This window comes from Lactuca saligna, chromosome 5, assembly GCF_052625555.1.
Source record: "Lactuca saligna cultivar CGN05327 chromosome 5, ASM5262555v1, whole genome shotgun sequence".
In the NCBI taxonomy this organism is placed as follows: domain Eukaryota; kingdom Viridiplantae; phylum Streptophyta; class Magnoliopsida; order Asterales; family Asteraceae; genus Lactuca; species Lactuca saligna.
The window spans coordinates 239,198,148-239,270,236 of record NC_136421.1 but is presented as its reverse complement, the minus strand read 5'-3'; the positions used below and the strand labels follow the sequence as shown (position 1 = coordinate 239,270,236).

The window sequence follows — 72,089 nt, the reverse complement described above, 5'->3', positions numbered from 1 at the left end:
GTGGTGGTGGTTGTGGCGGGGGATGGAGGGTGATGGGACTTCAATCATATTCTTCGTTTCAATTTTAAAAGTATTAATATGATTTAAAAGGAAACATATTTTTTAATTTGTATAATTTTGTTCATTGATTTTTTGTCTCCATTTCCAATTGAACTTGTTAACTATTCAAGAAACATCCTTATGACATCTTATTATCAGAGATTTAGTCGGTTATCCATGTATTTGACAACTCCGGCGTTGCTCTATTCATTTTTTATGGCCATTTTTTTTTTTTTTTTTTTTTCCTGGCAACAAGTGAAAACCCATTTTCTCCCATTTAACTCATTCTTCATCTTCGTTTTTTTTTTGAAAGTTGTTTTTTCAAATATTATATGAATACAACCCAAAATCTGATGAACACACATGATCTTCAACACAAACAAAAAACAATACCTATTTCCTTGTTTGTGTTTTCCGCAAAAAACAAAGACCAAAAATCGAACTTAAGAATAACCTTAAGTTGAGTTAGGGTTTTTAAACCCAGAAATTGATTTCCAAGAATAAATAAGAAATCGATTTTGTGTGTTTTGGGTACCTTGAGGATGAACATGCTCACATATGAAGGTTTTCCAAAAATCAAAGCTTGAAGGTCTAACGAGTTCTTGAAGGTCTAACGAAATTTCAATATTTGGTTTCAAAACTCGTCATGAAATCCCTCGAGTTCGTGTTCAAAACAGATCAAAGGTATATGTATGTGTGTTTATCGTGTGTATGTGTATTCATCTTTATCTATGTTCGAATTTAAAAAGCACCGAATCGATTTCAACCTCTGAAAATGAACTCGAAATCGAGGGTTTCAAGTGTTTTTTTAATCGATTTTTAATTACCCGAAGGTTTGAGTTTGAGACCATATTCTAGAAAGAATTCAACTTTCAGGTGGGTTCTTCTGAAATAAACTCGAAATCTAGGCTTTTTCTAATGGATTTGTTCATCGTGTTCTTCATATCTTTGTTTGGATCATCAGGGGTTTTGAAAGCTTATTCAGATTTGAGAGTGTGTGTGTGTTAGATCAGAAATTGCAACCCTTATTTCAGAATCCGAATATCATTACAACGATTTTGTCTTTTGCTAGGTCGGCCATGGATGAGCTTATTTTACAAATATGTGTATGTATTAGATGAACACGAACCCGTATTTGCATGTGTGTGATTTTCGAAAAAATGGGTTTTCATTTGTCGTCAGAAAAATAATGTTTCGTTGGAGAAGATGAACAGAGTATCGCCAGAGTTGTCAAATAGGCCAAAAACCGGTTAAACCTCCGATAACAGATCATAATGATGTTTTTTGAACAGTTCAACAAGTTAAATGGAAAAATGTGGACAAAAAAAAAGAACTCAATGATTAAATTTGTACAAATAAAAAAATAAATTATCCTTTTAAGTCATCTCATTTTAAAATTCAATAAAATAATTATATAACCAACAAATTTAATATTATTTTATTTTAATAAAAAATTAAGGTTAACTTTTTCAAATGTTCCATATTTTTAGTATACTGAATGACAAATGTAAGTAGCAATTTGTGTCTTTCTAAGGTTAAACGGAATGCATCACAATGCATTTATGTGTGAAGGTATATAGAGTATATTTTTTTGGAAATTCCATTTTAAACATCTCACTAAATCTAGTCTAAACATCACCCCTATAAGTAGTTTTTGGAAATTCCACTTTAAACACCTCACTAAATCTAGTTTAGACATCACCCTTATAAGTAGATCAATCAGTGTAATTACTTGAAATCATTGATAATTCTTATTTATACTTTCATAACGCCTATAAATACAAATATAAGTTACATCGAAAGCAATATAAGTATAGCTTAACTTACAAAGATTTTTCTGATAAAAGTTTGAAAATTATAATCGCAGAACTCCGACCTGATAATTACTAATGTTGAGCACTCAGGAACCTAGAGCTTCACTAGAGAGAAACTCGAGAGAGACTTGAAATGGTGTGAGGAACAAATGAGGTTTGTTGATTATTTTTAGTCAAAATATCAAGGAAGCCTACCACATACAAATTTGGTGCACGCCGTACCCTGGCTCTGGTTGGCCGCTATCCTTGTGACACGTGTCGGGTAGGCAGTGGAGCGACATGACAAATTCTAGAAGCTTGCGCATCGCACCTTTTTATGCGTTGCACATTTAAGGAAACTTTAAAAATTCGTATCTCCTTCATACGAGCTCCATTTTTGACGATCTTTATATCCGCATGTAGTTATCGATGAGATCTATAACTTTCATATAGACTCTTTTGGTTAATACTTACTTTATTTGTAAAGTTATATTTTTAACAGACTTGGAATATTAAAGTTCGTGTAAAAATCATAACTTTCTCATATGATATCCGTTCCCGAGTGTCTTTATATTGATGGATAGACAATAATGAGATCTTCAACTCTCTTTAGATTGTTTATCCTAACAATCGACCAATTTTAATATCGGTTTCAGAGTTGCACACTGCTATGCTGAAGCTATGAAAAAACAACTTTCTCTTACGAAGTCAGATTTGGACGTTCTCAATATGGATACTCTCTGTTTTACGATTACTATAATTTTCGTTTACATTACTTAGGCTAAGCAATCTATCTAAAATATAATTTTTATGATACACATAGTTGTGTCGGTTTAATCTTGCAACTTCGAAAAAACATAACTTCTTCATACGAAGTTGAATTTAAAAGTTCCTTATATGTATGAAATCTTTGTCACATATTATACAACATTGGTTAGGATTATTTATCCTAAATAATCTTCTATAGAAATGTCATTTTATCTCTTGTTATATATTAATTGCCCAACTCGAATATTCGGGCGTTACAACACCCCTCCATGTCATCTAACGCACAAGAATGTCACCCACTCCGTATAGCCTAATAGCAAGAAAAACAAAGAAACATCTCCAGTTTAATTTGTTTTCATTGGTAGTTCTTGTTGTCTCGTTGGATGAGAACCAAGTTAGTTGTGACCTAAAGTAATAAAAAAATGTTGTATGTAAAGGAAGTGTTGCACACATGTGTAGCATGAGGAAAATAACTTATATGGGTAAAAATGTTTCAAAAAATCAAAGTTTTGCATGTTTAAAAAATACCATCCAACTAAGATTTTGTACAAAAAACACCAACAAAGTATCACTTTTGTTTAAATCTTACCTATGGTAACAAACATGTGTAGGTTAACACTTTGTTTTTACATGGTAAAAAATTAAAAGAAAAAAATGACATGGGACTATACGATTGATTAAGTGAGTCATACGTGAGATTTTACCCCATTTCTCGTCAATGATAAGAAGAAAGGGAAGTCAATTCGTTCTTTCTTCTGAGTTTTTAAACGAAACCTGTGTAGTCTTCGGATGATATAAAATATGTGTGATTCAAGATGAACCTGAGGACTTGAGGGCTTCACATAGCTCGTGTGATTTTGCATCGATTTCACATGACTGTGTGATTGAAATTTCTTTTGGCATCCTAATTTGGAAGAATTCTCATCTAAAGCAATGTACTTTAGCCCTCACATGGACCGTGTGAAATTACACTGACTCCACACAGGCCATGTACCATATATAACTGCCTTTTGACCGTTTTTCCTTTTAGCTTTTATTTTTTTCCAGGATATTAGCCATTTCTCTTATAGAGAGACTCTAGAAAAAAGACAGAATACCAACTAATTTTGAAGGTTTTTGCAGCGAAACTCTCGATAACATTTGAAAACATTGATATTTGTGATTTGTAAGTTGTTTTTGCACATTAATCTTTCTTTTTGGACATGAATTTCCCTTATAGCCATGTGTGGTAAAGACCTTACCTTTCCGATTCTATTATTCGACTATGGTTTGTTTTTTAATTATACGACGATATTTTCTTTTTTAATTTCATCTAGCGATTTTGGTTTTGTGTTAATTAAGTGTTTGATTCTCAAATCGGTTTATGTTGGCCACTTGAATTTAGGTTGAATCATTTTACTTATTTGATTTGCAAAATCCTTGAATTTTTTTTGTGAAATAATACAAGGAGCAAGCATTAAATTGATTTTAATGTAGACCAAAATTGGAGGTTTTTATGCTTCTCAGCTTGTGAGAAGTATTGAACGTTGTTTGGAGCATTCACATAGAACCTAATGCCATCCTTCAATTTTGTTCTAAAAGCGTATTTAGATTAGACTTGGAAAAAGTTTATTTCAAAGAAATTATTTTGAAACAAACAACTTTGTGAATGTAAAATATTAGAGCTTTTTAATGCTTTCAAGTATCAACTTAAATAGATTTAAATTGCCATCATTCCATGATTGGATTGCATAGCCAAACCTAGGATCATAACTTTCTTATTTCTATAATTGCATTTTTGTCTTTTATATTTAATTTTATAAATATAATCACTTTTGAGAGAGAGAGAGAGAGAGAGAGAGAGAGAGAGAGAGAGAGAGAGAGAGAGAGAGAGAGAGAGAGAGAGAGAGAGAGACTCTATTAACCAATATTTTAAAAACTTTTTCAAATTAGCTGGTCGAATTAGGAATCGGGGAAGTGGTTCAACTAGCATTGGTTTTATGTCTATATCTAGATTGGAACGAACCAGTCGATTAATACAAAAAAACCCGGTTGAACCAGTTAAGTTGAATAAAAACAAATAGAAATAAAGCATTTTGCATAAAAATATTGGTGATCGTTTCACATCTATTTAAATTTCTTTTAAATTGAATAAAACACATGGTAGATGTTATGAAACTTTTTGTTGTGTGTATTTATCTAAAACTATATTTAGTTTCCATATTATATTTAGTTTTAATTTTTTATGTATATAAATTGATGTAAAAGTTATGATTATATATTCTTTTTAATGTATTTGCAGTAATCTACTAATCGTTTTTATGTGTACTTTTAATGTTTAAACTTATATGTAGATACGGGTTCAATTAAAAAACCGTTTTTTTTAAACAATCTTTTTAACTCGAATCAACTTCAAATCCATGGTACCAGACACGATGGACCCAGCCCAACCAGCTTATTATTGAAGCCATTCGATCCCTGACTAGGGTGACAAAATACACCTGACATAATAAACAGTCTCCATATGCAATAAACATGTCTACGGCCACTCTTCATGGGTATCACCCCACATTTTCTATGCAATTGTTTGTCCAAGTCAATCAAATTCACAAACTATTTACAAAAATTTGTGGTCAGAAAAAGTTATTTCACAAGGTTAATCATTTTATGAGATCATTATTGTAAAATTTATAGTTATATTGTGATGAAGTTAATGGGGGCGAATTGGAATGCAAACGTAAAGGCAACTTCTTATGATTATACTTTTTCTTTTTCTAGATTCCCAAAATTACAAGTTATTTCCATCTATTATAAAATATACCTACCTCTTCTTATGATAGTACAAGCGGTTGTTTAAAAAGACTTTAGATTAAATTCAACAACGATAATTCAAGGACTACACAAAATCTACATCCAACAAACAAGCTTTTGTAGCAAAACATTTATTTTGACAGCAAAAAAGAGATTTTGACCTATCAATCACATAAAGTTGTATTCCCATTCACGAGTACATATGATTTTTTACCCATAAACACAAGATACTCACTTCAGTTGGATAATTGGTACAAAATTGAAAAAAATATGACCTATATAGAAATCGTGACCATGTTTTGACAAAACGGAAAAAAGCAACACATATGTATTAAATATAAATTTGAATAATAATTACAAAAAAATATACTAACCCCAACCCCATAACTAATCCAATTACAATAAAACCTACAACGAATAATTATAATAATAATAATAAATGGGTTATTTTGCCATCATCCTTCAATATTCAAACCCATCATTTTTCTTGCATTGCAAATCTTCTTCAGTATCCAGTGGGGAACTCACACTTTCCAAACTCTGCAATAAAAAAAAAAGTGAATTGATATATTAAATTTCAATTCTAATTCTAATTTTTTTTTTACTTAAATAAAAAGAGTATTTTAAATTAAATATTCTAGACAATGTCAGAGGTAAGTCAACATCATGCACGTGCTATATCCATGATCTGGCTTCCACTAGTCCTCACTAAAGTTCTCATTTTCCTTTAAATTTTTTAACAAAATAGTTCTAATACTTATATAATTATTTTAAAAAAATTTATTGGACTTAAATTAATGTGGATTTTCTGGTTTGTTATTTAACGATATAGAAGAAGAAGAGATACGATACGTACTAGGTGGCTGAGTGACTACGTAGGCTGCTCCACCGAAATAACACGCGCCGGACGCGCGTCTCATTTTCTGGTAATAACTATTGAAAGCAAACGATGCGTGTGCTTGTAGAGTATTAGGATCGTAACACGTGGACCCAGGTTGTATCGAACGGCAATCAGCACCTCCTACCCCACAAGCAAAATCCAAACCCGACTGCAGCTTATCCTTTCCTACATCCCTAGCTACGCACCAAGAAAAACCCGACCCGTTTCCATCACCGGCGACCGGAGTTGAAAACCTCGCTTGAGAAGCATCACCACCACCACCGGACACCGGCGAACTGTCGCCCTCCCTGTAATTCTTCAGATCGTCCACCGTGAACGGAATCTCGTATACCTTCTCCATACTCGGATAAAACAACCCGTAGTTTCGCTCCGATGCTGGCCCGGTTTTCTTGTTTTCGTTAAAGAGAGCGAACAGGAAAACGGTGAGGTTTGCTTTCGGTCGGAGAGGTGTGCCTCCGCCGGTGAGGATTCTTTTTACTAGGTTGCCATTGTAAGCGGCGGCGTTTACTACGCTTGCTCCGATTTCGTTCTCGTCACCTTTCGACGGCCATCCCGTCTCCGAAACAACCAACGGAATGTCGTCATATTTCAACGCCGACATTGCAGCAAAAACAGCGTCGATCTGTGCGTCGAAGAGATTGAAGTAACGTAAACCGTTGCCGGCGTCGGGAACTCCAGGGTTTTCACGGAAGAGTGAGTAGTCGAGAGATATCACGTCAGAGTTTGCCTCGTAAGCGAAAAACGGGTACGCATTCACCATCAAGTAAGATCCTGTCTCCCGGAGGAATTGGAACATTGGTTTGAAAACCGATTCGATTAGTTCTGGCCTGAAAGATCCCGCCGATGAAGGGTAGGAGTTTTGCAGAGCGCTTAAGGCAACCGGCGATGAGAGTTTGATATCAGAATCGAGATTGTATTTAACGAGCGCTTGATGGATATTTTTAATGGCGGTTATGAGGAATCCGGTGGTGTTTTTTGGATCAACGAAGACTTCATTACCGACTGCAATGGCTTCGATTTGAGTACGCGGATAGTAAGCCTTGATGTTCCGTTGGACCCATTTGTTAGCAAACGACTGTTTTCTGGCGGCGGCGTATAGGAGCTCATTGGGGAGGTTCACCGTCACTTTAATGCCACTCCCGGACAATGATCTGAGCACAGACGGATCAGTATCGTACACCTTAACCTTACCGATTCCTTGAGATTTCAGAAGCTTCACAACTTTGGAAGCGGACGGCAGATCGCCACCAATCCGACCATAGTTTACTCCAATTGAACCTCCATCTGCAGGTATAAATCAGAAATTCTTACAAAACAATCAAAATCGATGCTCTTCATAACAAGTGAAGGACATTCATGATGACAGTTCATGAAATTATAGTCATGATTTAATAACAAATGTACCTGAACTAGCTATAATAGATGTAAAACTAACAATCAAAATCGAAATCTTCATAAACCGATGGAAATCTACGCTACTCATAGTAAATGTAGGAGATTCATGAATCATGACTACAATGCCATGTAATCTTAACAATCAAATTCATTGTCTGCGATAGAAGACCAAAAAAAAAAGACGATACTGTTCATAACAAATGTATGGAACTCATGAGTTCATGACTAAAATCGATGTAAAACTAACAATCAAAATCTATGTTGTTGATGAGAAATGTAGGACATTCATCATTCATGACTAAAAAAAGTCACAAGCGGAAACCGGTAAGTTAAGCTAGAAATCATAGATTTAAATAACAAATCATAAGATATGAATGATGAATGCAAAGAAAATCATGAAGATTATGAACCTGCAAGTGAGAATATGGCGAGGAGTAAGACGCAGATGGAGCAGAACAGGTGTGTCGCCATGGATAGTGGGAGAGTGTAGAGAGAGATGGGAAAGCGGGGAGAGGGAAGACAGGGTTTTATGGGGGAGAATTGAGAAGGGTGTGATGGATTGGTGGGCCCTGAATGCCAATAGCAGAATATGGCCGTTGATCGGAGCACGTTGTCCGGCATTTAACTGCGGCCGTTGGATTAGTTTTGTGGGACTTTGATTACAGAAATTCGACCGTTCGTATAGGGTGGACAAGATGATCAATCTGCTGATATTGGAAGTCCCGCAGGGATCTGCAGCCACGTGGAATCTGATCAAATCGTCACCGTAGATTATAACTTTTATAAAAAGAGGGTTTGTTGAACGGAAACTTTGTCATTTTCTTTGTGACAAATATGACTAATGTTTGTGCCGACTGGACGTACGATTTATTAACGTTCATAAATCCTGATTAAAAAATCGAATTTAAATTAGAGATTTATATTTCTTTTTTAAAAATAAGTCTTGTTATAATATTTATATGAACTTTAACTTTTTAAAGGTTATATGAGATGTTGGTAAATTAGGTTCTGAATATCAATAAGATTTTGATAAATATATGCATTGTGTTACATATATTTTTCGAAATTTGTAATTCGCTCTTATGTTTAGGTTACAAATTTAGAATTGGGATAATCCACTTAATTAATTTGGATTTCACACAAATTCAAGATTGCATAAATCATAATACAATTTTTGTTTCATGTTCTTGTGAGACAACAATTTAGGAGATGAACGATATGAATTTTGTGTTTCTGCAACAAATGACACCATCAATATATAGAGAAGATGGTAGTTTAATTTGGTTATTTTTGAGGGAAAATCATAATTGTTCACAATAGTTGTGATAGTTGTTTTGGTGGGCAATAACATATGGGTCAATGACTCAATTCTTTCATGTAAGGATCTGAATTCAGATAAGGGCACTGCTCCACACCAAAGGAGCCAATGTCACCGGACGCCATGTTCCCGACTTAAATTTTAGCTTACCCAAGTGTACACTCTCTATTTCTAATATTTCTAATATCGGGTTTTAGCCAAAGATGGACTTAGCCTATCTCAAATTAATCCTAACTATATACCAAAAGAATCGATGATATAATTATCACCATTAAAATCGGACCATTAAAATACCAAAATGGATGTTGCTCAAAATAAAATTACTATATATTATTGAAACGTTCATTAATATATATTATTAATGAGACCAAATAGTATTTGGCCTAGGAGTGACTATCTCATTTAAGAGGTTAGGAGTTCAAGTTTTGTGTGAGACATAGATGGTGATAGTTAGTAGTATATTAGTTTGCCATTAAAAAAAAACAAAAATTAATGAGGCTATGTCTCAAGTCCTAGAGTCACTACAGATAAACTTCTATGAGTAGCTCAAAACGAAATTACTATGTAATCCCTTATTTTTTTGGTATGATTTTAATTTAAGTATTGCATTTTTCCTAAAGAACTCGTCGAGTTGGAAGCCCAACTCGACGTGTTGAAGTTGTTTTGGCCACGAACTTTCATGAGGCAACTCGACGAGTTGAGGAGTCTCAACTCGGCGAGTTGGCTGCTAAGGATGAAATCATAATTTTAGGGTTTTACACCCTATTTAAACACCTTAAGTCCTAGGTGTTAGCCTCATTTCCAGCCTCCATAGTCCCTTAGCCTAATCTCGAAACCCTAAAGCCCTTTTTAAGTGTTGTGAGCTCTTTGTGAGTGCTTTTGGTGTGTTTGATGCCTTGGAAGAAAGGGGAAGCTTGGTGCAAGGTGGTGATTCAAGTAGGTGCCTTCAAGATATTGATTCTTTGCACCATTTCAATCATATTTTAGGTATAAAGTCCTAACCTTGCTTAATCTTCCTTTAGATCTCGTTTTGGGGTTAGTTTGCATGATTTAGCCAAGTTTGAGTGATTATTGGAATGTAGGGGGTCCCAAAGGGGCTATACTTTCAGATCCATAATCTTCATGAGCTCTTTGGGCATAAAGGTGCCAACTTTATGGTCTTAAGAGCTCCATGCATCCATTAAGTCCCTATTATGGATTCTTTTGAACATTTAAGCTTCTCCTAGCCATGCATGAGAGTAAAGTTGGAAACTTTATGTGATCTTGTAGTCTTTAAGGACCAGATTTGTATTATGGGGCTTTGTCTCGATGAATAAGTGCTCACTGCTTAAGCCTTGACCTTTTAAGCTTAGGGTTTGGGTTCTATACCCATTAGGATGGTTCTTAAGGGTAAAGTTGGAAACATTAAACTTCTAGATATTAGTTCAGTTAAGATTTGAGTGGTGGACCTTGTAGTTTCGAGAATGATAACTTAATAGATTAAGAGGTGTGTTTCTGTAACGACCCAAAAATACAGTCTAAAAATTTCTTTTTAAAACATCACTTAAATCATAATTGTCAACCCATACATAAATCCTAACATAATTCAGAGTGTTAATTCCAAAACATATTTCCATTATCAGAGTAAAACATCCCAGACTGACTAATCAATGGTGTGTGCCATGCGATAACCCCGAGCTCTTCCCTCCACTACCGGAAGTACCTAAAAGCAAAATTGAAAACCGTAAGCACAAAGCTTAGTGAGTTCCCCAACCTACCGCATACCCTGCGTAATCACATACTGCATATAATGGGCCACACCCGCTACATCGGTCCCGCCGATCCCAGACCCTGCCTGTCTTCGAGCCCCGCTCGAATACATATCTGTTTCTCTTAGGCCCCGCCTGCTGAACACATACTACATATGACAATGGCATATAGCACATAAACTGAGCATACCCCACTGCATTCCTGTACTAAGGCCTCGCCTGTCTTGGGCCTCGCCCCTGACCTGCTACTAGTGAGTCATGGAACCTAGTCCAAGCTCTTTCTGTAAGTGAGATACGGGCCCCTGCCCACATCACTCAACTTCTATCTCGGGCCTCGCCCCTCATCTGTTACTAATGAGGTATGGAACACCGTCCACCCTGTGCTATTGGTGAGATACGGGACCTTACCCACACTCACCTCCCTACCAGGCACATACATGTATCACACAAACAACAAGTATAAACTATCATGTAAACCGATCATTGGGCACCCGCCTGCTAACATTAGACCTTGGTCTTGAATATCATACTAGCATACAATGCCTAGGGCTAACCCCCGGGTCTTCCTACTCATATCTACATGGGCCGGTATTGTGGCCGTAGACCCATCCACACAAAGGGAAAACTCACCTTGCACTGCTGAAGCTCTGATTGATACTCTTCTGACTGCTATCTGACAACTCCCCAACCGCTGCTCCAATAGCTCCCCGAACTTCAATATCAATATAACACTTAGTCCCAAACTGACCTCCAGAAGTCAAACTAATTAAACCCTAGCCAAAGTCAAAGTCCTGGTCAAAGTCAACCTTCCAGGTTGACCCTACTCGCTGAGTTCATGAATTCATAAACCCCCACAATCTCAACTTGACTCGTCGAGTCCTTCAACTTCTGAGTCCTAGTCCTGGTTCTGACCAACCCACTGAGTCACTACCTTAACTCACTGACTCGACTCGCATCCATAAGAGGTTAGGGTTTCGACCCGACTCGCCGAGTCCAAGAACAGACTCGCCGAGTCCACCTTCATCATTTTCATTCCGTCGATTTCAGTCCATTCCCAATCGTAGATCTGGACTCCTAAGGCTAGCATCACACGTCAAGTTACTAAATTTACGTGCATGCAAAGGTTTATGAAGCTAAAACACCAAATCCAAGCAAAAATGGTGGTCTATGACATAGAATGCAACCATGGATGAAAAAAGCTAACAACTCTGAGCTTCTAGAACCCAAAAGTACTCAAATCTGAAGTCTTCTTCATCCTCAAAGGCACAATACTCGGTTTGGCCTTGGAAATGGCCCAAAAATGACAAAATCCAACTAGGAAAGGGGATCTAAATGAGTAACAACCAAGGTATGAGCTTCATACCTTCAAATGATCTGAAATATCACACCAACTCTGGATCTACTGCCCCTTCTTGAATCACCAAAGGTTCCTTTCTTCCTTATACCTTCAAATCACCCAAAAATGGAAAAGAAAGCTTAAGAGCACTTCAATGAAGGCTTAGGGTTTCGAGAGTAGGTAAAGGGAAATGGAGGCTGGAGTGGAGGCTTGAAATGATGCTTAAATAGGATACCAAGTCCGGAAATTAGGGTTTCCCAGCCCAGACCTGACTCGCCGAGTCAGTCCCTCCGAATCGCCGAGTCGGTCACTTAATCTCGATGCGGAACCTGCTCCGTCTCGCCGAGTTCACCCATGGACTCGACGAGTTGAAAATGACTTAGGGTTTTCCTTTCATTTCTTGGTCTTCCGGACTCCGGGTGTTACAGTTTCCTGAAGAACTTGGCGAGTTGAATCGATTTTCCCGATTCTGCTTATTAAAGGGGAAATTCGACGAGTTCATGGGTGAACTCGGTGAGTTGGATCGATTTTTCGCGATTTTGTTGATTAATGGACAACTCAGCGAGTTGAAGGACAACTCGGCGGGTTGAGTCAACTCGGAACGTTGACTTTGACTTGGACCAGGGTTGAACTTTAAAGGGGTTTTGAAATATTAATCGGTATCTAAGGGATTGTTTTGTTTAGGGGATGAGTAGAGCTGATTTCCAGGGCCGGGATTTATCCAATTATCATTTAGCACTCAAGGTGAGTTTCCTTACCGGGTTTAGCGGGTAGAAGGCACCAATGTTGGCCCATGTTTATGCTATGCAGATAGAATGCTATCTATCTTTGTGACTCTTGCATGCACCTATGTTTATATGCTTTTGGACTAGGGTCCGATGTCGGGCGAAGCCTGATGACTATTTGTATGTTGTGTATATTACATATGTATGTGTTTATATGCTTTTCGAGCTCAGCTCGATGACTGGGTGGGGCCCGAAGACTAGGCGGGGCCCACTATATGTTTATTGTATGACCGTTATGTGTTTATTTAGGGGAACTCACTAAGTTTTGTTCTTACGGTTTTAGTTTGTGTTTCAGGTACTTCTAGTTCCAAAGGCAATAGCTAGGGATGACTGCATTACACACACCATTGGTGTGACAATCGTTAATTTCCGGTCAATTCAACGTCAAATAAAGTCAACAAGTCAAACCGATCAACTCATTTAACCCTTGTATATTAGGGTTTACATTATGATACTATTGTACAACTCGTTATTTTAATAAGAAGTTATCACTTGGAAAGTTTGTATGTTCAGAAATTCTAAACGCTAATTGGTGTAAGTGATGAAACTATTCGATAAAACATTATTCCATAACCCTCGGGGGTGTATAACAATCATAACGAGGATTAACAGGGTGTACAAACCTTGCGTTGCGAAGCTAAACATCCAAAAGGGTCACAACGAAGTCTCTCTCAATCTCTCTTTATCAATCTCTCTCTCTCTCTCCCAAATCTCTCTCATAACCTCCCTCAACTTTTTATAATCATTTGGGGGCATCCCGAACCTTAACGAAGCCAAAAACCGCGTGAAATGGGAAGATTATTAGTGAAACAACTCTATAGAAGCGAAACCCTCTTAGAGGCGAAACCCTAAGAAGCCTCTTGGATCGAAATCTCTCTTGGACCGAAACCCCTTGCGAGGACTGAAGACAGCCTTAAGAACCGAACCATGAGGACCGAACCTGCATAAGACCGAAACTACATATGGGACCGAACCTCGCAGGATCGAACCTTCTGACCAAAGGCGAACCTCGCATAAGACCGAAACCGAACCTCGCCTTCACCTCGCTGCCTTCGCTTATGATTCCTTCTAAAGCTTTGCCTGCGAGATCCTCCGGCCGAAGCCCACCTTCGGTTCTAAGCATCCCAGGGACCGAACTTCAATCCTTCACTCGGATTTTCGCAGTTTCGCTTCCTTTTCCTGGTTTTCGACCACTTTCGCGTTTTAAGCCCGTTTTTCATGATTTTGAGGTGGGATTTTCACCCAAACTCATATATTGACATATAAGACCCTAAATATTCATAATTTAAACACATTTTTAGGGAAATATATATCTAAGAATAAAATCTAGTGGGTAAGATATTGAGGTGAAGTGTTGACTTTACCTTTAAGTTATGACACAAGCAATCCTCCATACCCACTCCAAGACCATACCCAGTCACTATTCATCACTACATAGTCAATTATTTGTCCTTTCACCCTCTTTCTCCAGCATATGAGGGTGATCAAGGCTGGAAATCTTTACTCCTCCTCCCACATTCTTCACACTTTTACCAAGAATCAAACCCATTTCTCTCTCTCACTTTCTCTCTCTAAACTCGAATTTGAAGGTTGTTCTTGAGCACTCTCCTCCAATTTTGGTAAGTAACTTCATCCTACACTTGATTATTGTAACACCCAAAGTTTCAAAAGCCATGAAAGGAAAGAAAAGCCCTAATTAAAGGGCCGACTCGGCGAGTCCAAGGAGGGACTCGGCGAGTCCGAGCGGGATCCGGGTCGAGGTGTAAGCGACCGACTTGGCGAGTCGGTCAAGGTGACTCGGCGAGTCTGGTCTGTGCGTGGAAAACCCTAAATTCGGGACTTGGGGCCTATATAAATGTCTTAATCTTCTTCCTAGGGTTCCTTACTGCCTCTTTAGCCCTAGATATCAAACCCTAGCCGTCATATCTCCTAGTTGAGCCTTGGAAGGTGCATTTAAGCTTGGAAGAGGAAGAAGGAACTTGGAGGAGCAAGAAGGAGCTATAGATCTAGGATTGTGAGTTCATTCTGAGCACTTTGAGGTAATAAACTAGTTCCTGGACCCTTTTTGCACCTAGATCTATGTGTGGTTGTTGGGGCTCTTTTGCCATAATGTTATTATTTTGAGTTAGAAGTCGGATCTGGAGTTGCCACTTCAGATCTAAGTGTGTTATGGACTGGAGAAGCATAAAGTACCATCCATTAAGTCAATTTTGAAGCCCCTTGGCCTTACACTCTAGTTTATGGCATATTTTGCATAGATCTCCTTCTCTACACGTAAAGTTTGCAACTTTACGTGTGGAATAGGCTTGGGAAGGGTGGATCTATAGTTTGGAGTCCATGCATGACTCAAAAATCCTCTGCATGTAAGGAGATCTGAAGGGACTCGATGAGTCCTTTGAGTGGACTCGGCGAGTAGCATGAAGTTGTGGAGAAACTCGACGAGTGGGATGAACAACTCGTCGAGTCGTATGAAGATTGCCTTGGACTCGGCGAGTCTGTTCTTGGACTCGACGAGTCAGGTCGCGAAACCCCAAACCCTTCGAGTTGTGACTCGAATCAGTGAGTCGGGTGGAGACTCAGTGAGTTGAGCAGGTCTGGACTTAGAAATCGGTAGACTCGGCGAGTCATGGACTGACTCGGCGAGTCGAGTCGCGAATGAAAGGAATCTAATCATTTTGAACTCGGTGAGTCAGTAGGGTGACTCGGCGAGTAAGGTTGACCTGGAAGGTTGACTTTGACCTGGACTTTGACTTTGGACCAGGGTGGACTTGATTGTCTTTCGGGGGTCAGTTAGACTCAGTGTTGCATTGATATTGGTAGTTCGGGGAGCAAGGGGGAGCAGGAGTTCCGTGAGTTGTCGGGAAGCAACTAGTGAGATCATCAGCAAGTTCAGCCAGTTCAGGTGAGTTTCCCTTTGTGTGAATGGGTCTAAGGCCACAATGCCGGCCCATGTAGTTATGAGTAGAAGACCTGGGGGTTAGCCCTAGGTACAGCATGCTAGCATTGTTTGCAGTACGAGGTCCAGTAATAGCGGGCGGGCGCCCAAGGAATTGTTTATATATGATAGTTTATACTTGTTGTCTGTGTGATACATGTATGTACCCGGTCGGGAGGTGAGTGTGGGCGAGGTCCCGTATCTCACCAATAGTAGAGTGTGGATGGGGTTCCATATCTCACTAGTAGCAGATTAGGGGCGAGGCCCAAATTAGAACAGGAGTAAGAGTGGGCTAGGCCGTACCTCATCACCATTAGGAGCATGGATGGGGTTCCATGACTCCTCAGTAGCAGGACATGGGCGAGGCCCAGGAAAGGCGAGGCCTTAGGACAGAACCAGTTACATGTGTTAGTTATGTGTTATGAAATGTTTATGTGTTATTATTCGTTGACGGGCGAGGCCCTGTGACAGACGAGGCCTAAGTAAAACAGATCTGTATCCGAGCGGGGCTCGAAGCCAGGCGGGGCCTGGAGTGGCGGGGCCGTTGTAGCGGGCGAGGCCCAAGATAGGGGGCGTGGCCCAGTATATGCAGTATGTGGTTATGCATGGTATGTGGTAGGGTGGGGAACTCACTAAGCTTCGTGCTTACGGTTTTCAGTTTTGGTTTCAGGTACTTCCGGTAGCGGAGGAAAGAGCTCGGGGTGATCGCATGGCACACACCATAGATTAGACCGCCTGGGAATGTTTACTCTGATAACGAACATATGTTTTGAAAACTTATACTCACATTATGTTTTGGAATGATGATGTTACTTTAAGTAATGATTTATTAAAGAAATTTTTGGTCTTAAATTTTGGGTCGTTACTAGTTGGTATCAGAGCCTTGGTTTGAGGGATTCGGGCATACTCTCGGGTGTGCCTGAACTCAAACTAAGGGGTCGGATAAAAAGTTTTCAAAAGCGAAAAGATAGTTTTGTAAAGAGAGTTTTGAGAAAGAAAAAAAAAGAATTCAGAAAGAAAAGAACTTGAAAAGAGAAAAGAGGTGTGGTGCATGCAATCAACCGAGCTCAAGTAAGTACCCCAAAATACCCATACAAGTTTATGTTTTGATTATCAGTTAATAGAACAACATGCTAGATTAGGACTAAGGATCTAGGGAGGATGCCTTATGTGCCTGTTATATGTGCTTTTGATCTGCATGATAGTGCTGAATAGTCAGTAGTAGGATAGCCTGATTAGGTTATGCCTGAGTTTATGAGTTGTGTTGCATGCTCGTTCAGATTCTTGCTATGTGGATATGATTGCTTGAGTATGATATGGTTAGATTTTCCGTTGTCTGAATGCTGCTTGCTTTGTGCATTGTGGGGTTCTAAGTGATGGGAGTTAGCCATTAGGTGGATACGTCACGTCACATGTAATCAGGGTTGAATAATCTTAGAGTGTTGAATTTGGTCCTATTGCGCAGCTCTTGTTTGAGTCCAACCGTGGTAGGAACGAGTCTTTTACTTGAAGGATTATCTGAGCCTCATCACATGTGATGGCATCCAGGTGATGGCTAATTGGCATTGCGAGGAGGCCTTCAGCAGCTGAGGACTGGTTTGAGTTGAGTCAAGGGTTTCCCTAGGGTAAGCCTAGGATGGGGTAGTGCTGGGAGCAGTAGAAGTAGAAAAGGGACCTGGTGGAGTCAAAGCAGTTCCTGAGGAAAGTACGGATAGATGTGGAAGGTAGTATGGGCCCGTACTACTGAAAGCAGAGGATCCGTACTCGATTCAGGGAAGGCTGAGACAAGACCGGGAACCTGGTAGTGAGTATGTTTGGTCTCGCAGCAGCGAGGAGTATTCTGATAGTGGTTATGTTGTATGTTTCAGTATGGTGACATTGCAAGAGGGACCAGCGGGCGGATCAGGCGCCGAGGAGGGATTAGGCTCGGGTTTAGGGGCCGAGCAGCTCGAGGAGCGGATGAGGGAGTTGATATCAGCGGAGGTTACGCGCAGTATTCTAGCTCAGACTCCTGTGATCTTTGGCACGGTCAAGGAGGGTATATTGGAGATTTTGGATGAGAGGCTGGGAGCCTTCCGTACTGAGATGATGGCTTTGTTGGGAGCGGGTACCTTGACATTTCGGGAGTTCAGGGCCTGCGGGGCACCAGATTATCATGGGGCTAGGGACCCCATCGCTAGCTGCAGGTGGTTGGCTGATGTTGCCAACGCATTCCGTACGAGCCGGTGTCCTGAGGAGGACAAGGTCAGACTCGCTTCCTGTCTTCTGAAGGACAGAGCGAGGGATTGGTGGGAGGAGATTGGTCACACTTTGGGAGATGATGCCGCATTGGATGCGATGACTTGGAGTGATTTCTCAGCGAGGTTTAGAGCGGAGTTTTCGCCGATTATTGAGGTGCAGCAGTTGGCCCGGGAGTTTCAGGATTTGGCGCAGACTACTGAGACTGTGGCGGAGATCACCGCCAAGTTCAGAGAGAGAGCCCTTCTTGTTCCGTAGTATGTCGCGAATGAGGAGATGAAGAAGGCACGATATCATGAGATGCTGAGGGATGACATCAGGGAGTTCGTGAGTAGGTCCGGATGTAAGACCCTGGAGGATATGATTTCTCGGGCCAGGGAGAGGGAAATTGATTTGGAGCAGATCCGGAAGAGGAAGCCGGATGAGGTTCAGGTAGCCGCGAGTTCAGGCAAAAGGCCCAAGGGAACGGATTCGAGGTCGAGGGATTATCAGGACCGCAGTCGATGCGGAAGGTGTGGCAGGACGCACGGGGGCGCGTGCAGGAGTGGTAGTGGCGGTGAGTCTGGCTGTTTCAGGTGCGGTCGGACGGGTCATTTTAGCAGAGATTGTACTGCTACCATCACCCAGGGATCAGACTTGATATGTTTTCATTGCAATAAGCGGGGCCATAAGAAGGCCCAGTGCCCTAGTTTGTTTTCAGCAGGACGGGTGATGGCACCCGCCCCTGCAACTTTGAGGATCACAGACGACCGTCAGGGCCGTGCGGAGGTGCCTGCGGTAGGAGACAGGGCTTTTCAGATGGCTACTTTGGAGATGCGAGCAACGCCGGACATTGCAGGTATGCGACTTCCGTTTTCAGTTCTTTTATTTTGTGCATGATTGTATTGTTATGGTTTTGCATCATTAGCGGTTGAGCATTTTATTTTCGAGCGGGTTCATTGTGATCGAGTTATATGCCATTTTCATACCTTGGATATTTGGGTAGTAATTAAGGGATGGGGTGTATCGAAGAAGGTTACCTTGAGTGCCGTATCCGTAGCATGCCTTGGTGAGACTCAGTATGTCTCGCTGGTTTGGGAGCCGTGTGAGTTTTAGTATGGACAGGTTAAATCCTTAGCTATGGTAAGCTTGGGATTCCTCAGCGGATTGATTATGGTAGCAAGGATTAGGGCTTCTGCTCATCGATCATCGAGGTGTAAGCAAGATCCAAGTGGGGGAGAATCCTCCGAGTGTATAAGGGTAAGGGCACGCAAATCCAGAGCGGGTATATGATTTCTGATAAGGAAAAGGGGTAGTTCAGCGTTTAAAAGTTCAGGGTTGGGAGTTTGAGAACTTCCCATCAGTGCGTGCGTGTAAAGGGTAATGGTGGGTATGTGGTTCGGATTCAGGTTAAAGGGCCACATGTAGAGCTCGTGTGAGTCAGAATGGGGATCTTGAGGTCAAATAGCGGGAGATGTTTTCGGGTCAGCAGCCAGTGGTGGAAAGTGATGTAAGACTACGGGGTAGCCGTAGCATTTTGTAATAGCTTCGTTGGTGGGGTCGGGGCGAGGCCCTTATCTCTTAACATTCAGATAGGGATCGGGAATGGGGAATGGATGAGAATGGTATGGAGTTGCCTGTATAGCCATGGAGAGCTGAGACCTTGGAAGAGGCCTCTCTAGGATACAGTCGGGTGAGACCCGTGGTCGAGGCCCATATGAGGATAGCAGTATATGTGAGACCTGAGAGCCGGGTGGCTCAGTAGAATGGTTGGGTGAGACCCATGGGCGAGGCCCGTGAGTTTTAGCAGCACAGGTAGGACCTGGTAGGATCTTAGCGTCTAGGCAAGGGGATCGGGGATCCCAGGAAATTGTAGTGCTAGCATGGTGGAATAGATTGAGCAGTATATGTGGCGGAAGTATCTTCGAATGTCGCTGGGAGCGACTAGTGGTTGTGCTGGGTCAGTAATCGGTGAGAGTCGGTAATCCAGATATTGATAGGTTGGTAGGGACCAGGATGGTCTCAGTTCATTCGGAAGCCAGATAAGAATAGCAGGATTTCTAGTCAGTAGCAGTGCGGGGATGCAGAGTATGGTGGGATTCAGTTAGTCGATCGTGGGGTGCTCGACACCGAATGATAGTAGGAAGAATGCCCAGTGGGTACTGGCAACGATGACCCGTACTGGGAGTGACAGGAGTAATAGATTTGGTGAGGAAAGGGTCTTCACCGCGGCAGAAGGGATAGATGGTTATGGAGCATTGCCTTGGGGAGGCAAGGAAAGCACGTAAGGAAAGAAAGGGTGAACCCTACGGGGTCAGTGCGGTATTTGGAAATTACCAAAAGATTGTCGGTTGAGTAAGTTGTGTTATAGGATGTTCAGGTTCGGGATGGACCCGAGATTATTATCTGTAAGGATTGATATTGGTCTGAATGACTGAACAGAAGGCCAGCAAAGTTAGGCAGCTGGTGCTAGAATGGATGGTGGGGCTTTGGAGGTTGATCGCCGATAGTAGAGTATAGTAAACTTCGAGGGCGAATTTTAGTTTAAGTGGGGGAGAGTTGTAACACCCAAAGTTTCAAAAGCCATGAAAGGAAAGAAAAGCCCTAATTAAAGGGCCGACTCGGCGAGTCCAAGGAGGGACTCGGCGAGTCCGAGCGGGATCCGGGTCGAGGTGTAAGCGACTGACTCGGCGAGTCGGTCAAGGTGACTCGGCGAGTCTGGTCTGTGCGTGGAAAACCCTAAATTCGGGACTTGGGGCCTATATAAATGTATTAATCTTCTTCCTAGGATTCCTTACTGCCTCTTTATCCCTGGATATCAAACCCTAGCCGTCATATCTCCTAGTTGAGCCTTGGAAGGTGCATTTAAGCTTGGAAGAGGAAGAAGGAACTTGGAGGAGCAAGAAGGAGCTATAGATCTAGGATTGTGAGTTCATTCTGAGCACTTTGAGGTAATAAACTAGTTCCTGGACCCTTTTTGCACCTAGATCTATGTGTGGTTGTTGGGGCTCTTTTGCCATAATGTTACTATTTTGAGTTAGAAGCCGGATCTGGAGTTGCCACTTCAGATCTAAGTGTGTTATGGACTGGAGAAGCATAAAGTACCATCCATTAAGTCAATTTTGAAGCCCCTTGGCCTTACACTCTAGTTTATGGCATATTTTGCATAGATCTCCTTCTCTACACGTAAAGTTTGCAACTTTACGTGTGGAATAGGCTTGGGAAGGGTGGATCTATAGTTTGGAGTCCATGCATGACTCAAAAATCCTCTGCATGTAAGGAGATCTGAAGGGACTCGATGAGTCCTTTGAGTGGACTCGGCGAGTAGCATGAAGTTGTGGAGAAACTCGACGAGTGGGATGAACAACTCGTCGAGTCGTATGAAGATTGCCTTGGACTCGGCGAGTCTGTTCTTGGACTCGGCGAGTCAGGTCGCGAAACCCCAAACCCTTCGAGTTGTGACTCGAATCAGTGAGTCGGGTGGAGACTCAGTGAGTTGAGCAGTTCTGGACTCAGAAATTGGTAGACTCGGCGAGTCATGGACTGACTCGGCGAGTCGAGTCGCGAATGAAAGGAATCTAATCATTTTGAACTCGGCGAGTCAGTAGGGTGACTCGGCGAGTAAGGTTGACCTAGAAGGTTGACTTTGACCTGGACTTTGACTTTGGACCAGGGTGGACTTGATTGTCTTTCGGGGGTCAGTTAGACTCAGTGTTGCATTGATATTGGTAGTTCGGGGAGCAAGGGGGAGCAGGAGTTCCGTGAGTTGTCGGGAAGCAACTAGTGAGATCATCAGCAAGTTCAGCCAGTTCAGGTGAGTTTCCCTTTGTGTGAATGGGTCTAAGGCCACAATGCCGACCCATGTAGTTATGAGTAGAAGACCTGGGGGTTAGCCCTAGGCACAGTATGCTAGCATTGTTTGCAGTACGAGGTCCAGTAATAGCGGGCGGGCCCCCAAGGAATTGTTTATATATGATAGTTTATACTTGTTGTCTGTGTGATACATGTATGTACCCGGTCGGGAGGTGAGTGTGGGCGAGGTCCCGTATCTCACCAATAGCAGAGTGTGGATGGGGTTCCATATCTCACTAGTAGCATATTAGGGGAGAGGCCCGAATTAGAATAGGAGTAAGAGTGGGCTAGGCCGTACCTCATCACCATTAGGAGCATGGATGGGGTTCCATGACTCCTCAGTAGCAGGACATGGGCGAGGCCCAGGAAAGGCGAGGCCTTAGGACAGAACTGTTGGGTTCAGGTCATAAGACATCCTATGTGCTCATACAAACCCTAATGCTTGGATCTAGGTTTCTCTATTGTACATGCTTTGGATCCAAGACTATAAACCCTAATTCTAGCATACATATAATCATATTAACATGAGAATAAGTTTATAGTATTACCTTGATTGTTATGTAGCAATAACAATCACAAATCTCCTTGAATTGACTTTGGAAGGCTTAGAGTCACAAGTGTCACTCCTCTAATGGTTCACAAACACCATAAGCAAGAGGATGAAGAGGAGAGAGGTTGGAGGCTGCCAAAACGTGTGTAAACCCTTACAAGAAGCTTAGCCACGTTTTTGAGCCTTAAGGGTTCTTTATATAGTTGGGCTATTAGGGTTTATACAAAATGGGTACATTACAAAGTACTGGGTTTATACAAAAGGGGTACATTACAAAGTACCGGGTTTTCATACAAAAGGGATACATTGCAAAGTACCAGGTTTTCAAATAAACGGGGTATGAATACAAAGTACCGGGTTTACACAAAATGGTTCTTATGATATTAAAACTACAATTCATCTAGTTATTGTTAGTTTCCAGCTTTAATTGCTAAGTGTATATGTTGTAGTTATATAAGAATTTAGTTGCGATCGACTTAGAATTGGTGGGCCCACCTTACTTCCTGTTCCTTGTTTGGTTGTGGACTTAGGGCGGACCCATTATATTCGACGGTTTATTTAACTTAAATTTTATATAACTTATGTACACTGGGTGATCATAGAGGGAATATATGGCTCTTTCTAGGGTACGTTATTGCATAGCATAGGAGCTGTCATTACACATTTTATAAAGAAAATATTGGATTTTCTAGAATCATATTCATTCACTTTTACAAGGAAAATGACATCTTTATCAAATAAAACTCTTATGAACTCACCAACTTAATTGTCGACACTCTTTCAAAACTACTTGTATTCTCAGGAAATCAGTAAAATAGGAAATCCGTGGCTTTTGAGGATGGGACGCTAAGGCATCAAACATTTCATTTTTGTCAACATATTGTAATTGATTTAGAAACATGTAAAATTATACTATGGTGTAACTTTTTCAATTATATTTATGTTGGTTGTTTTTACTTTGAGCACTTTTATACTCGTTGTTGAGATACTATACATGAAGTCCTCCACCCCCGGACGTTTCCGCCATCCTTGGTTTGGGGGTGTGATAGATTGGTATCAAAGCATTGTTTATAGTGAACTAAGTCTATCGAACTACATAAGATATACAACTATAAATACAATGGGACAAAAAAAAATACTCTGACCAAGAGGTATACTTTTTGAAATATATCAAGTATTTTACTAAAAGTATACACGCATGCATACATACTAAGGTCAATATCATACTAGAACAGAACAAAAGTGGTGATTGTTGAACGACACAAGAAGTCTTGGGGATGTATGGCCAGGTCTGGGAATGACATAGCCTGCTCAACTATGTTTATCCCAGAAGTGATTAGCATATGCCCGGGAATGGTTGTAGTGTTGCAAAAAGTCTAAAAACTTACCAACTCTATCTACAAAGAAACATTGAGAACATAAGACAAACATTAAAATACTATAGGAGTATTTTGTGATACTATAACCAACTTATGTGAAAACTAAAGACCCCTATTAGTAGGTCTATAATGATTGAGTGCATATGCTAAGGTTATATATAATTAAAGATATTATAGAGTTAGAATTTATGACTATCGATCTACTTCCTATTCCTTGTTTGGTTGTGGACTTAGAGTAGAGTCATTTACTCGAAGGTCTATTTTATCTCCGATTATCTATAACTGGTATGCACTATGTGGTTATAGAAGTAACAAAAGAGGATCACCCTCCTATAAGTAATTATAGGATTAGACGTCTATTAATTATCTCTTTTACCCCTATTCTTGCACGAACAACATGGCGGGAGCTCAACTACCAGAAGACCCTATTCTTCCTAACCAGGAAAATGGTGGTTGGAATCAGAGAGAACTTCGAAGAGGATCCTGAAGAAATAATACAGGAAGACCCCGACGAGACTTCCATTGTCCGACACATTGATGAGCCGTAAATTTACAGAGATAGAGTTAGGAACAAGGTCAATGCCCTCCTTATGGCATGGATGAGGCTTCTACAACCTCAACAGGGGAGGATTAGCAGGCAGGGCTCTCCTTGTCATAATATGTTGCATCACTCACTAGAGAGTACAAACACGAACATCGGTCAGCCCAATGATGGAGGTTGGTGTTATCACCAAGATCACCACAATTAGCTTTCGTCACATGGATGGAGGCCATGAACAAGATCAGGAACAACATTAAATCCTTCAGAGGAAAGTGATCGCAACTCGAGCCAAGATTAGAGAGTATCGGGAACGTCAAACAACGTTAAAGAAAATGCGTGATGAAAGTAGAACATCAAATGACAGAAGCCAGGGCAGATGTTAGGGTAATGCAGACTTTCATATCTTCATTCTATGGCCCATGAAACATCACCCGCCGCAATTAATGTGTACACTACTGACATATTGATACAGACTCAAACTATTGGTGTGCGCTTGAACACTACCTCGTCATATACATAAATTCGACCCTTAAAATTTAGGGATTACACTATTCAAAGGGGTCGTGTCACTTCCAAATTTTTTCCTTACATTAACGAAATGTAGACCTATTATCATGTCAAATTTTTCCCAAACTCTATGTCAAAGATAAACAATTCTTAGACTATCAATTTTTATATTTATCAAGGCTCTGATACCAGTTTGGGTGTGTGGATTTTTTGTTTAACAAAGAAGGGAATAAATATAAAAATTGTGAAAGAAGACTCTTATATCAATAAATGTATGATTGTAATGTAGTGAGTGATATACTTACATAGATAGAAACTATTCAAGCCAGCCTGTGTCGTTCTTTGGTCTGTGTGGTTGCTTTCCCTTTTGGCATGTGCCTGTGGTACTGTTAATCATCATCGACCTGACACTCTGTCACTTACAAGTTTCATGACTCTAATTTGTATGAACACTCAAAAATAACAAAACAAAGATTTATTGATAAAAGAGTTCCCAAAAAGGGAAAACTCTTACAATATTTTACATTTTCTCCCTTCTAAGGGAGGAATTACTCACTAGACATTGAACTGAAAATTTAATAGATAGAGAGTGTTTTTTCTTGCACTCGTTATTGCGATGTCTTAAAACCAAAACATAACTCTCAATTTATAGATACATTGAGAGGGTCTGATATTTGCCTATTATGTCAGGCATGACGTTTTTTATCCACTAAAGATTACATTATTGTGGACAACTGGAAAGCTTCTAATAATGGAGAAAAGGCATTATTATTTTGAGTGGCGGGGCCATTTGACACGTGAAGCATCTTTCTTTAACATGATGAGGATTTGTCATTTTCAGAGGGGGGTCCCTCCTTTGTCTCTGAATCTTTGCTTTCGCAAAAGTGACAAAGATGTTCTTTGAAAAGTTGTTCTGCATGTCGGCAGAAGTGCTGGCGTGTAGCATTGGATACTTCCATGCTATTGTTCATGAATTTTTCTCCAAACTTGGAGGCTTGACGAAGATCTTCTTGGCTGGTGTTGTTGTAACTCCAGCTTGTAATTATACAATGTGAATCGGTATAATTAATCTTCTTTTTTGAACCAGAGATAATTTCAATGATTTTTTCTGATATTCTTCTTAAACCATTGATGCGATTGGGATGAAGAATTTATGTGAAAGGTAAATCTTTATCTTCCATTGGTTGAGATTGTTCAATCTCTCTATTGGCTTTAGAAAGACCAATTTCCAGAAAATGGTATGGAGAAAGAGTTGATTCTTGAATCCATTCTGGGAGTGAAGAGATGCATCTGATGTAGATCGGATTATCTTTTGCTTTAAGTACTTTCTTTCGAAAGTTCTTAATGGGTTCTACCATGCTGCTTGGGAAGAATTTGAGTTCTTGAAGGTTGCAACTTGGGTAGATATTGTCGATTAGTCCAGCTTGAAAGGCTTGGTAGACTAATTTTGCATCTGCTCCTTCGAGAAAGTTGAACAGACTTTTTGTTTTCTTGTCCGTAGTGAAAAACTTTTCATGAACAAGGTCTTCTGGGCATGCAGCTCTTGATTTCTTCCAGATTGTTCTGAAATCTTCAAAAGAGATTTCAGGATAGTTAACCATTTGTTGAACATCGATTGGAACGTCAAACCTTTGGTCTCTGTGGGCTTCTTTGACTTTTTGAATTTTTGGTCGAAGAAGTGGTTGGTTAGTCTTGCTTGTATCGTCTTGATAAGTGGCAAGGCTTAATCTTGCAGATGTTTCATTTCTGAATTTTTTGCAAGTAACTTTATCAACTTTACAGAAGGTTTCTGTAATTCCCCAGTCAGTATGAACACCGGCATGGGGTCCTTTATAGATTACATAAAATCTTTCAGCTTCTTTGTTAAGAGCTTTTTTGTAATCTGGTGTAAACTCCTGCACAGATTTGTTAGTGGGTGACAAAGTTGTCATTTTACTGATTCCTTCAGTACAAGGATTGGGATCAACCAATAAGCTAGTTTTTCCATTAGGAAGAGGAGTACCTGTCTCCTTTATTATGCTTTTTAGCAAAGCATCAGCTTTCAACGGATTTGTTGATTCTTTATCAGGTGCCGTTTGCATTGGAATAGCCTTTGTTTTTGAGCTTTCGCTTTCCGGTACATTGGTGACCGTTGTTACTTGTTCATACAAGTTGATTTTCTGCTCAATTGCAGATAGCTCTATGAGGAGCATTTGTTTCTTCATCCTCAAAATGTTGAGGTCTTCCATTTTTGTAAACTCAATTTTTGTTTACTTTTCTCTCTAATCTCCCCCTCTCTTTTTTGTAGGTGAAGTTTTTGTGAGGAAATATGTCATGAGGATCATATCCTTTTATAGGGCTCGAGAGGAGCGAGTGAGATCATGGATGACGTAAGGCATACCTGAAGTCACGAGTGAGGCAGTCTGCCAGTACGTTTTTGTTTCCGGCTAATACGATGGCAAGAGTGGTTCTCACGATATACATTCACTGTTGAACATCTCGCATGAAACAAAAATGTACTGGCAGACTGCCCTTCTCTAATCTCGAGCCCTATAAAAGGATACGATCCATGATCTCACTCGCTCCTCTCGAGCCCTATAAAAGGATATGATCCTCATGACATATTTCCTCACAAAAACTTCACTTACAAAAAAGAGAGGGGGAGATTAGAGAGAAAAGTAAACAAAAATTGAGTTTACAAAAATGGAAGACCTCAACATTTTGAGGATGAAGAAACAAATGCTCCTCATAGAGCTATCTGTAATTGAGCAGAAAATCAACTTGTATGAACAAGTAACTGTTGGATAAGGTGTCTAAGTCCATAACTTATTTGGTATATACTTGACCCGACCGGCATGGTCCATTTGGGTTGCGTCTCATCCAAACTATTATGGATAATTTTATGAGAGTTATACACATATGTTTATTAATATATTACGAATTATAATATATTAATATGAAGTTACGTTATTTAATTAGTTTTAGTCTTAAATTAATTATGAATTAATTTAGAGATTAAAAGGAATACTAATTAAATTATGGGCTATTTGTTTTATATAGTGTGGGCTAATACTCATTTGTTAATGGGCTAGGCTTATGTGGAAGTCCATGGATGATCCATGGAGCTTTTAACCCATGGATCCTTGGAAAAGGAAAAGACATGGGTTATTAGGGTTTCACCCTAACCATGCACACTATATAAGCATGCTTATGGAGCATGAAATGGAGCCTAAGAGAAAACTAGTGAACTAGTGTGTGTGTGCATGTGTGTGGCCGATTTTATACAAGGTGTATACCCTCTCAAAGTTTTCCAAGAGTTTGTGGTGTTTGTGATTCCATTTGAGGCATTCACACTATTGGTGTTTGGCCCTCAAACTCCTTAGAACCAAACTCACCAAAAGGTATGTAATCTCTTCTAACTCTTTTATGTTGAAATGTTCCCCATGCCATGTTAGATAGGTTATAAACCTTGGAAAATTATTATTTTGCATGTATTTAGACAAACATAGATCCAAGGTTTATTAGGGTTGCATGCACACTTAGGAAGTGTTAGATTGCTCAAAACCCAACAGTGGTATCAGAGCCTAGGCTTGCTTGTTTGATACTTGATGCAAAATAGTGGAAAAAGTCGAAATCGTTGTTGTCAGCATGGTGGACTCGCCGAGTCCATTGGGGGGACTCGACGAGTCCAAGGCAAACTTCAACCTACTCGGCGAGTAAGTTCATGAACTCGACGAGTAGGATCGAAAGAGTGCAGATTCTTGACTTTTGCTGCTGGAAATGGACTAGAAACATTACCCTAAACTGTTTTGGTGTTATAAAACTTATTTTAGTTGGTGTAATGGTTGTTCTAATCCATTTGCAATAGCATATATCAAAATTCCATGATTTTATGTGTTCATATAATTCTTGAATTTTTGATGATCATGTTCATGTTCTTATGAATTTAGAAAATGATAGGAATTATTTGTTGAATTGTTTAGGATTAATTCTTTATCATTTATGTGTTTTAATGGAGTCCATAATTTGTCCTCAAATTATGGATTACCAAAGGTCACTTTCATTTAACACACACTTAAAACACATAAGTTACATGAAAATGAAGAGTCTTCATTTTTATGAACCTTTAATTCATAAGTTATGAAATGAAGAGTTTTGCAAAGTTACAAAACTTGCCCTCAAGTTTTGGAATTTGTAAAGTTTCACACACTTTAATAAACTTTAATTCCAAACCTTAGAGTTTTAATAGTTAAAATTCAACCCTTATACTATTTATAACATTAATGGTATACTGGAGTGGTACTTGTTGTTATATGAAAATTCCGCTAACAGAAGATATGTATCCCAATTGCCACCAGAATCAAGCACAAATGCACGAAGCATGTCCTTGAGAGTCTGAATCGTCCGCTCACTATGACCATCCGTCTGAGGGTGGAAAGCGGTGCTGAAATGGATACGAGTACCCATCTCATCGTGAAACCGCTTCCAAAACCTAGAAGTAAACCGGACATCTCGGTCTGACACCACCGAGACAGGCACTCCGTGACGTGCCACTATCTATCGCACATAAAGCTCGGCCAGCTTCTTGGCCGAGATGCTCTCCTGGATCGGTATGAAATGAGCGCTCTTGGTTAACCGATCCACGATGACCCAAATCAATTCGACCCCACGTGCGGTCCTGGAAAGCTTCGTAATGAAATCCATGGTGATATCCTCCCATTTCCACACGGGAATTCCTAACGGCTGCATCTTTCCGTGAGGCCTCTAGAGCTCTACCTTGACCTTTCTGCAAGTTAGGCATCTCTCCATGTACCAAGCTACGTCCCGCTTCATGCAGGGCCACTAGTAATTGGGTCGGAGATCTCTATACATCTTCGTCGCCCCTGGATGGATGGAGAACCGGGACTTATGGGCCTCATCCATCAATACCTGACGTACTCCACCCCAGTATGGTACCCAGACCCTCCCATGCAGGGTTAACAACCCTCTACTATCGTAATCAAATGAAGCTACTTGGCCCACAATCCTCTCGCACTTCTGGCGCTCCTCATTCAAGCCCTTAACCAGCGCCTCCCTAATTTGCTCCAGTAGTGGAATGATCACTGTCATCCTCAAACAGATGTCTCAAATCGGGGCTGCCACCACCTTGTGGCTCAGGGCATCAGCCACTACATTGGCCTTGCCGGGTGGTAAAGGATCTTACAGTCGTAATCCTTCACCACTCTAACCACCGGTGTTGCCTCGTGTTTAGATTTGGTTGATCCATGAGGTACCTCAAACTCCAAGTACAAGTCTTGGTGCTTTTGGCTATGAATGGACATATTTATATGTAGGGTTCCAAGGGTCATGGGTATAACCCAAATCCATTGGTCAACCCTGGTGAAACTTCTGGTCAATGGTCAAAGGTCAAAGAGTCAACAAGTCAAGGAAGCATAAACAGACTGAGTATCCCCTGCATACTCAGTTGATACGCCCAACATACTCCGGACCTTGACTAGCCTATGGGGGTGTTGACCCAATACACACTACGTACCAAGGGGTACGCCCTGCGTATGTCGCCAAATTCCATCAAGAAAAGTCTTAAACCTTTAAGCCAAAACGCCCAATGCTCAGAACTAGTTCCAAATCATGCCTTAGCCTATAAAGTCATTAACTTTGAGCTTTTGCATGGCTCAGTGGGTCCCAAATCCAAGCCTAGCTTCATGACTTCAACAAAAGAGCTAAATACACATGCATGGGTAGATATCAACCATCAAGATTACATTTTAATGCATTTGGGACACCTAAAACGTCCATATCTAGTGACCAAAATCCTGCAACATTCTCATCCTCATAAAAACAAACCAAAGAAACCAAAATGTGCCACAAACCACCCCAAGAGATGTCACGATCAAAGTTTTTTACCTTCAATAGGTTGCAAAAGATGTGTAACTTTTGGATCACCAAGCTCAACTCTAAGTGATGATTCTTCGACAACCTTCAATCTCTTCAAAATGCACAAGAACACACCAAGATCCCTCACAAGAGCTTAAGAACTTAAAGATGGTGGATAAGGGTCGAGATTAGGGTTTAGGAGGTATGGAGGCTGATAAGAGGCAAGACCCCATGAACATAATGATCTTAAATAGGGTAAAATCCTAAAAATTAGGGTTTCGAGCAGAAGGGTGTATGCCCTACATACTCCTGAGTACGTCCGACATACTCAAATGCCACCCGCGATCAATACTTCTACTACGCGCTGCATACTTAATGAGTACAACTTGCGTACTGGACAAAGCTCCAAAACACTTCAACTTCAATCGGGCATAACTTCTTCATTCTAAGTTCATTTTCGACGTTATTTATATCCACTGAAAATGGAACAAGAAGCTCTATCATTCTATCAACTATCCTTTTCCTGAAAACTTCCCGAACTTAAACGTAAATTTTATAAAGGCCTGAACTACCAAATCATGGTTATATCATTGGGCTCCGAAACACAATTCAAAACTCATACTACCTAATTTATAATACCTTCATCCAAAAAGGTCTAATTCTCTCTTCCCTCAGGGACTGAAGCCTTATGATAACTGATAATGCCATCACCCCGAATAATGAAGCGGTTTGAAACTTGGTTTTACAACTCTCCCCCACTTAAATTAGATTGTATCCTCAAAATCACTCCTTATTAACATCCATCCATACCATATATCTTGAACGACCCATCCACAATTATGATACGAACCGAAGGAACAACTCACACATACAACTTCTAAACCTACGACCGAACTAGACTTAGTATGGATCTCACTTCAATAAGACGAAAGAATCCTTAATCACTAGAGTTAAACCTTGAGGAATAATCATTACCCCTTATTCGAAATCCGAAACTATAAGTCTCTTTCTAACTCCCTGACAGACAACCCACTTTGAATCACTTTCAGGTCAACTGCACTTCGTATTTCAAACCGATCATAATACCTCCAAACCATGATTATCTTGTTACTTACACTGGGAACAAATTCATTCTCCACTCTTTTCTTCAGAAAACTTTTACTCGACAAAAGGCTTAGATAATCCTTCGAGTAGAAGACTCATCCTTGCAATTGTGAGACTCAGAAGAGAGCTGCGTAATAGTGCCAAACCAATTACTCTGAGATTATTTAATCCAAGTTGCAAGTGACTTAACATATTCACTGAATAACAAGCGACTCCATATACGAGTCCTAATTCACTAATACCGCCTCGGGCTCATCTTGTTGCACCCAAGTTTCATTCCAAATGCAGGTGAGACCTTTATGGTCCCAACTTACCTGCCAAATAACTGATTTACCAGATTCCACTTAGTTGCTAAGACAAATAGTCTTACACAGTCGCACCATGCGCTTCCGTACGAAGGCCTTATCTGAAAAGAATATTCCTAGCTAACTTTCCATCATGGCCTGAATAGTCCTTCCGATCCAACCGATCATAACCAACTATCAAACGTGATGCCTAAATCCATTGCTAAAAGTGAATGCTACATGTCCAACTGTAGTCTTACATCACAACTGGCTTCATACGACCCACATCCTTTCTTAATTCCATGAATGTTGTGGCCTTCCCATAGTCTCAAAACCTGACCTACCCTGGTCTAATCCTATCTGAAGGAATCTACAAGCCAAATAATAGATTTGCCATACTCTCACAGCTATTCAAGAATCGATGAATGCTACGGGCTACCCTGCAATCTTACAACACTAATACACTACCTACCAATCTAATCTAGTGAAGTTTGGACTTATGGGTTATGATCTTTATGGGGTAAGTTTATGGACATTCACCACGGCGCAGTGTACTACGAGTCTTATGTATGATTTGTCTTTTAACAACCACGATGTGATCAAGGGGATTGGCCGCTATGCGGTGGTCAGGGTTGACTTAGACCATTGACTTTTTATGAGTTCGATTTTTGCTCAAATTTGGGTAGAATTAAGTATTCGACTAAGGATTGGTCTTAGTTTGGCATTAGGTAGTTGGTGTTAGTTTTTCTATTGCCGAGGTTGTTGTTGAACTTTGGTCGTTTAGCTCAGGTGAGTGTCCTCATTGCACTATATATTTTAGTATGTGTCATAATGTGTTATGATGTGGTTAAATTGTTGTATTTTGTTAAGCATTCAAACATGTATATTTTTATATGTAATATTGAATTGTCTGTTTACTTGTATTATGCATACCTCGACATATTTGTGAAGGGTTGGGGCATTCATCTTTGTACGGATAACCAATAGTGCAGGTGGTACAATTTTAGGTTGAGGGCCAGAAAGGGGGAGAGTTGACGACAAGATCAACATTAAGTGTGTTGAGTCAAGACATTGATAAAGTTCAAGTTGATGGCAAGATCAACTAGAGTTTTGTGAGTTGAGATACCTATTGGGTTGGTATGGACCCGGGTGCATGTATGCATGTGTGTATATTGTTGTATGTGGTATTTTAGAAAAACTCACTAAGCTTTGATTATAATTGTGGGTTAAACGTTTTTGATATACTTTATCAGTTCGTGGGAAGGTGAAGGCATGTATGTACACACCCATCAACAGTTTAATTATTTGAGATTATATGATACTTTTCCTTATAACTTTGATTTTTTAACTATGGTTTACAAACAAACGGTTTTGGCTTGAATATATCTTTATGAAAATGTGTGTTTAGTCTAGTTTAAAAAAGAAAAGATTTATTCTGGAAATTAGGACGTTACATTCAATTTGACTACGAAATTGTGCTAACCATTAATACACTTCCTATCATAGAACTTACTAAACAAATAGACCAAGGTGAATCTTTAAAGGAAACATACTCTCATTAGCAATGGCTAATGAGAGTATGTTTCTTTTAAAGATTCATTATATGTGTATTTATGTTCAAAAGCCTTCATTAGTGACATAGTAAACTTCAAAACAATGCAGCATATCCTTCATGGAGATTAATGCCAACCATCGTAGCTCTTAACTTCGATAACACTACCATTGTTTTTACAAAAATATTAACACTATTGATTTGTATTTGGATTAATGAATATGATTTGAACTATAAATCAATTGGTGATGAAGAGTTTTTTTAATGGATGACAGAGATTTTATGGGAGAAATCAGAATTGATATAGCTGAGTGTTGACAGATAAAAAGTAATTTTGCGATATTAATTATTGTAATAAGAGAGAGAGAGGGAGAGAGAAAGAGAGAGAGAGATAGATAGAGAGAGAAAGAGAGTGTGTGTGTGTGTGCGTATCGTGTGTGTTACCCTCATGTATATTGCACATGGGGATAGTATATGTAACACCCAGAATAAGAAAGACCAAGAAAGGAAAAGAAACACTAAGTCAATAAGGGGGTCAACTCGTCGATTCAAGTGAAGAACTCGATGAGTCGAAGCGGGCTCAGTGTCGCAGAATAAGTGGCCAACTCGGCGAGTTTGGTTTGGGTTGGGAAAGCTCTAATTTCGGGACTTGGTACCCTATTTAAGCATCTTATTCTCTTCCCTAGGGTTCATTACAGCCTCTCTCATTCAGAACCCCAAAACCCTAGCCACCCAACTTCATTCTTGAGCTTTTGGTGAAGATTAAGGTCCATTGGAGTTGATTTTGAAGGCTTGGAAGTAAGGAGCAAGGAAGGAAGAGTAGATCCAACCTCCATATCGACTTGGTAACTGTTAGGAGGTAAAAGTATGGACCTTGAGTTTTCAATTGATAGATCCCCTTTCTAGCTTGCCTTTATGTCACATTTTGATCATTTCCAAGGTTAATCCGAGTATTTAACCCTTGAGGATGGATTTGGACAACAGATCTGGATACTCTTGAGCTTTAGAAGCTCAAAGTTGTTGGCTTTATCCAACTGAGATCCCATTTCATGACCTAGACCTTCTTTCTAGCTTAGATTAATAGTTTTGGCTTCATAACACCTTACATGCATGTAAAGTTAGCAACTTTACGTGCAATGCTAGCATAAGGAGTCCAGATCTATGAGTTTGAGTTGTTGGAATGGACTGGAATCGGTAGAATAGAGTTGTCATAAGATGGACTTGGCGAGTCTGTTCATGGACTCGACGAGTCGAGTTGCAAACCCAAACCCTTCTGTTTATGAGTCGGGTCAGTGTGTGGGGTTAGAGTAGGACTCAGCCAATCTATGTCCGTAATGGACATGAAGATCATGGTACTCGACGAGTTTAAGGAGGAACTCGGCAATTCCAAGGCAATCTCCTTAGCTTATGAAGATGGACTCGACGAGTTGTAGAACAACTTGGGAGTCGGTTGAATATGGTCTCGAATGTTTAGTTGAAGGAGAGCCCGTCGAGTTGTTCCTAGACTCGATGAGTAGAGTCGAGGTTGTTTTGGGATTTGAGGAGAATGGACTCGACGAGTTGGTAGAATAACTCGACGAGTCGAGTCAACTGGAAGTTGACTCTGACCATTGACTTTGACCTTAAGAATGGCCTTGACCAGAGTTGAGTTAGTTGGCTTCTTAAGGACAGTTAGGCTAAGTGTTGTTATTGGTATTGGTAGCTCGGGGAGCTGGAGGAGCAGCAGTTCGGGGAGTTTTCGGATAGCAGCCAGAGGGTTATCAACAGAGTTCAGCAGTGCGGGTGAGTTTCCCTTTTGTGTGAATGGGTCTATGGCCACAATGACGGCCCATGTAGTTATGAGTAGGAAGACCCGGGGGTTAGCCCTAAGTACTGTTTGCTAGTATGATATTCAGGACCAAGTTCCAACGTCGGGCGGGTGCCCAAGGAATGATTTGCATGATAAAGTATACTTGTTGTCTGTGTGATACTTGTATGTGCCTGGTAGAGGGGTGAGTGTGGGAGAGGTTCCGTATCTCACCATTAGCAGAGTATGGATGGGGTCCCATAACTGATCACTAGCAGGACAGGGGCGAGGCCCAAGACAGGCGAGGCCTTAGTACAGGAATGCATTAGAGTAGTTATGGTTTATGTGTTATGCGATATGTTTGGTATGTTTAGCGGGCGGGGCCTAAGAGAAACAGATTTGTACACCAAGCGGGGCTCGAAGCCAGGCAGGGCATGGAGCAGGCGGGGCCTGTTGTAGCAGGTGAGGCCCAATATTTGCAGTATGTAATTATGTGTATGGTATGTGGTAGGTTGGGGAACACACTAAGTTTTGTGCTTACAGTTTACAGTTTGCACCCACCATAGTTAGTCAACTTGGGATGTTTACTCTGATAATGAGAACATGTTTTGAATTGATACTCTGAATTTATGATATGACTTATGTTATGGTTTTATAAATATGGTATTAGTAATGTTTTAAAGGAAATTTTTAGTTGTGATTTTTGGGTTATTACAGTATAACGGGACGTATGATGCAAAGACCATTAATATTGATTTTAGAGATAATAAACGTCAAATATTAAGGATGAAGACCAACTAACAGTAGCGGAACCAGGAATATTCAATAGTAGTGGCACAAAAAAAATTTCGATATTTATTTATGTGAGACCTAATCATAGTCCCACAATAATTTTTGTAGTTGCACAATCATACAAAAAAAAATCCTTGTCGGAGACGAAATCAAGTATGACCCAGGACACCTACCAGTTCCGCCAATGTCAACCAACATATCCAAAATCCCAATGTCTATACTTTCAATTCAAAACTAACATATCGCCATTCTGTAAAAGATATTTTCCTTGGAAATTATTTTCGAATTTTCTTTCGGCTTTTCGTTTGCAAACATAAAATGAAAGTGAAATAGTGTCTCAAAATTGTTTTGCTTTTAAATAACATGAAGATTTATACATCTATTTTATTAAAAAAAAACCGTCATTGGCAATATCCAATGATTATTTGTATTGCAAACAAGTTGTAAACTTGGTTGATCGATAAAACAAATTTGGTTAATCTAGTAAAAATTGGAATGTAACTTATAGTAAAAATTATTTTGGTTGACAAAATCAAAGGAATTAAAACACTTTATATTCCATTAAATTTTGTGTGGTAGAAATTTACCATTATTTAGTCGAATGGAATGATTTTAGATTACATTCATTATGTTTTATTACAAAAATAAAAGTTTTTCTCACATCCTTTTTATTTTAATCATCTCACATGGAATCAAAATATATTATCATTATTTCTACCACATCTTACATTAGGGCTAACATAATTGTACCATAGAAAACCAACAAACATGTTACCAACCGAATCAAAAAACTTGGTAGCCAATATATTTGGTAGCCAACAAGTTTGGTTGGTAGTATCATATCAATTGATTATTGTTGGTACGGTAATAGTACAAAAATTGGAATACCATGGTAATATCGTACCAACCAATTCATATATATATATATATATATATATATATATATATATATTTCAACTGTTAATTGTATTTAATGTTTAGAGGTCTAATAACATTATATTATTCATTTGGTCGTATTAGTCAATAGTTATTACCACGTTAAAACACAATATTAAAACGTTACTCCAGCGTTACTTTAGTAGAATTCTTTTGTAAACTAAAAAACTACGTAACTAATTTCTATACTACACATCAAAATCCCGATATCGTTGCTTATTTTTAAATCTTACAGTAGAAAATTAAAAGAAGTTGGTATATACCATTACCAATTTGTACCAACCAAACTTGTTGGTAGCCAAATAAATTAGTACCAAGTATACTTAGTACGGTACCGGTAGCAATTTTTTTATGTTAATTATAGTTAGTACGGTACACATTTTAAAGAAAAATAAATTGGAATCGTACCAGTTCCACCCCTACCTCACATCACCATGCTCCACACCTATGTACACAAACACATCCTGTCCTACCCAACCGCACCAACACATAGAAAACAACGCAGACGCCTACGCCTACCCATACACATTCACCTACGCTCATGCCAACTAACCACATTGCTCCTACCCATACACATTCACCTACGCTCATGCCAACTAACCACATTGCTTTTAAGCGGATAAGATTTTAATATATAAAAATTTTATCATTTTTATTATTATTAATAATAAAGTCTATAAAATCAAATAAGATGTTATTTTGGTTCTATTCATCCATTATTTTTACCATTTTGCAAACAAAAAAGAAAACACATTGTATTCTTTGTCAACCAAACACTTATGCAAAGTAACAAATTTCTTTTACTAAAGAAATACCTTACGAACCAAATGCTCATTATAATTTGCTTTTTTTTTTTTTTTTAATTTTCTGATAGAAATTAAGGATTTTATCAAATCAACAATTAATTAAGGATTTTAAATGGTGCGGTCCTAGACCGGTCTCGGGTCAGTCTTAAAAATGTTCGATCTTTCTGCAGTCAGTCTCGGAGTGATTCAATTTTTTTAGGACCGGTCCCGTCCAGTCTCAAGCAGTGGCGAAACTAGATGGGGCGTTGGGGGTACTACAGTATCCCTAAAAATTGTTATATATATATATATATATATATATATATATATATATATATATATATATATATAATTTGTAAACATGTTTCATGTTATTGTAACCGAACTAAAAGAGATTATAACATGTTTTTTAATGTCCGATATTGGATAACTACATATAATATATATTGACGATGTACATCCATATCAAAATTTCCGGTTCTGCCACTGGTCTCGAGTTTGTCTCTTTTTTTTTCGGTTCGATCTTTTTTTGGGCTTGTCTCTTTTGGTCTAATCTTTTTTGGGACCGGTTTTGGTTTTTTTTCGTTCCGGTTTCACGGTGTTTTCGTGCGCCTTTCGGTTTGGTTTTCGGGTTTTTTCGACCCGATTTCAGTATTTGTTAAATGAAAAAAAAAAAAGAAAAAAAAGATGAAGTCAGATAGTATGTGATTAAAAATTGTGTAGTGAACACAAAAATGATACATTTATAAACATTGGCTTACGGTCTTTTTTGAGATCGGACCGGTCTCAGGTCGGTCTCAGATATGTCTTGTGCCGGTTTTGGAACTGTCCGATTTTTTTGGGACGTATCTGAGAACAGTGGGTTTTTTCTTGGACCAATTTTGGACGGTCTCGAGCCGATCTTTTTTCGGTGCGGTCTTTTTTAGGACCGGTTTTTTTTCTGTCCACTCTCGTTTTAAACTGGTATGGTTTTGGTCTTTTTCCGGATTCAAGACCGATCTTTTGTGGAGGTTAGCAAATGGTATGTGAAATGGGTAAACGCCTTAATGGCTTCAAAATTGTCAAAATGGGCCGTAAATAGTCCGTGATGTATAATGCATTATTTTCACATTGTTATTCATTGTTAAATCATATATTTTGGCATAATAACTTTTGTTGCTTTGAAAATAACCTTTAAAAATTCCCAACACACAAAAAAAAAGTTATTTTTGACTAAAAAAACACCATGATTTTGTAGATGAACAGGAGTCACTGACCTACGATTTTGAAAATTTTCATAGGTAAATACTACTACGTACGATTTAAAAATAAAACAAAAACTTCAATTTTACATTATATAAAACGATCTTTAATGTGAAAATGGTCTTAAATCTTCCTACCAAAAAAACTTTAAAATTATTTAAAAAGAATCATGATGCAAACAATTTTACTATTTTAATTTTCTTGGTCTTTTCAAATATCAAACCTGTAAAAAAAAAAATATAAAACATGATTTTTTATATTTCAAAAGGATAAATTTACAACCTACTGATTATTTTCAAAAAACCTTTTTTTGTCTAAGTTCTTTAAAAAAGCTTTATACTAACTAGTTAGATATGTTTCTTTTTCTAATAATTGGTAGATTTTTTTTTTTGTTATCCTTTTCCACTAAAAGATATTTTTAACTTTTTAATTAAGAATAAAAATTATATGACTCCTATTTTCATAAATAACTAAAAATGTGTTGTACAGTATGTAAAGGAAATATCACTTCCTTTTTCAAAAATATGTACATTTACCGTTGAGTATTTCCAAATCAATGTTGTAAAGATAATTTGGTACTTTCTGAACGTTATGTAGATAAGTCAGTTTATTAACCCGTTCATCATAATATTATTATCTAGTTCCAAGTTTAGCAAAAGCTTTGAACTAGACAATAGCCATCTCCACAAAAATTAAGTAACTATATAAAACGCAAATCATAAAAAAACAAAAACAGCGTATTCACTAATCAGTTATTTGATATTATTATATACATGTATGTATATGTATATTTACTCCTCCAAAACCTTGTAATTTATCATCTCCCAAACCACGCCTTCTTGTTGTTGCCCAAAAATATTCAACACAACAAGCTGCCTGATATTGTCAAAACCCCTCGATCTTATACCAATGGTGTTTTTTTGTATACAACATTCGGTTACATGTCAACAATGTTTTTTTATATTTTTAGCAACCAATCCCCTCCTTCCATCCATGCTTTCCACCTATATTATAAATATCCATATATAACAAATTCACATTCAAGGTCAAACCATCATATCATATATAGTAAACGCACCAGTGTTTTGCTTCCTGACTTCTTCACTCTTTGTATGGAATTCAAGAGACGTGACCTCCCTGTAATTGGCTGATCAAGTCTTCTAATTAACTCTTGTACGTGATTATATATGCTGCAAATTGCAAATACTCATCATCCATATAATAAATATTGTATCAATTTCTATACATATTGGAGAATTCTTTTAATTTTTTTATAATCCAAATAGTGCACCTTAGTCGATGCCTATTGCAAGCTGTGAAAAACGCAACAAACCCATTCAAAATGCTCCGAACAGCACGGAAAATCTACCAAAATAAAAATTATTCAAACTAATTAATTAACCACATAAAGAATATATGTGACTTGATGACATGATACATCCATATGTATGTATATGTACCTGAGAGAAAAGATCATTCCAAAGAGCACGCCACATGGAAATTTCATAAGTGCTAGCAGCTGTTTCAGCATTCGAAGCTACCTTAAATATACCACTCACAAAAATCCATATAACTCCACTCAAATTATACATATGGTTAAACATAAATCCCACAAAATTCGATACCCCAACAACAAGTTTAACTGGAGCACACAGTATCCCCCAAACAAACCAGAATACCGGGTACAAGATCGCTGTTGCTGCGATATTAAAAATTTTAAGTAAGTTTTCAAACTATCGAGACCTTGAAATAAAGTTATTAACTTACCAATAATCCAAAGGATCGATGCGATGAAATAAACAGGAAGCAATATGATATCGATTAGATTCTCAAATGTATTCCAAAAGGTTGTCATCAGAATCCAAACGAAAGAGAAGAAATAATCCCCTGTCTGTATGAATATGTTCCAAATGGGAAGAAGGACCTCCAAAACCACCATTAATGGCCGAGTCAGAAATGAAACATGTGATTGTAGAGTACACGTCATCATCAAGAACCACTTAACTGCTTTCTCAGAGTTATGCAAAAACAACATAGTCCCCAAATACTTGATTCTCGACACCATTTCCCATGTTTCTATCCACCCAAAAAGTGGCCCACATAAACGGGATGCGGTTGCTTTAAGAAGAGGGATGTTTTTATACAAATCATAGAAGCCAATCACGACTGTAACAACTGAAATTGCTACGTATAAAAATCTTGCTAGAGGGCACATCCATGGCCGATATATATGGCAGAATACTGGGTAGGATTGAAAGAAGATAACCCAAGATGGAAGTCCAGCTTCTAATAAAGTAAGCAATCGCAAGTCTGGCATAATTATGTCTTGTAATTCGAAAGGAAGATCATGATCATTGAAACGAAATATAAGTAATGCGTCCATGTATTCAGTAGCTTCATCTACCTCTTCACATGAGTCGCTTTGTGAATCAGTCTCAACATTCATGGAGTTGAGTTGCTGTTTTAAAAGAGAACACTCACTTGGTGTCCCTGGAAACCATGAAGTTATGCCTTTAGCAGCTTGAGATATACTATCGAATTCCCATCTTCTCATGTGTTTTGCTTCTATAGCAAGACAAGTATCAGTCTGTTCAAAGAATAAGAAATCCGATTTAAATCATGAATCAACGAGAAAGATAGTATATAAGAAGTAAGATGAGAGATTTAAATACCTGAAGTTCATTCAAGTAATTGATGCCACGTACATTTTTCCAGGCGACTTCAAAAACGATGAACCCATATAAGGTTCTATGTAGTTTGCTACTTGCAAGCAAGGAAGTTCTAAGTTTCTCAACAGGTAGCAGGGCCCTCTTTTTTGAGAGAATTGCAGCATCTATCACCAGGAACCATCGTCTCAGATTTTCAGATGGGGTTGAAGTTGAAGTTTCAGAAGAGAACTTCAACTCGTTGAAACTTTGGGTGGCGTCTTTCCTAGCGTTTCTTGCTCTTCTGATCGCGAAAGGGGACATCCGAGACTGAAAACATAATCAAGAAGAGTGTTATGGTTATGATGATATGATTGTTTGACGTATAACAGGTGGAAGAATAATATGATGTTTTAGATTTTAGTAGGGACCTTGGTAACCATTAATTGCCACAGGTGTGCAGGACGTGATACTAAGTCTTGCAGCCATGGTCTGTTATCTACCAATACATAGAATGTCTTGCTATCAGGTGCTAAGAAGAGGCTAAGATCTGAAAGATACGATTGCAAGTCTCTGCAACAAAGAAAAATATGATACCATAGAATTAACTCCGTGATATGAATTCAGGTTGTAAAATCTTTCATCAATACCACAAACAGAACAATTCGATCTCAATTTTGCAGCAAAATCTTAATTCGCAAGTTGCACCAAGTGAAAATAATTGTGAAAACCTAAAATTAATAAATCAGGTATGCTTGACGCGAAGATTCATACCCAATCTGAAGACTGGTTAACCTAAAAAAGTGTCGAGCAGTGCTGCATTTCGCCATTTAAATAGCAATCGAAGCTCTGCTTAGCTCAAAACACAAAAAAAAACAAGCTCAATTTTCAGAAAAATAAACTAAATCCGAGGATCTATAAAAAGCATATCAAACGTCCTAAACTACAAATCCAATGCTCACAAATTAACAATAAAACAGTATCAAAGGAATCGGAACCTGATGGAGATCAATCAAGCGAACAATGCATAAGAACTGCGAAGAAGAAGAAGAAGAGAGCAGCAAAACAAAAGCACCGAAGAACTTCATAACAATGGAATGGATCACTCCATGCTTATCAGAACAACCATTATTAAATACAGCACATATGATATTGTAATTTTGAAATTCATAGTCGTTCATGAATCAACGCACACTTCTGTGTGCGATCTCTCTCTTTCTCTCTCTCTCTCTCTCTAAATTTAGAAGTGACGAATTCGGATAACTTCGTCGCTAAGGCTGAGGTGGCGTTTTCCGGCGAAGACACGTAGAAGACGAAAGCAGTTTCGACTTTCGAGAGGAAGACAGGGGCATTAATGGAAATGGGTAGAAGCTTACTGTTACGAAGATATAGGGGCAGAAGAGTAAATATAGCCTAGGGATCGGAGACCTGTTCCTGCCTGTTGGATAGAGTTATAGGATCAAGTGTGATGACGTGGATAAGGAAGAAATGTTAGCATAAAGAACTACCCACTGGATAATACTGGACCCGCTAAAATAATACTACGTAGTATTTATGGATTTTAAGTAATAAATTCTCAAACTTTGTATTATTATTTTTGTATTCTTCACATCGACATTGTTTTTGCCCATCTACGTTGTGGTTACTAAATATACACTCTTATTTTAATATTTATTTTAATAGACATACCCTAAATTTGACTTGTTATATATTAAATCAAAGGGAAGTAGCTGACATTTTCTCTTTATTCGTGTTAATTGACTTCTAAATTTGTTCTTAGTTCAATTTTGAGTTTACATGGTTATGGACTCTTATCTTATGGAATTTTTTTGAAACGGCAAATCTAACCTACTCCTAAACTACACCTTAAATCCACCTATGATACTCCTAAACTACACCTTAAATCCACATATGTCAACGACGGGACTTGAACCCTCAACCTCAAGTAGGGAGGGCAACACCGGATACCACTGGGCTACAAACCCTTTGGTCGTATCTTATGGAATTACCCGGTTAAATAGTTGTAAAAACTTTTTCTTTAATTTTTTTTTAATTAATTAATTCTTTATTATTTATTTATTTATTTATTTTGTAATTTTGTTTTAAACTGATCATCTAAAGTTTACAAATATAACAGTTGTTATTGGTTGGTTCAAAAGCAACTTGTTAAGATGATAACAAACTAATTACTTTTCGATTTTAAAATCATTAGAGATATATCATTAGACATAAACATATCGTTTGTGAAGAATGGAGATAATATTTAATTTGTTATGAGAATTTTCTCACGTGCAACAAATTACAAATACATATATTATGTTGAATTATTAATGCCTTATCATGCATCCCATTTGAAGAGTTGTATTTATATACTTTTATTTGTATATAAGTCTAATAAAATGTTTTAAGAAATCAATTATAAAATAAATGTTATAATGTTTATTTTTAGAAACAAATTTTTAAACACTATATATTAAAAGCACGTTGGTGTTGGTAGTGAACCTTTAAGATCTTCTAGTTTTGTAGCTTTTAACAAAAAAGTTTTGTTTGAGAGTTTGAACATTTAACTTTTATTTTAAATAAAAAAACTTAAAAAGCTTGTAACGTACAAGAAAAACTATTGAGTTTTTTAATAAATTTTTAAAATTACTTTTAAAATATATTTATTTATTTATCTATTTTTATATAACGTTCTTTTATAAAATTTATACTATCAACTACCAACTATTTCATAAGTTTACATCTACTTTTAGATGAGAGCGGACAACGGGACGTCCCCTTAATACGACATGGCACTAAAAAAATGTCGGTATAACGTCGGCTACACGCCCTCGACATGCGTAATTCGGCGTTATATTACGAGACGTTAGTGTAACGACTAGAAACGGGTTAATTTCGATTGAGACTCCCAACAAATAATATATTGAACCATTTAAAATGGTTAATATATATATATATATATATATATATATATATATATATATATATATATATATATATATATATATATATATATATATATATATATTTCAACTTTAACTCTAATTTTTATACTTATATATACACATCTAACTTTATTTTTTTTACATTAATCCAAATTATTTCTCTCATCTTATTTTAAATCATCAAACAATTTCTCATTCTATCACTATGGATCAAAACCCCAACACTCCTCCTCCGAACACAAATACATCTCCGCCTCTCGGTTTTGTACAATACGAGTTATACGTGAACATCCTCAACACTCAAGGCAACCTTTTCAATCTCGCCTCACCCCAACCATAATTCCCTACAACCCTACCACAAAACATTTTCAACACATTCGCTACAATGCAACAAAATATCATACAACCACCACCCAAGCAAGAAACGGTACCCGAGACGCAAGCATGGGGAGTCGGAAAAAACGACCAACAAAGGGAGAGCACGGAGGAAAAGGAAAGCGGTCATGGTGGAGCAATCGGAAGACGAACCTCCAACATGGTGGAATATGAAGAATACGCGTTGGCGGTATCATGGTGCGGGACATCAAAAAATCAAACTCAAGGAAAAAGATATGAGAAAAGTTGCTTTTGGGAAGCTATGATCGGGAAATTTCGGACCATTTTGAAGAATAATGCAAATTATCGCAATCACAATATGTTGAGTAGAAAATTGACTCAAATAATCAAGAATTGCATCAAGTTCAATTTCATCTGCAACAAACTTTTCTCGCACAAGCAAAGTTGTGCGACTGATTTTGACATTTATAGAGCGGCGATGGGACAATATCATATCAAGACGGGTCACGTTTTCGAGCACGAAAAGATTTGGAAGATTGTAAAGGAAGACCCAAAACGGAATAAAGATGACACATTTACGGAACAACAATCAAAGAGATCTCACGGCTCGGGTTCGGTCATTGTTTTGGACGCACGCACGAACATCGTGTTAGAAATTGGGGTATAGTAAGGCTTGGAATTCTGAGAATCGTGTAAAACACTTTCAGATTAAAGCATTTGGGTGGTACTCCCAATATTTTTTAATCGGATAAGACTCAGAGAGACAAGAATTTAGAATGCTTTGATGATAGTTTCGTCTGTACCAGAAAAAATGAGACCAAAACCGAATTTATGGTCCTTGTCTGAAAACTGTCATAAACTATAAAAACTGACATAAAACGGAAGTTTGAAAAAGTGTCAACACAAAGGTTGGTGAGTTCATAAGCTTTTGTTTTAACTTGATAAAATCCTTTCTCTTGTAAATGTAATGTTTGTTCCAGAAAAATTTGATATTTTCCTTAAAATGTGTAATGTAGTCTTATATCCAGAGACCGACATGTATAAGTAACATTTCTTACTTATAGTAAATAATGCAAGTTTATATCGACATAAACTCTTTTATTTTCAATGAAACTCACGTAAATTCCTATGTTTGTTAATACTTTCTGTGAGTTATTATAACCATGCTATGACCTAGTTGGCCTGAAACGACGTTCTTCAGGCGTTGGAAATGTTATGACATTTGTCACCCCAGACCTATCGGTCTAACTGTTGCATGCAGTTAAGGTGTGAGGTTGTCAAACCCAATATAGATCTATATACAACTATCACGCTCTCCCTCTAAGAGACTCTGGTTACAATACAAGACTTATTGGTAAATGTGAAGCGAATGTCTCACAAAGTCATTAACGAATTTACATGTAACGTAATGAAAGTCGCTTTTGTGTAAATGTAGCCTTTTTGTATGAGTGTGTTATGTAATTTATCATAAACCATACCTATTATAGTTTATCAAAACAAGGATAGTAGTGGTAATGTACGCAAACTATACATCACATAGTTCATTCAAATGTTTGTATGTAATGGATGTACTTTGATTATAACAATTTGTTATCTTTTATATTATATTATATTATATTATATTATATTATATTATATTATATTTTATATATTTTATATATATATATATATATATATATATATCAAAATCCATTTATTAACTTATGCATGTCTATATACTAAGACAAAATGTCATTTATTTGAAATAACATATATTCACATAAAGATATACACCTTGCTCGACATGTTACAAGGTGAAATGAAATTGTTATCATTTTTTTGTTATTAACATTTTCTTTTACTGTTCTTAGAAAATTTATATCAAATTCATAACATGTCCAAATCAAAATCCGTAAATTCTTGGAGTTTAGAAAATGAGGCTACTTTGTTCATAAATTTTCCCATGATTTTTAGTGACCTCCAACTTAGGTGAAAACGTCCATAACCACAGACTGATCTGGATTGGTTCTTGAAATGATAAGCAGTTTTGTAAAAATCACCATAAATTGTAGAAAAATCGTATGGAGATGTGCAAGTAAACTTTCAAAGCTAAGAACTGGAACTACTTGAACCTAAAACATTTTTGAAAAATAAAATGTTTAAGGTGATCAAAACAGTTCGTAAATGGAACCCAACTTTTCTGATGAAAGCTGTTAGAAATATTTAGTTGTGTTCTTGGTGATTTAACTTGTATTCCCCCCTTAAAACTTAATAAAACATGAAAATGTAGGGGTATGAACTCACCTTGTGTGATTTCAGTGGATGAGTGTTGGAGAAGGGAAGTGTTCAACTCAATAATACTTGAAGAAGCCTTGAAGATTTCAAGAATCTAACACTAAAGGGATGGAATTTGTGTGAGCAACCCATGATTTGAGTAGAATAAAGTGTAATAATCACAAGGAGGATGAATTATACTTAAAAAGAGTGGAAGAACACTTGATGATCAGCCTTGAAATCCCGAAATTGAGAGAGAACGCTTGAGAGAAAAGTTGTGTTTGATCTTTGGTGGAAATGAGAGAAATGTGTGAGAATGAGGAAAGAGATAGGGTTGTTTCAGCCAAAAATGTGGGGAGGGTGGGAAAAATGATGAGAAAGTACCTTGACATGACCAAGGTATGGTGGGAGGAGTGGCTGACCATAGAGTGGGTGATGGGGGTGGTTGCTTGTGTCATAAAGTAAAGCAAGGTCAACACTCCACTTTAATTACTCCAACCACTAAATCTTGGATAAGATTTGCATTAAAAACGTGATTAATTAACACATATGGGTCTTAATATGTTAAAATAAAGTTTTGGGTGAAAATCCCCCGTTAAAATAATTAAAAACGGGCTTAAAACTGAATCGTGGTTGAAAACCGGGTAAAGAGGTGGAAAATCCGAAGTTTGGGCGAAGTCTCGATCTTAGCAGCCTAGAACGGGAGTGATTTTGGCTGCTGGTGCGGATCTGAGGAGAAGGAGAGGCTACGGTCCGAACTGCTACCGCAGGCAGCTTCGTCCGAAGGAAAACCGAAGGCGAGGTGGCTACGGGCTTGACGGCTGCTGCTCCGGGCTTCGGCGAGGTGGCTGCGGCTGGATGGCTGCGACTCTGGGCTTCGGCTCGGACTGTTTCCGGTCCAAGAGGGTTCGGCCTCTAAGAGGCTTCGGCCCTAGGAAGGGATTCTGGGTCTTGTGGGGTATTTTACCCGTTCTAACCTCGTTTTAAGCGATTTTTGACCCGGTTAAGGGCCAGGATGACCCGAATGATTACGAGAAGTTACGGGAACTTTTGAGAGAGATTTGGGAGAGATTTCAAATAGAAAGAGATAGAGTGAAAACGATAAAGGGAGGTTTTGTTTGTGACCTTTTTGAGTGTCCGGCTTCGCAATGCAAGGTCTGTAACCCCGTTAAGCCATGTTTTAATGTCCTACACACTCCCGATGAGTGTGCAATAGTGTTTTATCTCTTTGGTTCATTGTTTAGCATTATCAAGGCTATGGAAAATTAAACACACAAATTTTCCAATTGATGTTTTCTCATTAAAATAACGAGTTGTTTAGTAATTACATAACGTAAACCCTAATATACAAGAGTTAGTTGAGTCGTCCAGTTTAACTCGTTGACTTTGTTTGACTTTGACTTGACCAAAAATTGACTATTGTCACAAGTTCCTTCTTCGTCGTGAAGCTAGGGAAGATCGCATTGTGATGAATTTAACAATTCTTCAAACTAGCGAGGAGAATATGCCACCGAGACGAACTGTAACATCCATAAAAATCATGCCAAATTTAAACTTTTTAAAACATTTCAAAATCCATTAAACATTACAAAACTTGTTTTCAAAATAGTATAATATCAGAGTATCCCAGAAACAAAGTCATAAATGTGAGGAGTTGTACGATCACACCTTTGTCTTCTCACGATCATCTGATGTATCTGAAACAAAATTGAAACTATAAGCCTAAAGCTTAGTGAGTTCCCCCAAAATACCCATACATACAACAATATACATATAACCACAAACAACTTACTTTGGGTCCATTCAACCATCGGTTTGGAATACCCCAGGCCCTCAACCATCCAGTTAGAATACCAACATACTATGGGTCCAATCATCCTCCGGATGGAATACCCTAGGCCCACAACCATCCGGTTGGAATGCCAACATACTATGGGTCGAATCATCATCGGGATGTAATACCCCATGCCCACAACCAACAGGTTGGAATGCCCACATACTACGAGTCCAATCATCCTCGGGATAGAATACTCACGACCCACAACCAACAGGTTATAATGCCCAGGTCTCTTGGTTTTCGCACAAAGCAAAGAAGCCTCAACCACCAATGAAACATGTGCACATATAACACATAATCACATAACAGTCTATAGACAAGCAAACCGATCTAACAGATCTTAGCCACATAATAACATAATACCATCCTATCTACCAGGATAATGATCTAACATATCATACTAGTATAACATATCAGGATAACAATCCAAACGGTCAGCCTTGGTGCCTTCGACCCTTGAGTATAGTGAGGAAAACTCACCTTGCAACTGTCGAATTGAAGAGATAAACTCAAACTCTCAAATCACAACCACAATCTCCACCACCTATATTCACTATGAAATCATTCCATAACTTTCCAATTTACCAAAATACTCCCATAAGTCAAACTAGTCGACCCTTGGTCAAAAATCAAAGTCAACGATCAAGGTCAACGGTCCATGTTGACCCAACTCGTCGAGTGCAACTCACTGAATTGTCGAGTCCTCCCAAAATTCGAGAAGTTGTGAATCCCCCGGTTAACTCATCGAGTTTCACTGCAACTCACCGAGTCCATGCATGTCCAAACGTCGGGAAAACCCTGGCTGACTCGCCGAGTTGTCCTAATGACTTGTCGAGTCCATGCAGAAATCCTTGCATAACAATCTTCATCGGACTCGCCGAGTTGGCCATGAAACTCGTTGAGTCCCTTCAGTCCTTTCTCCACCCAGATGATTTTAAGCAATTATAAATCTCCATAACGTAGATCTAAGCTCCTAATGCATACTTCTTACATAAAGTTGCAAACTTTACGTACATGCAAGGTGATAATGGCCCAAATCAAGCTAAAGAAGAGGTTCCGGGCAAGGGAAATGCACTATCATGCTAAAGGTTGTAACTTTATGATTATAAGGACCAAGATGAGCCTAAATCTGAAGTTGCAACTTCAGATCTTGGTTCATCACCCGAAATGAAACACCAAAATGCTAAAATGGCCCCAAAACTCAAATATAGAAGGATCTAGCTACAATGAGATCAATGTAATGACTTGATACCTTAAAATGATGCTAAATTGGGGTAGATTTCAGATCCATAAACGTTCCTTGCCTCAAACTTCTTGATCTTCAAGCTCCTTGCAACAAGATCTTCCTTCCAAACTTAACAACACACAAATATGGAGAGAAACGTGATTTAGGGTTTCTAAGCTCAAAGGGGGTTGTAAGGGAGGTTAATGACCCTTTAAATAGGGTGCAAAACCCCATAAATTAGGGTTTCATCCTCCAGCTCCAACTCGTCGAGTCGTAACCTCCGACTCGTCGAGTTGGTCACTTAAGTTAATTAGTTCCTACTCGACGAGTCAGGGCATCCAACTCGTCGAGTCGATCTTTCAAAATGAAAATATAAAACCAAAAAGTTTATACCTGAGAGTTGTTGTGTTACACAAACGGAGGTGCTCCGAAAAAATAAGGTGAAGATCAAGCGGAAATATTTAGGAGAAAAATAGTGCATTGGTTTTATATTTTTAAAATTATTAGTATTATCGTATGTTTTCGGTCAATATTTTTTTTTAATGTCGTTTTTATTTTTACAATGGTATGTTTAATTACGTATTTATTTAATTATGTTTTTTTTTAATTTATATGTTTTTATAAAAATATTATGACATAAATTGAAAAAAAAAACAAATTAAAAAATAGAAATTAAAAACATCAATAAAATAAATTAATAAATAGAAAATGATTGTGTTATCACATGTTATTTGGTGTTACCTATTTCACAATGAATGTTATAACACTAAAAATAGGACTAATATTATAAAAACCCTAAATTTATAACGCGTAATGGGGAAAAAAAACTATTTTTTTAGTTATTGTTATGACCACAATTTTCTCGCATAATTATCACTCTAGCTCACTTAATGAGTTTTATAGTTAACTTGGTTATTTATTTTGCGAATTCGGTCCTAAAAAAGTTCAGAATTAGTCCCTAAGGTTTACAAAAAATTACACCACATGGTCTTTTAACTTTATTTTTTGTTTTTTATATACTTTATTTATTTTCGTTATATATATATATATATATATATATATATATATATATATATATATATATATATATATATATATATATATATATATATATATATATATATATTATTTTCGTTTTTATATATACTTTATTAATTTTATTTTATTTTACATTTTTACCTTTTTTTAGTATATACATAGAGTATATTAGAGTATTTTTTTAGTTTTCTTCATATTTCTTTTCGTATTATATTTTAATTTTTTCGGTTTTTTTTTTAAATTTTTTTCTTCCTTGTTTTCCAAGTATTTGTTTTTTTGTGTTTTTGTTTTTTGTATTTTTAACTTTTTATTGACCTTTTTCAAAAAATGTAAAATGTATTAATATATTAGAGTATATTACAATTTTCATAAGTTATAATTTTTGTAATTTTTTTATTTTTATTGAAAATAAAATAGTTATGTTAGTATTTGTAATTTCGATCCAACTTATTATTATTATTATTATTATTATTTGTTCTTTAGTGCTATTATACTTATGTTACGAAAAGTGAAAATTAAAACAAAAATTAGCTTATTTAATGAGAATTAGTGTTTCAATGTGTGATATAAGAAACAAGCTATTATTTTTAATTTTTATTTTTTTCTAACATAAATATAATAGCACTAAAAAAGAACAAATAAAATAATAATAGTCGGTATCCATAAAAAAAAAAAAAAAAAACTTGTTATAGTAATTTATATTTAATTCAAGTTCATTTACTTGAATCAAAATAAATAAAAACATTAGAAAAAACATAAATAATTAAAATAGAAAGAAATAAAAAACAAAAGGTAAAAAGGTAAAAAAATCAAATTGTTTAAAAATAAAGTTAAAAAATGAAATAAATAAATTATATATATAAAAGAAAATAAAAATGTATATATATTTATAAAAAACAAAAATAAATCAAGTATATAAAAAACAAAAAATAAAATTAAAAACCATGTGATGTAATTTTTTATAAACCTAAGGGACTAAATTTGAATTTTGTAAGATTGATTTTGCAAAAATATTAACAAAATTAACCATAAAACTCGTTAAGTGGGCTGGACTGATAATTTTACGAGAAAATTATGACCATAACAATAAAAAAAATATTAGAACTTTTTTCAACTACGCATTAAAAATTTAGGATTTTTATAATATAAATTCGTAAAAATATGACTAGGATGATAATGCGGATATTTTGGATGTGATAAAATGTTGCCCATATCCAATAATTTTAGAAATCACTTATATAACAAATAAAATTTATACTCCAATTATTTATTTGTATTTTTTTTTTAAATGTCAAATATAACCTGTTTCTTAACTTCACATATATCCACAACGAGAATACCGATCATTTAATTACAACTACCTATTAACCAATTACTGATTTTTAACTTTCTCTAAGTCCAATAGTAAATGAACCGTTAGGTAGGTCGTTTATTAATGACATTTACAGGATGTCAAAGTCCATTTAATGTGATATAACTTTCTTGGGTAACAAAAACATTGCTGCGAATTTTTGTTTGCAAGATTCTTATTAATAATGAGCCTAGCCTGCATAAAAATATATTCTTAATAAATATCATGAATTAAAGAATCTGAGTTGTCGATTCATGGTGTCAAATAAACAAATAACATTAGATATATGCATGAATGTTCATATTTCATCATATTTAGCATGGTTTTATTATGAAGAACAAATTGTTAAATTCAATACTAAATATACAACGAAAAATCCGTTCCCACACTTTTATTTAAATGTCTTTGTTTTCTTCACTTTTTAATTTTATCCTTCTATTAATTTTCCAAAAATGTGTAATTTTAAACCAATTTTTAGGACCGTTTGTACATCTTAATCAATTTATATTACACAAAACATTTTTTATACAAAATAATCTTGTAAGTTTATGATTAAATATGGACAGGGATCTAGTTACCTGTAAGTTAGAAACTATTTTAACTAATTAAATCATATTTAATTATAAATTTATGATATCGGCAAATGAAAGTTCACTTTAAATGTGCACTTCCTAAGATAAAAGTTAATTAAATACATATTCCTTAGGTGAAATTTACCTTTTCTTTTCAATAGAACATCTTTCTTCTTTGATTAATTTCTGACTCGTATAGTTTCTAAATTTTTTAATAGGCGATGAAGTGAAATAATTGTGAAAGCATGTGGTGTGATTGTGAATTATTTTTGAAAAACAAAACAAATCAACCCCATGTTTCCCACTTACTTTCTTATTATTTATACATAGGATTCGAATTTAAATATTAATTTATAGCTACAACTAATACTTATATTCTATTATTTATAAATTTATACATATATAAAAAAGTATGTCATACAAAACACAAAATTTCAAATAGAGTATATTTCAAATTCGGTCTATGGGGTTTGATGATTTCTTTTGATACACTTCAATGACTTTCAAATTTACAAAATTGATCATTTTAACCATGGATTGGGTTTTTAGATTTAACATGTTTGTTTTGTTTGTTAAATTTGATAGGATGATCACTTTGCCCTAATCGTCCCAACACTCACCTCCCTAACCCTATGGACGCACTGCTAAAGATGGCGATGAACTGGACATTGGGGATGGGAGACTCCTCCTCATTGTTGTTTTTAGGTTAAATAATAAATTATTAATAATAAAATAATAACAAATAAATAGAAGTTTATTAAGAGTTTGAAATTTAGGGTATATGGTAATTGAACAATCATTTGACATACCAAATACCAAAATAAAACGGATGTTATTTGTAGGAACCAAAAAGACCATATCAACACATTCGAATCAAAACCAACAACTCAAGGTCTTCACAACTTCAACTTTTGTATTTGAACAAAATTGATATCAGAGTTTAGAGTTGTAGAAATGGTCCTATATTTTCCTTTTTTATTTATAAATAGCAAGTACTTATTTCTTTTAAAATTTTGGTGTTTTGTCTAGTTACAAGTTTAATCCTTCAAATTTCATCATTTATACATATCACAACTTTATTTAAATTATCCTTCTTTTTAGTTTCTACTTTCTAGCTTTTTATGTTTTTTTTTAATTAGTATTTTTTATATAAAAAAAAAAAAAAAAACAATTTTCCTTACATTTTTTACAAATTTATTTTCGACAAATTCATTTTTACAAAAATAGTTTTTTAAGTGATCGTTTTTATTATAATTTTTTACATCTTTATTTCTATACATAAATTTTTAATGTTAAACTAAAATCCATTTGGCTGTAAAATCCAAATATAATCTAAAATTCATGAGGATATATTTGGAACCAATCGCGAAATACTCACGTTAGCGACTAATGATTTATTAGAAAATAATTATACCAAACCAAACAAAAAAAGCAAAGACTTTAATAATAATTGGTGTTTTTTTAAAGGAAAAGATTGTAATAATCACATTGCTACTCTAGTACTCTACTTTGAGATTTTTTGGTGCTCGAGAAAAGCCCATTGATAAATAGAACGTGCAGCATACTAGCATAGTAGCATACGCCATATTGCCATAATATAGTAAACTATAATTTTAATCTTTTTATAAAGATTTAACCATGTAGGTGTAACAAACTTAATATTTTTCTTAATTAACTTTTGTAACATTGGTTACTATTGTATATAAAACTATCCTCCTCGAAGTAGTTAAGGAATGAAAATTTCATACAGAATGTCTAATGTTAAACTTAGACACACACAAATATTAATAGTGTTTTACGATTAACCTAACATAGATTTTTTTATCATTTATCAATTTTTTTATTGTATATAAAATTTCATATGAAACTACAAATTCGGTATACAAAAATATGTTACATAAAAAAAAATGCTATCACAAAAGCCAGATGCTTACCTCAAATTACCAATAACGTCCGTGATTTTATAATGTTCACCTTTTTTTTGTTAAGATTGAAAGAAAACCCCAAAGCTATATGCGATTTAAACATTGCTCAACTACTTTTGGAGTGCAATATTTTTAAATGATCAACATTAAAAGTGACCTAGGTGTTGATTTTTCTGGGTGTTAATTTGTTGTTTATTTTATTTTCTAGTCAAGTCCTGTAAAAATAAAATAGTTATGATTAATGATGTTTGTTAAAACGTTATATAATCAATCAAAATTTATACTTCTTGTAAATTTTACAACACCATTGCATGCATATCTATAAATCAAATCTTATATGCAAAAATCAAACACTATTGTTTCCAATCTCATCAAACATGGTGGAAAATACACACACATACACAATAAAACCAACAAACAAAATCAAATCAAATTTATCATAAACCAGTCGCCTTCCCCAAAGGCCAAGATAATCTTCGGTTACTCATTCCATCTAAATCACTATTGTTTCCAATCTCTTCTTGCTCTTGCCTTTTCGAGCTTCCTAAACCCACATCATCAAAACTCGATTCCTTTTCCCATGGAGGTGGAGTCATAAAATTGGAATCCATTGATGTCGTTCTTTGAGAAACATCATTACTACTTCGCAAGGGCATTATCGTCATTCCGGACTCAGAGGGTCCTAACCTAAGTTTTTGAAGCATCGCAAATGATTCTCTCATGGCCGTCATCGCCTCAAAAAACCTCGTACATGACGCCAACGCCACAGGGATCGGCCGTAGCATCTCCTGCATCACACTGTCTGTGTCAATACAGAACAGTACAGAACAGAACAGAACAACTTTACTAGTACTTTTTATGTCAGTGAGACAAAAAATGAAAAAATTGTTTTTTTTTGTCAGCTCAAAAGACGTAAATGCCCTCATAGACATACCCCCCAAACGGATGGTGGTTCTTTAAAGTTTTGAGTCCACTGGAAATCTGCAACAGATGCTGTTAGAGCACCATAATCACTAGCAGCCTTCATCAATAGTTCGGAGAATTGTTTCTGTAAAATTTTGAAAATGTTAAAAATAAAAGTTTTGTTGATATGAAAATAAAAAATTGGAAGTATTAAAAGATTAACCTGATATTCAGCTTCCACGGGAATGCAGTCTAAAGAATATGGCTGTTGAAGACGGGCTATAATTCGGTCCTGAAAGTTGAATGAAGTACAAATGAGAAATCTTAAAAAAAAGTGTTTGATAAAAAGATTTTGAGAGAAGGAAGAAAATGTATTACCTTATTCTGGATAACATCTTTTAATATAGTAGTGATTCTTGATAAAGTTTCTATCTTTTTCTCCATTTCACTTACGTGTGTCAAGTGTGCCACATTTTTATCTTCCTGAAAGTGCAAAAAGAAATTGGTGGCATTCACTAAACGAAAATTGGGTTTTTTTTTTTCTTTTGTTTTTTTACCCAAAATGAAATTCTAGAATCAATATAGAAGGATTGATGACTTCACCTTGCGACCTTGAAGTTCCACTTGCAAATCTGCAATCTTTCTTTGTACAGAGGTAAGTTCCCTCAAGACTCGTATCAAGTCATCGCCTTTTTCACCTCCACCTGATAAATTCTGCAAGTCTTCCTAAACAAGAACACAAAAAAATAATAATAATAATTAAGGGAAATGCAAGCAGTAATACTTTGACAATTTAGTAACCACTGATGATAAATTACTGCTTCTCTAACTTCAAAGATAAGCACATGGATGCTCATAAAAGCGTCTGAGTGATGCACAACATGTAAGTAATCAGATGGAAACCATTGCGTCTTTAATTTCTTTTTTTGAAATATGGAAAAAAAACACAAACATTTTCCAATCTATCAGTATGGTTGAAGCACAAGTACGCTAATATTCTTCATTGCATAGTAGAGCTACATGTTACAAATATTTGATAAGTGACTATCTTTCACACATTTCCCAAATATCATATAAAAGAGATTCAGGAAATCTAACAATATACTAAAGGAGCCCCTTCCAGTTTTTATACAGTGATTGTATATAAAACATGTCACGCACAATAAATTATCGTCAAAACCCCCGATCAAAATCTTCAAATAGGTAAACCTAAATCTGAAATAATTTTGTAATTTGACAGACATTAGCAAAGTAACATAACTAACAAACAATAGTCACTAATTTCACCTCGTGTGGGGATTGAAGATACCTAAAAGGCTAGAACCCTAAATTCACAGATTCAACATGTATTTAAGGCGAATGTGTGTAAGATCACGGATAAGAAAATTGACCTGGGAAGGAGGAGGAGCTACAGAGAAACCAAGGTCGGCAGCGATTGAGAGGGCATCTGACATACCACCAAGTCGTCTGATAGGTTTTCTTCCCACCCAACTACTATCGCTTCCTTGAATCGACGTCATTTCAATAGTAATTGTTCTTACTCCACCGATTTGCTGGATCGAGCACTTGATGAACACTCTGTTTTCCTGATCGTCGTGGATGTAGCTTCGGCCGGCTCTCTGTGAATTTTGAAATTGGAAAAGGAGAAGTGGTCGTTGAGGATCGAACATCCAGGCTAAACTAAACCGCACTATTAAATATAATGGTCCAGTCCAGTCCTTGAACTATCACTCACCCTCCATTTTAGTCCTCCAATTTTTAACCAACAATGACTTTTTGGGTAGTTAACGGTGGTTTATTGTTTCACGAATATATATATATATATATATATATATATATATATATATATATATATATATATATATATATATATATATATATATATATATATATATATATATATATATATATATACGAATGAGTTCTATGGAAAACAAATAACTAGGGCAACATCTACCGGAACCAATAATCAAATGACACGTGTCCATTTCTTTCTTCACAAGTAATGTATTGTGGAAGTTATTGTGGAAATGATGTGTTATCATGTTTTCATTAGTTCAAATATGTGTTGCCCTAATCATTCATTTTCCATATAACTCTTCCCTATATATATATATATATATAGGAAAAGTGAATATACCCTTAAGGGTATATAAGCTTAGATCCTCAAACTCATAATAATACGTCGTTTTGTTTGATATATTCATTATAATATTGTTAAACTTCAATCCTTAACTTGATTTATATTTAATATTTTTAAATTTTCACTATTATCGTCCTCTTACATCACATCTTTTTGTCGAACACTTACTAGGCTATATATTATTGTTGAAAATAACAATTATGTACGAGGAAGATAAATATGAAATTTATAAAAATCTTTCAAGTAATTCAAGTTAAAAGTTGAATTATAAGAACATTGGACAATTACAATGTCTATATATGATACAAAACGATGTATTATGGTAATTTTGGTTACCTAAGCTTATATACCCTTAAGGGTATATTCACTTTTCCTTATATATATATATATATATATATATATATATATATATATATATATATATATATATATATATATATACATATATATATATATATATATATATATACTAACCGTTTACCCGCATCAAGCGACGGGTGCAAACAGTCGAGCAGTATCATTTTGTCTTGTAATCTTGCAAACTTAGTAAGGACGCTTGTTATTGCTTTTCAATATAACTTTAATTTATATCATTTTGTTCGGTACAGTTTCATGGTGTTTTTACTTTTATAAAATAATAGAAACTAAACTCAATACCGGTACGGATTCATCATATTTTTATTTTAAAAATTAATATAAGCTAAACTTGATTATAATTTGTTTTCTTACTTGGTTGGATAAATAGTTGAGTTTAAAAAACATATGCTACTTTTTTGGGTTTGATAAACTTTTCTTATTATGTAACTTGATAAACTTAAATTAAATATTAATAAATTCCCAATCGTATTCATTTATGGAATTTTAAGTGTCAAAAATAATGCTTACGTTCCATTTTAAAAAATATTTATAAAAAGTATACATCTACTGTAATTGTATCAATTAAGTTATAAATAAGAACGTATAATTTTAGACAGCCGTTATCCGTAGTTACGAACCATTGACCAAGGTTTTTGCAGCAATGAAACGACCTTATTATTAATCATGATAACGATACACACCGTTAATTCATATATTTTTAAACTTCCTAGTAAAATAAAGGAATTCTTACGAAACTATCAAACTCAAATTTGTATCTAGCGTATATTCAAAATAAACCGAAATTTGATTTCAAGAAATGACTAAATAAACCTTACTCATTTTGGCAGCCTCCTTGCTGGACAAAATATTAAAGTTGGTAAACCCAAGATTCGTTTCAAACATTAGAGAACAAATAAAGTGATAAATCATATAATTGGTAAATTTTGAAAGTTTGCATCAACATTTCAAGTACAGTCTTGGTACTTTCCCTAGAATAGCAATTAACTGGGGAAATGGAGTGCTTACCAAATATTACAAACCATTGTACTTTGAGAGTAATTGCTATAACTGGATGGAAAGAAATAGCAATTTACTTTCACATATACAATCATTAAAAAATGAAACTAAAAACTCTACTAAAAAATACATATAAGCAAACTTCACACATTGGATAATAAAAAAGGAGGAAGATAAATAATACATATAATAAACTTCACACACATTGGATAATAAAACAAATGAACATATGATTTTGGTGGATATTTAGAATGACAACATTTCATAATTTACTAAAATGAACTGTTACACTTTGGTACAAGTTGTTCCTTCCTCTTGGCACCCTTGGCAATCAAAATTGCATCAACTCTCAATCTTATCTGTATAGTTTGAAAATTGATGAAAAAGGAACACAAAATGAAAGAAAATGGTATAAGAATGAAGGTAAAACAATCAAAAAACCTTTTAAGGAAATACCACTTATGGAAAATGGAAAGTTGTAAAATTTGGGAGAATTAGTATGTTGGTGTAAGTTTTGTCGTATTCTAGTTCTTGGTTATCAAATCCAAAATCAATGCCTATAAAAAAATAAGTTGAATCACAAACGATATAACCAAAATTATTTCAGTAAATTTTAAAAATATGTCACATGAAATACTATAACCAAGAGAGTAAGAGACTAGGTTGAAATTCCTTCAACCAATACATACATTAGTGAAAAGGTAGAAGACATATAAATAGGACAAAACCCCATGCTTAGAATGTAGGATGCTAATTTGTGAATATTTTGAGAAAGTAGGATTCCATTTTACCTGGTAAGCTTTTAGATCCATTTTTTTCATAAGTTCCACATGTTCATCATTTGCACATCTTCCTATTAACGATTACATAAATATATTTAAAATGAAATCAGTTTGTATTAATGAAGTTATAATTTAAGAGTGAGACTCATTTTAAACAATTACCTTGGTTCTGTAATAAGCTTGAGCTGCATCATTCCTATTATCATCGTTAAGAATGTCGCATATAGTTTATTGTAGAACAAAACAAATATTACATCATAAAATAGTAGTGTGCTTGATAAATGACCATCCAAACTATTAAAAAATAAATTATTTTTCCCAAAAAAAATGTGTTTCTTTTTGGTTTCCTGAGAAGTACCTAATATTCCTACCCCCATATCGGTTCCACCTTCATTGAACAACAATTATAAGTAACATAACGTAATTGCAATATCGAATTGCATGATCCTGAAAAGTAGAAATCATGAGAAATTTTAGTATTTATCAGCATTGACATTGACGATCTACCATGTACTCATTTCTTTTCTTTAGAGATCAAAGCTCGATTAACCTAAATATAAAATTAATTAAAAAATATAGGGGTTTTAAGATTGAAGAGACCAACATGACGGACTTTAGCAGATATTGTTCATAAAATCCTGCAAAAAATCAAAATACCTAATCAGGGATTTTAATATGTCATATGAATAACAAACTAGATTATAGCCCGCGTTAAACGCGGGAAATACATAAAAAAAACATATAATCGTTTATAGATATTGTATAATGATTATTAAAAAAATATATGGTTATTGGTATTATTGAAATATGTAGAAAATACATTGAAAACGATAAATATATATAATCATTGAAAGATCTCTTTGTAGACATCATTTTTTTGTTTTATTAGTTGAACGATTTTCCTCGTCTTATATAGTTATAATATTTATATATTTATAAGCATTTTAATTAGACGTTCATTGCATAATAATGTTAACTAATTTAAACATATATTGACAATCAATATACCGTTTTTTCTATTGCATTAAATATTAACAACTATTTCATTTATTCAAATAAAGTTATGTAATATAATTTATAAAATGTTAAATGTTATATAGATTTAATTTTAGTATATCATCAATGGAGATTCTTTTCTAAATCAAGATTGGTTTATTTTAAATTGATTATAAATATAAATGCTAGCTTTTATGTTTGTTCTTATTTATTTAGTGTTCGTAAAAATTTTGCATTAGTTTTGGCGCAACTTTGAATAATTTTAGTATATTAATTTAATTTGATATATCTGTCAATTATATGAAATATCAAATAATCACATTTCATTAATATTGTGATAATTTAGTTTATATATTGTATTTTCAGTAATCTTAACGCTCTTATTTTTTCTAATAACCGTAACGCTTTTACTAAATGTACTATTTACAAATCTCTTAATATCTTATAATTTTAATCTTACTTTATAATTTTTCATAACTATGTTATTTTCAAGATTGACTGCTTTAATAGTGTTTTTTTTAGTCTATTCACTTTTATATTTCATTGTACAACATTATCGTTTGTATGTATTCTGAAATTTCACTTTCAAAATGTTTAATGTTTACACCTTGATATTAATTTTTTTAATAAACTCATGTAATAATTATGGAATATATATCTCATTTTAATTAACATTCACTTCCTTTATTATATCAAATTCCTCATTAAATGGATATACTTTTGGAAAATAATAATTATAATAGGGCAGCATTATCTAAAACGTAAATGTTTGATATACTTTTGGAGAAAAAAAAATCAGGATCATTAAAAAAAATTATATAAAGAAAATACAAATTTAAATTTGTTGAAATAATGGATGAAATTACTGACGAAAATTTATTTTGGAAGGAGTTGTATTCTGTAAGGTATAATAATATTACAAAATTTGAAATATCTATATTTGTTGTGTAAATTAATAAATTTTATTGTTACTATACGAAGATAAAAAAGTAGGTTGATATGATATATAAAAACATAATAATTTCAATGATATTTTAAAATCATACCAAAATTAACCGGATTCTTATGACATAAAAATTTAAAAAAAAAATCATAATCATCTCTAATATATAAAAGTAAAATTTTCGTAATTAATGTCACTTCACAGGATAGTTAATTTTTGTTTTGTTAAAGGTACCTAATACCTTTTCATGTTTATTTGAAAAGTTTCAGAAAAGTAGTTAACTGATTTCATGTAATTTGTGACAAAGAAAATCGAAATATATGAATACATACATTTGATATAGGAGCAAAAAATGATCGAAAAAAAAATATAAAAAACGAAAGAAGGTACTAACCTTCTAACACACAAGAGCGAATGTTGATAGCAGAAAATGATGATGAAAGTTATAAGCAATATTAACGATGTTGTATGAGAATGTTTGAAGAAAAGAAACGATTGAAAATAAATGTGAGTCGCGGATTCAATGATGAATCGTATATGTATGTGATGATTTGAATATGATTTTTCGGATAAATGATTTCCTAATAAAAAAAGATTTTATATTACTGGTTTACTAATATAAATGGATTTATATTAATGGTTGATATTAAGGCCTTATTTGAAATGATTTGTTAGTAATATATTTTTAAAATTGATCATATTAAAATCTTCATAACTGAAAATTCAAGATGTAAAATATGGAAAGTTTTTATTGGAATTAAATACATTCCATTTCAACGAATGTAAGTTATTGATTGATGATTGAAAATCATTTATTGGAATTAAATACATTCCATATGGGGAAGATGATGTCAGCAATTTGATCTAAGGGTGGAAAAAATAAGATTGAAATACAATCAATGGTCCAGATTATTTAAGATGATGTCATAAAGTTTCTCTTTTAGTAATATTTAAGAAGAGTATTTGTCAAGAAATAATGTGCCCCTAATTTTATAAAAAATGAAGATTATTAAAACACATCTTGAGAAAATTAAGCCAAATACAAACCTGGTAGATCAAAAAATTATGAGAAATACAAACTTAGTACAATGGTCTAAAGGTTTACCATCATCATATCTCATGATCTTTACATGAAACTATATATATATATATATATATATATATATATATATATATATATATATATATATATCATATATCATGATCTCTACATGAAACTCCGCTACTACTCGACGAGTAGGGCAACCAACTCGTCAAGTAGACCTTGGAAACAAAAGAATTCTTATTTAAATCAATACCTGAAAATCGGGGCGTTACAACTCTCCCCCACTTGAATTAGACTTCGACCTCAAATTTCGGTACGATGAATAATGTCGGGTAATGCTCCCGCATTTCTACCTCCGGCTCCCACGTCCACTCAGATCCCTTCCGATGCTCCCACTGTACCTTCACCAAATGTATCTCCTTATTCCGCAAAACTTTCGTCTTCCTCTCAAGTATGGCCACAGGCCTCTCCACATAATTCAGGCGCTCATCAACCTGAATATCATCCAGTGACACCACTGCCTCCTGATCCACAATGCACTTGCACAGCTGCGAAACATGGAAAGTGTTGTGGATCCGACTAAGCTCCTCCAGAAGCTCTAACCTATATGCCACCTACCAACCCTTGCAATGACCCTGAACGGCCCAATGTATCGGGGACCCAATTTCCCCCGCTTACTGAAGAGAATCACACCTTTCCAGGGCGAGACCTTCAGGAGCATCATATCATCCACCTGAAACTCTAACTCGGATCGGCGCCTATCAGCGTAACTCTTCTGCCGACTCTGAGTGGTCTGTAGTCGCTGCCTAATCTGTTGAATCTTATCAGTAGTTTGTAGGACTACCTTCGTCCGCCCCATCACTCAGTGTCCAACCTCACCCCAACAAACTGGGGTGCGACATCTGCGCCCATATAGTAACTCAAACGGCGAGGTGCCAATACTGGAATGGTAGTTATTGTTGCACGCAAACTCCGCAAGAGGTAGGTGAGAATCCCAACTCCCACCGAAATCAATGGCACACGCCCTCAACATGTCCTCAAAGGTCTGGATGGTCCACTCACTCTGACCGTTTGTCTGCGGATGAAACGTTGTGTTAAAGTGCAAGCATGTGCCCAGTTCCTCGTGGAACTTCTGCCAGAAACAGGAGGTAACTCTGACATTTCGGTCTGAGACAATGGAGAACAGAATCCCGTGGCGAGCAATGATCTCGCGCACATATATGTCGGCCAACCTCTCGGCCGAAGAACCCTCTCGTGTCGCCAAGAAACGATCACTTTTGGTCAATCGATCCACGATGACCCATCTAGCGTCGAACCCTTTCGTCGTCCTTGGCAGTTTCGTGATGAAATTCACCGTGATCTGTTTGCACTTCCACATGGGGATCTCCAGAGGTTGTAGCTTACCATACGGCCTCTGATGCTCGGCCTTGAGCATCCTACAAGTCAAGCACCTCTCAACATACCAAGTAATTTCTCGCTTCATACATAGCCACCAGTAACTCAAACTCGAATCTCGATACATCTTGATGGCCCCCGGGTGTATGAAAAAATGAGACTTATGAGCCTCCTCCATCACTGTCTATCTGACCCACCAGTCATCGGAACCTAAATTCGACCACATCGGGTCAATAACCCCTGACTATCCTTAACAAACCGAGCACTTTCGCCCTTGATCCTTTCCACTTTCCAATTCTCTGGTCTTATGCCCTCAACCTGGGCATCTCTGATCAAACTCACCAACGGGGAATTCACCGCTATCCTCATACACTTTGCTGGGGTGAAAGACCGTAATCTTGGAAAAGTCTCGAATAAATCTTTGGTAATACCTCGCCAGTCCCAGAAAACTCCTGATGTCTGAAGGAGACCTCGACACCTCCCACTGCATGACTGCCTCAATCTTGGCCGAATCGACCAAAATCCCATCCTGGTTAACGAGGTGCCCAAGGAACTGGACCTCTCGTAACCAAAACTCACACTTCGAGAACTTGGCATACAGCCGTTCCCGTCTCAGAACCTCCAACAGCTCCCTGAGGTGCTCCTCGTGCTGCTCTCGGGTCTTGAAATACACCAAGATATCATCTATGAACACGATGACCGAGCGATCAAGCATCGGTCTGCAGACCCAATTTCATAAGGTCCATGAATATTGTCGGCACGTTGGTGAGCCCAAATGGCATCACCACAAACTCGTAGTGCTCATAACGCGTCCGAAACGCGATCTTCTCCACATCCTCCTCTCTAACCTGGACCTGATGATACCCCGATCTCAAGTTATTCTTGGAGAACCAAGATGCACCTTGTAAATGGTCGAATAGATTGTCTATCCTCGGGAGTGGATAACGGTTCTTCACCGTCAACTTGTTCAACTCCCTATAGTCAATGCACATCCGGTACGATCTACCTTTCTTCCTAACTAAGAGGATCGGTGCTCCCCATGGAGAACTGCTAGGTCGAATGAACTAATTGCCTAATAGTTCCTGCAGCTGTGAAGACAACTCCTCCATCTCGGGTGGCGCCAAACGGTACGGCGCCTTGGCAATAGGAGCCGCACCCGACACCATGTCGATCCGGAACTCGACTTGCCTCTCCGGAGGTATCCCTGGCAACTCCTCTGGAAACACGTCTGCAAAATCCCTGACCACTGGAACCTCTGAAACTGAAGTATGGTCTCCAACTCGCGTATCCACCACGTACGTTAAGTAACCTGCACATCCGTACTAAATATATTGTCGCGCTCTGGAGGCTGAACAGAACCATGACCCTACTCTGGTGCCCTCGCCATATACAATTAGTTCTCCCCCACTTGGGGTTCGAACTATCACTCTCTAGCCCTTGTAATCTATCATGGCACCGAAACGACTAAGCTAATCCATACCTACAATCACGCATACTTCCCCCATGGGAATCGGAATCAAATCTATCGGAAGACCACTCCGAAGATCTCCAACTGACATCCTCGGTAGACCGAAGAAGCAGAAACTCCGTGTTCGTTGGCGATGGAAACTCGCAACGGACACTCTAGCTCGTCAACTAATACACCAAACCCGCTACTAAACGTCTGAGAAACGAAAGACCGACTCGCCTCCGAGTTAAATAAAACCAAAGCAGGAAAGGAGTTTAATAAAAACGTACCTAAGCACAAGTACCACATATAAGCATAACACATATATAATAAACGAGGTAAAGTAGACAAACATACCAGCAACCACATCTGGTGCTGCTCTGGCCTCCTCTGCCGTAAGCTGGAAAGCATGCCCCTGAGCCTTTGGAGGCTCGGTCTTAACAGGCATCCCATCAGCGATCCTCAAAGTAGCTGGCGCTGGAACCTGCACCGGCTTGGCGGCTAGCAATGGGCAGTTGGCCTTCACATGGCCAACCTGATCACAGTGGTAGCATAACCTCATACTCAAAACCGGGGCACCTTGGCGGAAATCCTTCGCATAATTCCCCTCCTTTCCACACCTTTGGCACCCACTACCCGCTCGACACACTCCAGAATGACTCCTACCTCACTTCCCATATGTGCGGCTCTGCTGACCCCCAACCCTAGGATCATCGATCTTAGACCGCTTCGGTGCTGGCTGAGACTGTGTCGGGGCCGAACATTGCTCCCTCAACTGCAGCTCGATCTCCAACTCACGCCGCCTAGTGGCCTCTTGAAACTCCAACAGAGTATCACATCGTTGGGTGGACACAAACTGACGGATGTTAGTCTTGAGCATGCTCAGATAACGAGTCATGTGAGCCTGCTCAGAAGCAAACTCTTGGCAGAACATTGCCCTCTTTGTGAACATATGGGTGATCTCCATCACCGTCTCTCCATCCTGTCTCAAACTTAAAAACTCCTGAGCCAACCGCTCCCGCTCCACCCATGGAACATAGCGGGCGCGAAACATCTCCCTGAATTGCTCCCAAGTAACAGCAGCTCTCTGATCATCAATGTACAATCCGGTCGGCAATCTAGCCCCTAGCCTCAGCAGGTTCAGGGCACATCGGACCTTCTGGTCAGTAGGGCATGAACACGTGAAGAAACATCCCTCCACGTCAGACAACCACCTCATAGCTCTAATCGTATCTTGTGTACCATCAAACGTCAGGGGCTTCATGTTATTGAAGTCCCGATACTGGAAACCCCGTCCAACTCCACCTCCTCCTAACGCTGTTACAGCTGATGCAGCTGTGGCGGCAACCGTCTCTGCAAGGTCTATGTAACGCTCGTCAAAGTACTCAATCATAATGGTCTTAACAGACCCAAACATCTCCGGTAGCTGCGCCCGAAACAAATCGGCAACCTCATCATGTAGGACCTCTCGAATCCTGGCATCTAGCTCATCCGTCCCCATCTGTACCACAGGCTCAGGTGCTACCGACACCTCCTAGCCTCCGTCCCCCGATCCTGATCTCGACCCGGATGCAGTCACAAAATGTCTCGTCATCACCATAGTGAAAACACACCAACAGATATTAGATAATCACATAACAATAGGGGACCAACTCCCGACTAAGCCATAGGGGTCGTGACTTCCTTGCTATGTGTATGGGTCCAGTGCTTTCAGTAGTACGGGCTCATACTACCTTCCACACCTACCCATATTTGTCTCAAGTATCACCACAACACCCTAACAATATACATAACATAGCTAGTGCCCAACCCTCATTCTTAGAGGAATGCTAAACCATCTCACGACTGCCCTCACGGCTTCTCACGAACCACCCATCCATGAAACTTCCATCAACCTTGCAGTACTAACGTAGGCTAGTCGTACATAACGCTGGACCCTATAGACTTTCGAATATCTGATCCTACCCTAAGGTCGAATTAAACATTCTCAATCTATAAGATCTTGATTACATACAGTCGTGATGCATACACAAGTAACTACAGTAATGATGTCAATCTCATATAAGGAAAACCCTAGGCTAGCAGGCATCATGTAATCAGGCAATTTTGTCATGCAACTCTTGATGATCCCTAGCCTAGTACTAGCATGTTGTTCTAACATATCACATAATCAAATAGTTGTATGGTATTTTGGGATCTACTTACTGGCTCCGGCTGATTGTACACCTTACATCCTCCTTCACTTAGTTTGAAAACCATTTTATAAATCATTTGAAAACCTTTTCCTGATTTGAGACTGAATTCACACGAATGTTCCTCCAATTCACTCAAACCAAGGCTCTGATACAAACTTGTAACACCCATAAAAATTCAAGCCAATTTAAACTTTTAAAACGTTTCAAATCCATTAAACATTACACCTTGTTTTCAAAATGTATCATATCAGAGTATCCCATAAACAAATTCATAAAAAGTGAGGAGCTATATGATCACGCCTTAGCCTTGCCCGATCTCCTGAAGTGCCTGAAACAATAAACTGAAATTGTAAGCCCAAAATCTTAGTGAGTTCCCCCAAAATACTGATACACATATAGTGCACATAACCATGTTAGCAACATCATAACATAACAAACTGAACAGAATTCATTGGGTCCACAGCTTACAGACTGGATTACCCCCTGGGCCTACAATGTAAGTCTGGATTGCATTGCGGGCCCACAGCTCACATCTGCCTTGTCGTCAAGCCCACAGTACGAGTCTCCCTTATCCCTTAACTGGAATGCTCCCGGGTTTGTTGGATTACCGCACGAAGCAGTCTCACCTCAACCCATCCCACATAACATATCAACATATAACATAACCACTAAGCATGCAGATAATCATGTAACACAGGTAGTCCTACAAATCTACCTAACTGGCATAACCACTAAGCATGCAAATAATCATATATCCACACAGGTAATCCTACCGATCTACCTAATTGGCATAACCACTGAGCATGCAACATTAACTTCATACTTAACATACTAACATGCTAGGATAACATATTCAATGGGACGGCCTTGGTGCCTTAGACCCCTTAGTATAGTGAGGATAACTCACCTTGCAAATGTCGGCTCGGTAACTAAACTCCAACTCTCAGATCACGATCGCAACTCCACCATCTATTATCATAATAGAACCATACTCGTAAGTTCTTAATCTGCCAAGGTACCCCATAAGTCAACTAGTCAACTCCCTGGTCAAAGTCAAATTCAACTAGCAAGGTCAACAGTCCATGTTGACCCTTACTCGTCGAGTACCCTCGGCTACTTGTCAAGTTCCTCGAGATACTCGTCCATTCACCGACTCCCCAGAGTGACTCATCGGGTTCCTATGGTTCTCGATCGAAGCCCTAAGGCCACTCCTTGGGTTTTCCTTCTTGCAACTCGACAGGTTCACACGCATTCATAAATTTGAGGAAACATTAACCGAATCGCTGAGTTGTTCATCCAATTCGTCGAGTCTATGGCAATCTTCATAGGGCTCACCGAGTTGTTCATCCAACTCGTCGAGTTCAATACCTATCTTCATATGACTCGCTGAGTCGACTATGCGACTCGCAGAGTCCCTTCATCCCTTTAACCATGCAGACACTTTTTAAGCCATGCCAAGGCCCCAAATTGCAGATCCAACTTCCTTGGGCATGCTTATCACATAAAGTTGCAAACTTTAAGTGCATGCAAGGCTTTAATACTCTAAAATGGCACAACTAAGCTTGCAATGAAGTCACATCCTTGAGAGAAAGCTCATACTAGGAAAAGTTGATGACTTTATGAATCTAGAAGCCAAGGGGAGTCCAGATCTGCAGTTACAACTTCAGATATTGGCTTAAACACAAGAACCCTTTCCTAAACTCATGCACAAAAGGGTTTATGTAACAACGTGAATTTTCAAAACAAATTTTTCATTTTTGCAAACATCAAAACCATCGTTTAATATTCTGAATTCAAATGTGTAACAATGTCATCATAACAAAATACATCCCATGATCATAAAAACAGTTCCTTCTTTAGTGTGTACAAATCACGCCGGCGCCTTCCCACGGTCCTCGCTAGTACCTGAAACACATAACACAACAACTGTAAGCATAAATGCTTAGTGAGTTCCCCAAAATACTACTTACGCACATACGCCTTTCCAGGCCCTAACCTTCCGGTCTATGCGTCTCAGGGGACGTCCTTCCCGACTCGGTAAACCTTTCGGTCCTACCTGCGTCAACCTTACAGTCCACATCAAAACGCCTTCCGTCCCATATCAAACATAGCATACATAGCACATACAAAAGATTAACTTATCATATACAGCACATACAACTCATAACATATCCGACCTTCCGGTCACACAATAAAACCCTTCCGGGTACAGTATAGTGAGAAAACTCACCTCGTGGAAAGTCTAGAATCTCGCGTACTCGTTATCTCCAAATCCCAACGAAGACTCTACCTCGCCTAATCATAATAAATATCATTTTAATTATTATAGACTTCCACAACTAGAATTTACCCCTTATCATCATTCCTCCGAGGGTAAAAGACCATTTTACCCTTCCTTGACTCAAAGTCTACATGTTGACCAAAACCCTAAAAGTCAACAAAATTCAACCTTTTGAGTACGCGGGGCGTACAGCTTGATGTACGCGGGGCGTACATCGCCAACCCAAGGATCGGGGTCTCCACCCAGTACGCTGCGCGTACTGGGAGTTACGCCCAGCGTAACCATCAGACTTAAGCATTCATCATTTCTGATCTTAATCGGTTAAGCCATTACTTCAACTTCTAGATTCGGCTTTATTTAAGCATCTTTACCCATAAAGTCGAAACCTTTAAGCCTTGGTGTGACAATCGTCAATCTTGAGTCAAGTCGAGTCATCAAGTCAAACCGGTCAACTCGATTAAACCTTGTGTATTAGGGTTTGTGTTATGTTCATACTGTATAACTTGCTATATTAATGGGAAAACATCACTTGGGAAAAATCTTGTGTTAAAATTTCTGAGCCTTAGAGCAAATCAATGAACTAAACTGATAAAACCATGTTGCATACTCATCAGGGGTGTGTAAGATCCTTAAACAAGGCTTAACAGGGTTTACAAACCTTGCATTGCGAAGCCGGACACTCACATTTGTCACACACGAAACCTCTCTCAATCGTTTTCACTCTATCTCTTCTTATCAAGAATCTCTCCCAAATCTCTCTAAGAATGTTAAATCTCTCCCAAATCTCTCTAAGAATGTCAAATCTCTCCTAAATCTCTCTAAGAATGTCAAATCTCTCTCAAATATCTCTTTGTATGAGAAATCTCTCCAAGCATGTGAAATATCTCTCAAATATCTCTTTGTATGAGAAATCTCTCCAAGAATGTCAAATCTCTCCCAAATCTCTCCAAGTACGTGAAATATCTCCCAAATCTCTCTCAAAAGTTTCCCATAACTTTTTAGAGTCATTAGGGTCATTCTGACCCTTAACCGGGTGGAAAACGGCTTTAAACGGGGTAAAACCGAGAAAAATGGACCTTAGGAACCGAAACCTCATTATAAGAAGAGAAGCCTCTTAGGACTCGAAGGTCCTCTTAGGGACCGAGAGCAAGAAGGGCCGAACCCGAGAGCAAGGAGGAACCGAACCCGAGCAAGGAGGAACCGAACCCGAGCAAGGAAGAACCGAACCCGATCCAGGAGGAACCGAACCTCGCGCGCCACCCGAACCCGA

At 37.2% G+C, this 72,089-nt stretch overlaps 3 protein-coding genes across 3 annotated transcripts; all 3 read right to left on the bottom strand.

Annotated features, from left to right (window-relative positions):
- Positions 1-5,649: 5,649 nt before the first annotated feature.
- On the bottom strand, positions 5,650-8,229 carry LOC145046882 (glucan endo-1,3-beta-glucosidase 4-like). The gene is made up of 3 exons (XM_078995140.1): positions 8,097-8,229; positions 6,247-7,575; positions 5,650-5,930 (listed from the first exon to the last, which is right to left on the bottom strand). Exons 1-3 carry the CDS (start codon positions 8,155-8,157, stop codon positions 5,896-5,898), a joined length of 1,425 nt encoding a protein of 474 aa, XP_078851266.1. The 5' UTR covers positions 8,158-8,229; the 3' UTR covers positions 5,650-5,895.
- Positions 8,230-39,907: 31,678 nt separating this feature from the next.
- On the bottom strand, positions 39,908-43,244 carry LOC145046871 (uncharacterized). Its single transcript, XM_078995130.1, has 9 exons — positions 42,832-43,244; positions 42,608-42,682; positions 42,265-42,406; positions 41,861-42,163; positions 40,956-41,775; positions 40,649-40,887; positions 40,480-40,553; positions 40,267-40,378; positions 39,908-40,192 (listed from the first exon to the last, which is right to left on the bottom strand). The coding sequence occupies exons 2-9, from the start codon at positions 42,661-42,663 to the stop codon at positions 40,133-40,135; spliced, it is 1,806 nt and encodes a 601-aa protein (XP_078851256.1). The 5' UTR covers positions 42,664-42,682; positions 42,832-43,244; the 3' UTR covers positions 39,908-40,132.
- A 12,330-nt stretch (positions 43,245-55,574) lies between these two features.
- On the bottom strand, positions 55,575-57,888 carry LOC145046870 (AUGMIN subunit 2-like). Its single transcript, XM_078995129.1, has 6 exons — positions 57,610-57,888; positions 56,822-56,944; positions 56,597-56,701; positions 56,442-56,510; positions 56,250-56,363; positions 55,575-56,103 (listed from the first exon to the last, which is right to left on the bottom strand). The coding sequence occupies exons 1-6, from the start codon at positions 57,886-57,888 to the stop codon at positions 55,753-55,755; spliced, it is 1,041 nt and encodes a 346-aa protein (XP_078851255.1). The 3' UTR covers positions 55,575-55,752.
- Positions 57,889-72,089: the final 14,201 nt, after the last annotated feature.

Bases quoted from the DNA above. Each gene is read 5' to 3' on its own strand.
- LOC145046882 (XM_078995140.1), bottom strand. From the start codon at position 8,157: ATGGCGACACACCTGTTCTGCTCCATCTGCGTCTTACTCCTCGCCATA. The intron at 7,576-8,096 runs GTTCATAATCTT...TTATACCTGCAG, and splicing joins CGCCATATTCTCACTTGCAG to ATGGAGGTTCAATTGGAGTA. The intron at 5,931-6,246 runs GTACGTATCGTA...TTTTTATTGCAG, and splicing joins CGTAGTCACTCAGCCACCTA to AGTTTGGAAAGTGTGAGTTC.
- LOC145046871 (XM_078995130.1), bottom strand. From the start codon at position 42,663: ATGGCGAAATGCAGCACTGCTCGACACTTTTTTAGGTTAACCAGTCTT. The intron at 41,776-41,860 runs GTATTTAAATCT...TTCTTTGAACAG, and splicing joins ATTACTTGAATGAACTTCAG to ACTGATACTTGTCTTGCTAT. The intron at 40,379-40,479 runs GTGCACTATTTG...TGCAATTTGCAG, and splicing joins TGCAATAGGCATCGACTAAG to CATATATAATCACGTACAAG.
- LOC145046870 (XM_078995129.1), bottom strand. From the start codon at position 57,888: ATGTTCGATCCTCAACGACCACTTCTCCTTTTCCAATTTCAAAATTCA. The intron at 56,364-56,441 runs GTTAATCTTTTA...AAAATTTTACAG, and splicing joins CCGTGGAAGCTGAATATCAG to AAACAATTCTCCGAACTATT. The intron at 56,104-56,249 runs GTATGTCTATGA...AGTGTGATGCAG, and splicing joins AACCACCATCCGTTTGGGGG to GAGATGCTACGGCCGATCCC.